General features: G+C 44.0%; 1 protein-coding gene across 1 annotated transcript; it reads left to right on the forward strand.

The window, feature by feature from the left end:
* The first annotated feature begins 16206 nt into the window (after positions 1 to 16206).
* On the forward strand, positions 16207 to 60308 carry LOC139407795 (stum, mechanosensory transduction mediator homolog). Its single transcript, XM_071151660.1, has 3 exons — positions 16207 to 16550; positions 38322 to 38501; positions 59125 to 60308. The coding sequence occupies exons 1-3, from the start codon at positions 16373 to 16375 to the stop codon at positions 59157 to 59159; spliced, it is 393 nt and encodes a 130-aa protein (XP_071007761.1). The 5' UTR covers positions 16207 to 16372; the 3' UTR covers positions 59160 to 60308.
* The last annotated feature ends 6416 nt before the right edge of the window (positions 60309 to 66724 follow it).

Raw genomic sequence — 66724 nt, forward strand, 5'->3', positions numbered from 1 at the left:
TTGTCCATGATGTGTATGCCGAGGAACTTAAAACTTTCCACCTTCTCTACTACTGTCCCGTCGATGTGGATAGGGGACTGCTCCCTCTGCTGTTTGCTGAAATCCATGATCATTTCCTTTGTTTTGTTGACATTGAGTGTGTGTTATGGTGCGTGAATGAGGACCCAAAAGCGAATTAACAAAACAGAGTTACTTTAATGACGAAACACACGTAGGCTCAGATGGACAGGCAGATTCCGACAGGACAGGACAAGGTTGCAGCAAACACGACGATAGTCTGGTTCAGGCATGAGTAACACAAACGAGAATCCGACAAAGACAGGAACAAAAACAGAGAGAGATATAGAGGACTAATCAGAGGGAAAAAGGGAACAGGTGGGAAAAGGGGTGACGAGGTAGTTAGGAGGAGACAAGGAACAGCTGGGGGAAAGAGGGGGAGAAAAGGTAACCTAATAACGACCAGCAGAGGGAGACAGGGTGAAGGGAAAGGACAGAAACAAGACACAACATGACAATACATGACAGTACCCCCCCACTCACCGAGCGCCTCCTGGCGCACTCGAGGAGGAAACCTGGCGGCAACGGAGGAAATCATCGATCAGCGCACGGTCCAGCACGTCCCGAGAGGGAACCCAACTCCTCTCCTCAGGACCGTACCCCTCCCAATCTACTAGGTACTGATGACCACGGCCCCGAGGACGCATGTCCAAAATCCTACGGACCCTGTAGATGGGTGCGCCCTCGACAAGGATGGGGGGGGGGGGGGGAAGACGAGCGGGGGCGCGAAGAACGGGCTTGACACAGGAGACATGGAAGACCGGGTGGACGCGACGAAGATATCGCGGAAGAAGAAGTCGAACTGCGACAGGATTGATGATCTGGGAAATACGGAACGGACCAATGAACCGCGGGGTCAACTTGCGAGAAGCAGTCTTAAGGGGAAGGTTCTGAGTGGAGAGCCAAACTCTCTGACCGCGACAATATCTAGGACTCTTAGTTCTATGCTTATTAGCAGCCCTCACAGTCTGCGCCCTATAACGGCAAAGTGCAGACCTGACCCTCTTCCAGGTGCGCTCGCAACGTTGGACAAAAGCCTGAGCGGAGGGAACGCTGGACTCGGCGAACTGAGATGAGAACAGCGGAGGCTGGTACCCGAGGCTACTCTGAAAAGGAGATAGCCCGGTCGCAGACGAAGGAAGCGAGTTGTGGGCGTATTCTGCCCAGGGGAGCTGTTCTGACCAAGACGCAGGGTTGCGAAAAGAAAGACTGCGTAAGATGCGACCAATAGTCTGATTGGCCCGTTCTGCTTGACCGTTAGACTGGGGGTGAAAGCCGGAAGAGAGACTGACGGAAGCCCCAATCAAACGGCAAAACTCCCTCCAAAATTGAGACGTGAATTGCGGACCTCTGTCCGAAACGACGTCTGACGGAAGGCCATGAATTCTGAAAACATTCTCGATGATGATTTGTGCCGTCTCTTTAGCAGAAGGAAGCTTAGCAAGGGGAATAAAATGAGCCGCCTTAGAGAACCTGTCGACAACCGTAAGAATAACAGTCTTCCCCGCTGACGAAGGCAGTCCGGTGACAAAATCTAAGGCGATGTGAGACCACGGTCGAGAGGGAATGGGAAGCGGCCTGAGACGGCCGGCAGGAGGGGAGTTACCGGACTTAGTCTGCGCGCAGACCGAACAAGCAGCCACGAAGCGACGCGTGTCATGCTCCCGGGTGGGCCACCAAAAACGCTGGCGAATGGAAGCAAGCGTACCCCGAACGCCAGGGTGGCCGGCTAACTTGGCAGAGTGAGCCCACTGAAGAACGGCCAGACGAGTAGGAACGGGAACGAAAAGAAGGTTCCTGGGACAAGCGCGCGGCGACGGAGTTTGAGTGAGTGCTTGCTTTACCTGCCTCTCAATTCCCCAGACAGTCAACCCGACAACACGCCCCTCAGGGAGAATCCCCTCGGGGTCAGTGGAGGCTACTGAAGAACTGAAGAGACGAGATAAAGCATCAGGCTTGGTGTTCTTAGAGCCCGGACGATAAGAAATCACAAACTCGAAACGAGCGAAAAACAGCGCCCAGCGCGCCTGACGCGCATTAAGTCGTTTGGCAGAACGGATGTACTCAAGGTTCCTATGGTCAGTCCAAACGACAAAAGGAACGGTCGCCCCCTCCAACCACTGTCGCCATTCGCCTAGGGCTAAGCGGATGGCGAGCAGTTCGCGGTTTCCCACATCATAGTTACGTTCCGACGGCGACAGGCGATGAGAAAAATACGCGCAAGGGTGGACCTTGTCGTCAGAGAGGGAGCGCTGAGAAAGAATGGCTCCCACGCCCACCTCTGACGCGTCAACCTCGACCACGAACTGTCTAGAGAAGTCAGGTGTAACAAGGATAGGAGCGGATGTAAAACGATTCTTGAGGAGATCAAAAGCTCCCTGGGCGGAAACGGACCACTTAAAGCACGTCTTGACAGAAGTAAGGGCTGTGAGAGGAGCTGCCACCTGACCGAAATTACGGATGAAACGACGATAGAAGTTCGCGAAGCCGAGAAAGCGCTGCAGCTCGACGCGTGACTTAGGGACGGGCCAATCAATGACAGCCTGGACCTTAGCGGGATCCATCTTAATGCCTTCAGCGGAAATAACAGAACCGAGAAATGTGACGGAGGAGGCATGAAAAGTGCACTTCTCAGCCTTCACAAAAAGACAATTCTCTAAAAGGCGCTGGAGGACACGTCGAACGTGCTGAACATGAATCTGGAGTGACGGTGAAAAAATCAGGATATCGTCAAGGTAAACGAAAACAAAGATGTTCAGCATGTCTCTCAGGACATCATTGACTAATGCCTGAAAGACAGCTGGAGCGTTAGCGAGGCCGAAAGGAAGAACCCGGTATTCAAAGTGCCCTAACGGAGTGTTAAACGCCGTCTTCCACTCGTCCCCCTCCCTGATGCGCACGAGATGGTAAGCGTTACGAAGGTCCAACTTAGTGAAAAACCTGGCTCCCTGCAGGATCTCGAAGGCTGAAGACATAAGAGGAAGCGGATAACGATTCTTCACTGTTATGTCATTCAGCCCTCGATAATCTATGCAGGGGCGCAGGGACCCGTCCTTCTTCTTAACAAAAAAAAACCCCGCTCCGGCGGGAGAGGAGGAGGGGACTATGGTACCGGCGGCAAGAGCTACAGACAAATAATCTTCGAGAGCCTTACGTTCGGGAGCCGACAGAGAGTATAGTCTACCCCGGGGGGGAGTGGTTCCCGGAAGGAGATCAATACTACAATCATACGACCGGTGTGGAGGAAGAGAGGTGGCCCTGGACCGACTGAACACCGTGCGCAGATCGTGATATTCCTCCGGCACCCCTGTCAAATCACCAGGCTCCTCCTGTGAAGAAGAGACAGAGGAAACAGGAGGGATAGCAGACATTAAACATTTCACATGACAAGAGACGTTCCAGGAGAGGATAGAATTACTAGACCAATTAATAGAAGGATTATGACAAACTAGCCAGGGATGGCCCAAAACAACAGGTGTAAAAGGTGAACGAAAAATTAAAAAAGAAATGGTTTCGCTATGATTACCAGAGACAGTGAGGGTTAAAGGTAGCGTCTCACGCTGAATCCTGGGGAGAGGACTACCATCCAAGGCGAACAAGGCCGTGGGCTCCCTTAACTGTCTGAGAGGAATGTCATGTTCCCGAGCCCAGGTCTCGTCCATAAAACAGCCCTCCGCCCCAGAGTCTATTAAGGCACTGCAGGAAGCTGACGAACCGGTCCAGCGTAGATGGACCGACAAGGTAGTGCAGGATCTTGAAGGAGAGACAGGAGTAGTAGCGCTCACCAGTAGCCCTCCGCTTACTGATGAGCTCTGGCTTTTACTGGACATGAAGTGACAAAATGACCAGCAGAACCGCAATAGAGACAGAGGCGGTTGGTGATTCTCCGTTCCCTCTCCTTAGTCGAGATGTGGATACCTCCCAGCTGCATAGGCTCAGCACCCGAGCCGGCAGAGGAAGATGGTAGTGATGCGGAGAGGGGGGCAACGGAGAACGCGAGCTCCTTTCCACGAGCTCGGTGACGAAGATCAACCCGTCGCTCAATGCGAATAGCGAGTTCAATCAAGGAATCCACGCTGGAAGGAACCTCCCGGGAGAGAATCTCATCCTTTACCTCTGCGCGGAGACCCTCCAGAAAACGAGCGAGCAAAGCCGGCTCGTTCCAGCCACTGGAGGCAGCAAGAGTGCGAAACTCAATAGAGTAGTCTGTTATGGATCGATTACCTTGACATAGGGAAGACAGGGCCCTGGAAGCCTCCTCCCCAAAAACAGATCGATCAAAAACCCGTATCATCTCCTCCTTAAAGTCCTGATACTGGTTAGTACACTCAGCCCTTGCCTCCCAGATTGCCGTGCCCCACTCACGAGCCCGTCCAGTAAGGAGAGATATGACGTAGGCGACACGAGCAGTGCTCCTGGAGTAAGTGTTGGGCTGGAGAGAAAACACAATATCACACTGGGTGAGGAACGAGCGGCATTCAGTGGGCTCCCCAGAGTAACACGGCGGGTTATTGATTCTGGGCTCCGGAGATTCGAAAGCCCTGGAAGTGGCCAGTGGATCGAGGCGGAGATGGTGAACCTGTTCTGTGAGGTTGGAGACTTGGGTGGCCAGGGTCTCAACGGCATGTCGAGCAGCAGACAATTCCTGCTCGTGTCTGCCTAGCATCGCTCCCTGGATCTCGACGGCAGAGTGGAGAGGATCCGAAGTCGCTGGGTCCATTCTTGGTCGGATTCTTCTGTTATGGTGCGTGAATGAGGACCCAAAAGCGAATTAACAAAACAGAGTTACTTTAATGACGAAACACACGTAGGCTCAGATGGACAGGCAGATTCCGACAGGACAGGACAAGGTTGCAGCAAACACGACGATAGTCTGGTTCAGGCATGAGTAACACAAACGAGAATCCGACAAAGACAGGAACAAAAACAGAGAGAGATATAGAGGACTAATCAGAGGGAAAAAAGGGAACAGGTGGGAAAAGGGGTGACGAGGTAGTTAGGAGGAGACAAGGACCAGCTGGGGGAAAGAGGGGGAGAAAAGGTAACCTAATAACGACCAGCAGAGGGAGACAGGGTGAAGGGAAAGGACAGAAACAAGACACAACATGACAATACATGACAGTGTGAGGTTATTTTCCTGACACCACACTCCGAGGGCCCTCACCTCCTCCCTGTAGGCCATCCCGTCATTGTTGGTAATCAAGCATACCACTGTAGTGTCGTTTGCAAAGTTGATGATTGAGTTGGAGGCGTGCATGGCCACGCAGTCATGGGTGAACAGAGAGTACAGGAGAGGGCTGAGAATGCACCCTTGTGGGGCCCCAGTGTTGAGGATCAGCGGGGTGGAGATGTTATTTCCTACCCTCACCACCTGGGAGCGGCACGTCAGGAAGTCCAGGACCCAGTTGCACAGGGCGGAGTTAAGACCCAGGGACTCGAGCTTAATGACTAGTTTGGATGGTACTATGGTGTTAAATGCTGAGCTGTAGTCGATGAACAGCATTCTTACATAGGTAAGATGGGTTAGGGCAGTGTGCAGTGTAATTGCGATTGCGTCGTCTGTGGACCTATTGGGGCGGTAAGCAAATTGGAGTGGGTCTATGGTTTCAGGTAGGGTGGAGGTGATATTGTCCTTGACTAGTCAAGCACTTCATGATGATGGAAGTGAGTGCTACGGGGCGATAGTAATTTAGCTCAGTTACCTTAGCTTTCTTGGGAACAGGAACAATGGTGGCCCTCTTGAAGCATGTGGGAACAGTAGACTGGGATAAGGTTTGATTGAATATGTCCGTAAACACACCAGTCATCTAGTCTGCGCATGCTCTGAGGACACGGCTGGGGATGCCGTTGGGTTAACACGTTTAAATGTTTTACTCACGTTAGCTGCAGTGAAGGAGAGCCCGCAGGTTTTGATAGCGGGTTGTGTCAGTGGCACTGTATTGACCTCAAAGCGAGCAAAGAAGTTGTTTAGTTTGTCTGGGAGCAAGACATTGTGGTCCACGACGGGGCTGGATTTCCTTTTGTAGTCCTTGATTGACTGCAGACCCTGCCACATACCTCTCGTGTCTGAGCCATTGAATTTCGACTCTACTTTGTCTCTATACTAATGCTTAGCTTGTTTGATTGCCTTGCGGAGGGAATAGCTACACTGTTTTTATTCTGTCATGTTTCCGGTCACCTTGCCCTGATTAAAAGCAGTTGTTTGCGCTTTCAGTTTTGCGCTAATGCTGCCATCAATCCACGGTTTCTGGTTGGAGAAGGTTTTAATAGACACTGTGGGTACAACATCACCGATGCACTTGCTAATAAACTCGCTCACCGAATCAGCATATTCATCCATGTTATTGTCCGACGCTATGCGGAACATATCCCAGTCCACGTGATCGAAGCAATCTTGAAGCGTGGAATCCGATTGGTCAGACCAGCGTTGAACAGACCTGAGCACAGGCGCTTCCTGTTTTTAGTTTCTGTGTATAGGCTGGGAGCAACATAATGGAGTCGTGGTCTGATTTTCTGAAAAGAGGGCAGGGAAGGGCTTTGTATGCGTCACGGAAGATAGAATAACAATGATCCATGGTTTTGCCAGCCCAGGTCGAGCATTCGATATGCTGATAAAATTTAGGGAGCTGTAACGGTTCTCTTGTTGTGAAGTAGAGGCGGACCAAAACGCAGCGTGGTGGTTATTCATTGTATTTTAATGAAGACACTATACATGAATAAACTAACGAAAACAAGAAACATGAGAACTCAAAATAGCCCTATCCGCCCTATCCGCAAGCACAAAGACAGGAACAATCACCCACAAACACACAGTGAAACCCAGGCTACCTAAGTATGATTCTCAATCAGAGACAACTAATGACACCTGCCTCTGATTGAGAACCATACTAGGCCGAAACATAGAAATACCCCAAAAAAACAATAGAAAAACAAACAGACTGCCCACCCAACTCACGCCCTGACCATACTAAATAAATACAAAACAAAGGAAATAAAGGTCAGAACGTGACAGTACCCCCCCCCCCCCCCCCCCAAAGGTGCGGCCTCCGGCCGCAAAACCTTGACCTATAGGGGAGGGTCTGGGTGGGCGTCTGTCCGCGGTGGCGGCTCTGGCGCGGGACGCGGACCCCACTTCAACATGGTCTTAGTCCGCCTCATTGTCCGCCTCCGTGGCTTCCTAACCATGGCCACTCTTCTCAATGGACAGAGGGGCAGCTCGGGACAGAGGGGCGGCAGCTCGGGACAGAGGGGCGGCAGCTCGGGACAGAGGGGCGGCAGCTCGGGACAGAGGGGCGGCAGCTCGGGACAGAGGGGCGGCAGCTCGGGACAGAGGGGCGGCTGCTCGGGACAGAGGGGCGGCTGCTCGGGACAGAGGGGCGGCTGCTCGGGACAGAGGGGCGGCTGCTCGGGACAGAGGGGCTCTGGCGCCTCTGGGCTGAGGGGCTCTGGCGCCTCTGGGCTAAGGGGCTCTGGCGCCTCTGGGCTGAGGGGCTCTGGCGCCTCTGGGCTGAGGGGCTCCTGGCTGACTGGCGGCACTGGCGGCCCCTGGCTGACTGGCGGCACTAGCGGCCCCTGGCTGACTGGCGGCACTGGCGGCCCCTGGCTGACTGGCGGCACTGGCGGCCCCTGGCTGAATGGCGGCCCCTGGCTGACTGGCGGCCCTGGCGGCCCCTGGCTGACTGGCGGCCCCTGGCTGATTGGCGGCACTGGCTGATTGGCTGACTGGCGGCACTGGCGGCCCCTGGCTGACTGGCGGCACTGGCAGCCCCTGGCTGAATGGCGGCACTGGCAGCCCCTGGCTGAATGGCGGCACTGGCGGCCCCTGGCTGATTGGCGGCACTGGCGGCCCCTGGCTGACTGGCGGCACTGGCGGCTCCTTGCAGACTGGCGGCACTGGCGGCTCCTTGCAGACTGGCGGCACTGGCGGCTCCTTGCAGACGGGCAGCACTGGCGGCGCTGGGCAGACGGTGCGTGGAGGTGGTGACGGATAGACCGGACCGTTTAGGCGCACTGGAGCTCTGGAGCACCGAGCCTGCCCAACCTTACCTGGTTGAATGGTCCCGGTCGCCCTGCCAGTGCGGCGAGGTGGAATAGCCGCACTGGGCTATGCAGGCGAACCGGGGACACCGTGCACAAGGCTGGTGCCATGTAAGCCGGCCCAAGGAGACGCACTGGAGACCAGATGCGTAGAGCCGGCTTCATGGCACTTGGCTCGATGCCCACTCTAGCCCGGCCGATACGCGGAGCTGGAATGTACCGCACCGGGCTGGGCACCCGCACTGGGGACACCGTGCACTCCACCACATAACACGGTGCCTGCCCGGTCTCTCTCGCCCCCCGGTAAGCACAGGAAGTTGGTGCAGGTCTCCTACCTGGCTTCGCCACACTTCCTGTGTGCCCCCCCCAATACATTTTTGGGGCTGACTCTCGGGTCTCCATCCGCTCTGCCGTGCTAGCTCCTCATAATGCCGCCTCTCTGCTTTTGCTGCCTCCAGCTCGGCTTTGGGGCGGCAATATTCCCCTGGCTCTGCCCAGGGTCCTTTCCCGTCTAGAATCTCCTCCCAAGTCCATTTCTCCAAGTAGTGCAGCCTCTCCCACTGCTGCTGCTGCTGCTCCTGTTGCTGCTGCCTCTGTTCCTTCTCCTGCTGCTGCTTTTGACGTTGCCCGTTACCACGCCGCTTGGTCCTGTTGTGGTGGGTGATTTTGTAACGGTTCTCTTGTTGTGAAGTAGAGGCGGACCAAAACGCAGCGTGGTGGTTATTCATTGTATTTTAATGAAGACACTATACATGAATAAACTAACGAAAACAAGAAACGTGAGAACTCAAAACAGCCCTATCTGGTGCAAGCACAAAGACAGGAACAATCACCCACAAACACACAGTGAAACCCAGGCCACCTAAGTATGATTCTCAATCAGAGACAACTAATGACACCTGCCTCTGATTGAGAACCATACTAATCCAAAACATAGAAAAACAAACAGACTGCCCACCCAACTCACGCCCTGACCATACTAAATAAATACAAAACAAAGGAAATAAAGGTCAGAACGTGACAGGAGCCTTGTTTTCAGATTAGCCTTGTTAAAATCCCCAACTACAATAAATGCATCCTCAGGATATGTGGTTTCCAGTTTACATAGAGTCAAATTAAGTTATTTCAGGGTCGTCGATGTGTCTGCTTGGGGGGGGATATACATGGCTGTGATTATGATCGAAGAGAATTCTCTTGGTAGATAATGCGGTCGGCATTTGATTGTAAGGAATTCTAGGTCAGGTGAACAAAAGGACTTGATTTCCCGTATGTTGTTATGATCACACCACATCTTGTTAATCATAAGGCATACACCCCTGCCCTTGTTCTTACCAGAGAGATGTTTGTTTCTGTCGGCGCGATGCGTGAAGAAACCAGGTGGCTGTACTGACTCTGATGACGTATCCCGAGTGAGCGATGTTTCCGTGAAACAAGAAACGTGGAAGGGAACCCTTGCTCGGATTTCGTCTACCTTGTTGTCAAGAGACTGGACATTTGCGAGTAGTATGCTCGGGTGCGGTGTGCGATGTGCCCTTCTATGGAGCCTGACCAGAAGACCGCTCCGTCTGCCCCTTCTGCGGCGCCGTTGTTTTGGGTCGCCGGCTGGGATCCGATCCATTGTACTAGGTGGTGGACCAAACAAAGGATCTGCTTCGGGAAAGTAGTATTTCTGGTCAGAATGTTGGTGAGTTGACGTTGCTCTTATATCCAATAGTTCCTCCCGGCTGTATGTCATAAAACTTGAGATTTCCTGGGGTAACAATGTAAGAAATAACACATAAAAAAACGAAATACTGCATAGTTTCCTAGGAACACGAAGCGAGGCGGCCATCTCTGTCGGCGCCGGAAGTATCTATCTCTTGATGAAAACTTGCTCCAGAGCGCTCAGGACCTCAGACTGGGGCGAAGGTTCACCTTCCAACAAGACCCTAAGAACACAGTCAAGACAACGCAGGAGTGGCTTCAGGACAAGTCTCTGAATGGCCTTGAGTGGCCCTGCCAGAGCCCGGACTTGAACCCGATCAAACATCTCTGGATGCTCCCCATCCAACCTGACAGAGCTTGAGAGGATCTGCAGAAAATAATTGGAGAAACTCCCCAAATACAGATGTGCCAAGATTGTGTAGTCATTCATAAGAATACTTGAGGCTGTAAGGTGCTTCACTGCCAAAGGTTCTCCCATAAAGTACTGAGTAATGGGTCTGAATACTGTTATATTTTAGTTGTTCTTTTTTTACTTTGTCATTATGGGGTATTGTGTGTAGATTGATTAGGGGAAAAAAACATTTATTTTAGAATAAGGCTGTAACGTAACAAAATGTGGAAAAAGTTAAGGGGTCTTAATACTTTCTGAATGCACTGTATGGTTGAAATATATTGCATAATACACTTTATATACATCACAGAAGACTGAAATATAACAAAACCTTTTGACATAGAAACACCGAATTATATATGTATATTTTGCACCAAGTCCGATGCACCAAGTCTGAAACCAACAGAACCCTGAACAGCTTCCACCTCCAAGCAATAAGACTGCTAAACAGTTGACCAATAGCTGCCTGGACAATCTGCAATGACCCTTTTTGCACTAACTCTTTTGACTCATCACAGACACTGCTGCTACTGTTTATTATCTATCCTATTGCCTCATCACTTTACCACTACCTACAGTTGTCACGGTCGTTGTATGGAGGAGACCAAGGTGCAGCGTGGTAAGCGTACATACTTCTTTAATTAAAGAAAGAACACTAAACACTGACCACTGAACACACTGAACACACAATCAAAACGAACCGTGAAGCTAATATGCGTAGTGCAGACAGGCAACTAAACATAAAATAAGAACCCACAAACTACCCAAGGAATATGGCTACCTAAATATGGTCCCCAATCAGAGATAACGATAAACAGCTGCCTCTGATTAAGAACCAATCTAGGCAACCATAGACATATAAACACCTAGACTACCAAAATTCCTAGACAATACAAAAACTAAACAAACCACCCTCGTCACACCCTGACCTAAACAAAATAATAAAGAAAACAAAGATAACTAAGGTCAGGGCATGACAACAGTCGAAGTCAGAAGTTTACATACACTTGGGTTGGAGTCATTAAAACTCGTTTTCAACCACTCCACAAATTTCTTGTTAACAAACTATAGTTTTGGCAAGTCGGCAGTGCCTTCTTTGCCGCCACACAAGTTAACAAAGATGGCGGTGTCTTTATTTCTGTGAAAAATAAGATGCAGAGCTGCTTGATTGGTTGCTAAACCTTTCCAAATGCACTCGAAAGTTTAAACTGATTGATAAAATAAAATAAATGGAGAATAAATGTGTGAGTAAGAAGGACATCATCTGATCCTTATCAGTCAGCAAGTGTTGACCTTTTTGACTTGTTCGCACTTGTTCGCAATTTCCTCAGTTATAGCCTGAACTTCAGTTAGAACACATGACCCAGGGATACGAGAGACTGTGGAGAAACAATCAAGTTCTGAGTAGGAAAGGTCGGATCATATCAAATATGCAATGAGAACCCCTTTCATATGGTACTTCAATATGTCTGGAGAAAATTAAATTCTCTCTCTCTCCCCTCTCTCTCTCTCCCTTTTTCTCTCTCATTTGGTTGGGGTTCTCTATGGGATATGATATCATTGAAATCCAAAGCTTTCTCCAATACGAGTTGTTTCCAATGAAACATGCAACAGTAAATGTGTATAAATGAAATAAATTGAACAGTGAATTGGAATGAAAATACATTGGGCATAATAAATCAGCTTTGCATATTGCTGATGTATGTCACCCGTAAGGTATAACAGTAGTTCATTAAAGCTGTTTATGAAATGGTAATTATTTAGACAAGCCTCAAGGAGATTTCATTCAAAGGGAGACCCATAGAAATATAATTATTTCAAATTCTATGGTGAGACCAATCTTCATCAAACCCAAATGTGTGCCTCTTAAGAGGCAACCCGCCGGAGACCCCGCGTAAAATGGACATGTTTGAAATGCTTTGGGGCTGGGTCACAGGGATTTCAACATATTACCTTATGGTTTAAATGACATAAATCCCACACACAGGTCAAGAGGCGAAATACCCCAAACCCCCTCGATCAATATGGCCCCTTCTACCTACAGTTTTCACTGTTGCTAGGCAACAAACAACCTTGTAGGGATAAAGAGTGACAATCTGTGTTGGGTGAGATTATGAATATTTACTGAGAATTGACAATTGCATTTCCTTGTCCAGTCCTTAATAAACCATATCTGTTTCAGAGGGGATAGTCTGAGAAAATTCTGCTCGACCTCTTGGTAATTTCACCAATTCGGTGCCTTTTGAGAAGTGTAACTTGGTAAAAAATAAACGTTGGGATTTACCTAATTTTAACATTCTGTCATAAAGAGCACATGTTCAACATCATTAAAAACAGGTTTGTGCCAAATAAAGTAACAGGGTTGACGATTTCTTCTTAAATCAGCCATAAATTTGATTCACTGTTCATGAGTCTTATGGCAACAGCTTCTACCACTAAGCCATAAGACTCCTGAACAGCTAATCAGATGGCTACCAAGACTATTTGCATTGCTCCTCATTTCATGCTGCTGCTATTCTCTGTTTATTATTTATGCATAGGTACTTTAACTCTACTTACATGTACATATTACCTCAATTACCTCGACTAACCTGTGCCCCCACACATTGACTCTGTATCGGTACCCCCTGTATATAGCCTCGCTATTGTTATTTTACTGCTGCTCTTGAATTATTTGTTACCTTTATTTCCTATTTTTTACTTAACCTATATTTTTCTTAAAACTGCATCGTTGGTTAAGGGCTTGTAAGTAAGCCCTTCACTAAGGTCTACCTACACATGTTGCATGTTACAAATACAAATTGATTTTTGATATGATTTGAAATTCCCTTGTGACAGCGGGAATGGAAGCTTGTTGTGTGCATCAGGGAGTGGCAATTGAATACAAGCTTCATCCCAAAACATTTCTATCCTGTCTGTCTCAGGTTTCCACCACAAAACACCAGAAAATGTCCAAAAAGAGTAGAACCAGCTCACCTGCCTTTACTCTATGGTCTGACTTTTAGATGTTCAATGTTCCATTTAAAAATAATATTTAAAATAGTTTCACCATTATGAAAACGAGAGTTCACATAACAAGTGTTGACCTTAAAAGGAGGGACAGATGTAAATAAATCATAATTTTCAGAAGTGACTTTTGACAAAGTAACAAAATAACTTTAAACATTTTTTGGGGTTACGTGGCTTAAAATCTTCCTAAAAGTGATACAGGTGTGAGGAAAGAAATGTAAAAATGCAGAATTGTGTCAATTTATCTACCTTTTATTCATATTAAAAATCAGATGTATTGAATTCTCCATGTGGACTATATTAAAAGGCACTCTACAGTCTCACCACACAGTATCAAGGTTCAATTTCTTCCAACAATTCTACACATATAAATGGTTAAAATTGTTCCATACCCACAATGAGTACACAGTATGTTATACAGTAACATAATGGAATTGATACCATTGTTACCTTATTAGGAGTCCAAATTATCCAAATCTTTTTAGGAGATTTCGTATTTATATAATAAAAATACATTACAAAGCAATCATGTCAATAAGACAATGCTAACCTAATTAGGCCTATGCATGTAGGAGGGAACCCAACCCAGTGGATACTGTTCTGTTCCCATTAATGCCATTTGGCTAATTGGCAGGACAAATTACACCAATCTTGCAGAACAGAAGCACTTGAGGCATAACCTCAACAATCTCACTGGTATTATAACCCTCTTACAACATGGCAATAGAAGGTCACGCTCAATAAACCAGCCGGTCAGTGAGAAATATCAGTGGTGATTTATTTTTCAAATTTGACCCCCTTTTTCTCTCCAATTCCAATTACGATCTTGTCTCATCGCTGAAATTCCCAGATGGCTCGGAAGAGGCGAAGGGTCGCATAATGCGTCCTCCAAAACATGACTCGCCAAACCGCGCTTCTTAACACCCGCTAGCTTAACCCAGAAGCCAGCTGCACCAATGTGTTGGAGGATACACCGTTCAACATGCGACCGAAGTCGCCCGCCACTAGGAGTTGCTAGAGCGTGATGAGACAAGTAGATCCCACCCAGCCAAACCCTCCCCTAACCCGTACGACACTAGGCCAATTGTGCGGCGCCCTATGGGACTCTCGGTCACAGCCGGTTGTGAGATCAAAATCCAAGCTGTAGTGACGCCGCAACACTGCGATGCAGTGCCTTAGACCGCTGTGCCGTAGGGAGACTTCAGTGGTTATTTCTAATAAGGTAGAGGGGGACTGTACTAAGGTCAGAGTGAGAGGTCATCCAGTCATATCCAATGACTGTCTTCATATCTCTCTGGGGCGGTGCCCTTGATTTGGACTCATACTGCCCTTAATTATCCCATTAATTACAGGGTAAACCTAAGGCTCTGCACAGAGCTTTAATAGGACAGCCCAGTAATTTCAGCTTTGATCTGTGGGCCCACTGAAAACATCAGGCATGATTACCAAGCAGCAGCCAAGAAGCAGGGCTGGGAGACGACTAGGCCATTTAAAAGGACCAGGAAAGCCTTTAGAATCTACAGTTGAAATCGGAAATTTACATACACCTTAGCTAAATACATTTCAACTCAGTTTTTTAAAAATTCACTGTCTTAGGTCAGTTAGGACCACCACTTTATTGACGTCAGAATAATAGTAGAGAGAATGATTTATTTAAGCTTTTATTTATTTCATCGCATTCCCAGTGGGTCAGAAGTTTACATACACTCAATTAGTATTTGGTAGCATTGCCTTTAAATTGTTTAACTTGGGTCAAATGTTTTGGGTAGCCTTCCACAAGCTTCCCACAATAAGTTGGGTGATTTGTGGCCCATTCCTCCTGACAGAGCTTGTCACGACTTCCACCGAAGGTGGCTCCTCTTCCTGTTCAGGCGGCGCTCGCCAGTCGTCGTCAACGGTCTACTAGCTGCCACCGATTCCCTTGTCCTTTTCTGTTGGTTATGTCTGTATTGGTTTTACTTGTTTCTCGTTTGGGGTTTTGTTCAGGGCTATTTAAGCCTTCTATGCCCGCCTGCGTTTGTGCGGGCTTGTTTTCTGTTCTGTTTGTGGATGGTTGTGTTTGGTCATGTTTTTGGACTGTTTGGTGTCCTGTTTTGGGTAGGTCATTATTTTTGTTGGCGGTCCTAACCGATTTGCCAAAACTATAGTTTGTTAACAAGAAATTTGTGGAGTGGTTGAAAAACAAGTTTTAATGATTCCAACCTAAGTGTATGTTAACTTCCAACTTCAACCGTATTACATGTCAAGCTGTCTTTCCTTTTTCTGCCTCTCTATTTTCTCTCTCTTTCTCTATCTCACCTCACCCAATGTTAGACCTTTGATTCATTATTTCATAAATTAATGAGGGCAGACTGTAGCGACTGCGTTTGAGACAACTCATGGTCCAATGAATGCACCTGTTAGGAGCATTTGTCCTGCGTTCGAAGCTAGATCCATAATCGGTAGACGGTTCTGATTGGAGAATTGCCGTTTGCATCGCACAGCAGTGAACAAGAATCTATTAAATCCTATGTTTTCATTTTTTTCCCCCTGCTTTTACACCTGTCTGTTGTTGGCTAATGAGTCACGCAAAATGAGCAGACGTGAAGTAAAGGGGGGGTGGGGCGGTAGCATCTAAAAACTGGATTTAATAGATTATTTTTCACTGCTCTGTGATGCAAACGGCGATTCTCCAATCAGAACTGTCTAGCCCATGATGTTCTCAACATTTATCAACACTTTATTACACATGTGAATCTGCAGCTGAGAGGTTTAGCTAGAGGAACATATCTGGTTTAAATGCAGTGTTCTCTGCTACCCAAAGGCCATTAGTTGTGCATCCATAATATGAATATAAATAGAGCAAATATTGTTTGTTGTATTTATTTATTATTATAATTATTATTTGCCTAATTCTTGGTGTCTCGGTGGCATTAATTGGTAGATATTTTGAAACACCAAGCAGGGTACTGCCGCTTTAAATATATCAGGCTATGTAACCTACAGTAAGTAGTCAGTCCACCAGTGTTCACAAAACTGTGTAAAGGAGCAGATACTCGGTGCTTGCGTGCTACCTTCGTACACACACACACACACACACACACACACACACAGTCAGTCCACTTCGTTCAGTTGGTCATCTTTGGAGAGGTGTGCTCATCCAGTGTGATAAATATTTCACACTTTGCGTGTTTTATGCTCAAGATGGACCAGAAAGACACCGATATGAATGAAAAGGGAGTTACTTCTTCGACCAGTGGAGTTGTGGTCCAAGTAAGAGAGAAGAAAGGACCTTTGCGTGCAGCGATTCCATACATGCCATTCCCAGTAGCAGTAATATGCCTATTTCTCAACACTTTTGTTCCTGGTTTAGGTGAGTTTACACTTTGATTTAGCAACTTTTTTTATAACACCATGTGAAGTAGCAACTATCGAAAGCATACAGTGAGCATATGGCACTGTTTTTCTTAGGTTTTTCTTAGAACTGAATATTTGCATACTTTTTGAAAAGGTTTGTATTCATCACAAATTCGTTTATATTATCATTGTAGTTGTATTATTATTTTTTTTGTGAGTGTCTGAATTCACCGTTATGCGCATCCGGGGTGTATTAATTATGCCATTCTGTTGCAAAACGTTTTGCAACAGATACTGTTTACTCCAAACTTAAAACGTTTTGCAACAAAACACTGTTTTATTTTGGACAAATTCTGGTAGGTCCCTGCTCCCTTCATTCCCTTTGCTTACAGTTCTTAAACTGTAAACGGTTTCCGTTGCAAGACGTAATGAATGCACCACTGATGCTTGGGACATGGTTGTAACATTTGCTGGGCGTAGGAGTAAAGAGAAAAGCGAGGCCATAAAGCTAAAAGTGGTTGCTGCCATCTTGCTAGTTCAGGTTTTACTGGGACTACTCTGTCCGCTCACTAGCGCTCAGTGCGTACATGGAGCAGCGAAGGAGCGACGACGTCATCATGACGTCATCCAAAAACTTGACAGACATTGATATTAATATAAAATGTTAATGCGTTCGACATTTCAGCCCACTTTGAAGGCAAGGTGAGACTGACTAATCTACAAATCAACTTGCATCATAAATAACTACTCAATATTATTTGTAGATCAGTCAGTCGGTCACGTTTTACCCATGATACATCACAGTTTTGATGCACTCATACACTCTGAGTGCAAAAAAAAGGACCCTGCAACAAATATTTTAGTAATTAAATTGTTATTTTGTGCACAAAGGTAATGACTAAAGTGTCTTATTTGGACTAGAAAAATTTAACTTCTCTATTGTCTTTTTGGCAGTACATCAGATAAACTGCAGTAACGAAAGTGCCCTCTGAGCACAAGGGAGAGCCTGTGACATAACTTCCGCTTTTGGATGAGAGCCTCGCTGTTTACAGTCCTTGGTGAAGCGGATTAGCGTACGACTGGAAAACATTGAGCTTTCTGAGCAAGTATTCGAGGAAGCTCTAACTAAAACTTTCAAGATTCACGGGATAACGTAAACTCACCCCATTCCGTACAAATGTGCGCAACCGCAACATTCAAACAAGGCTACAAAGAAAACTAATGGGACTGTAGCGACTGTGTTGACTTCAAAATCGGTGGTGTGAACTAGGTATCTATTCAAGCGTTGATCGACATGGTAATAGCTCTATAGTATTGGAGAAAAGTTATTTCTGTCGTAGAATCTCTCTCCACCACTTCTCTCGTCCTTTAAAAACAAGAAATGGACAGTGACGGGGGTAAGGGGGGATACCTAGTCATTTTTTGCGTCATCATTGCATGCGATCATCATTCTCAAAGCCGCTGTTTACTTCTAAGATAACTTTAGCCCTGTCCTAAAAACCTGATTCAAACCTTTAAATAGGTATGTAATGGTATGTAATGACACATTATATAAACTCTTTATAGTGTTTTATTTACATTTTAGATGCGATAAGGTGATAAGTTGGACAGATCGAGTGAAAAAAAACAATGTTCTCCTCACTACCACGCATTAGTTTCGCTTCCCCACCCGCCATTTTTAAAAAGACCCGACGGGGCTCATTGTCTTCTTGAATTATGCAGAAACGGGCAGCGTTTAGGTCATGTAATTGATTCTGTTGGAAAGGGGAGAAATTGTGCTTTACAATGGTATTGACATTACAGTTGATCTGGAAGTTTTACGTTTTTGGGGCGCTAAAATAAGGTAAATTGTACGGACCAAGGCGATGTACAAAAGTGAGTGAATTTACGTTAGCTTCTTTGTAGGCACTTCCACATACCAATTTTGTTGCTGTCAACTTTGTTGGAGATTCTATTATCGCTAGATAACACTAGCTAATATCTGGGAAGCAGCTAGCTACGGCAGGTTTGCTAGCTTGCTCTCTGAAATTGTGTCCAATATTAACAAGACGACACCCCATCTTAACAACTCCTCCAAATTTACTGAACAGTGCAGAAGAGAACCTCCAAACAGTTTCTTTCCTTAGCGTTCTGTGGAGAACTGTTCCCTTCTTTGCCAGTGTCAACTCTGGTAGCTGGCTTCCATGAAAGAGAGGCTATAACTTTAAACAATAGCAATATACACAATTAAGTGAATTAGTGATACAAATTGTTAGACACAGTACTTGACCAAAAGCATGTGGACTCCTGCTCGTCGAACATCACATTCCAAAATCATGGGCATTAATGTGGCGTTGGTCCCTCCCTTTGATGCTATAACAGCCTCCAATCTTCTGGGAAGGCTTTCCACTAGATGTTGGAACATTGCTGCAGGGACTTGCTTCCATTCAGCCACGAGCTTTAGTGAGGTCGGTCAGTGATGTTGGGCGATTAGGCTTGGCTCGCAGTCGGCGTTCCAATTCATCCCAAAGTTGTTCGATGGAGTCGAGGTCAGGGCTCTGTGCGGGCCAGTCAAGTTCTTCCACACCGATCTCGACAAACCCTTTCTTTATGGACCTCGCTTTGTACATGGGGGCTTTGTCATGCTGAAACAGGAAGGGGCCTTCCCCAAACTGTTGCCACAAAGTTGGAAGCACAGAGTTGTCTAGAATGTCATTATATGCTGTAGCGTTAAGATTTCCCTAAGGGGCCTAGCCCGAACCATGAAAAACAGCCCCAGAACATTATTACTCCTCCACAAAACTTTACAGTTGGCACTATGCATTGGTGCAGGTAGCGTTCTCCTGGCATCTGGATTCATCACTCCAGAGGGTTTCCACTGCTCCAGAGTCCAATGGCAGTGAGCTTTTCACACTGCAGCCGACGCTTGGCATTGCGCATGGGGATCTTAGGCTGGTGTGCGGCTGCTTGGCCATGGAAACCCATTTCATGAAACTCCCGACGAACAGTTATTGGGCTGACGTTGCTTACAGACGCAGTTTGGAACTCGGTAGTGAGTGTTGCAACCGAGGAGAGATTATTTTTACACGCTTCAGCACTCGGTGGTCCGGTTCTGTGAGCTTGTGTGTCCTACCACTTCGCGGCTGACCCGTTGCTACTCCGAGACATTTCCACTTCTCAATAACAGCCCTTACAGTTGACTGGGGCAGCTCTAGCAGGGCAGAAACTTGACAAACTGACTTGTTGTGAAGGTGACATCCTATGACGGTGCCACTTTGAAAGTCACTGAGCTCTCAGTAAGGCCATTCTACTGCCAATGTTTGTTTATGGAGACTGCATGACTGTGCTTGATTTTATACACCTGTCAGAAACGGGTGTTTGCGAAATAGCCCGAATCCACTAATTTGAAGGGGTGTCCACATACTTTTGTGTATGTATAGTGTAAATCATTAATACACATTTATGAGATGCATATCATAATAGTGATACATAATATACATTAGAAAGACATTTCATCAGCAAACTATTACTCCCCTTCATCTCTTCACATCTATTAAGATGAATTCATTGAGAATCTCAGTCAGATGCTTCCTCCCTAGAGTCTCAGTAATTGCAACACTGCTGTTTAATATGGATTTTGAAATTTGGTTTTATATGCCCTTCTTCCCTCTCCTCCGTTATCTTCAACTCTTCCTCATCTCCTAATTGTCAAGAGGCGATGCTGGGCTGGCAATAGGTCCCATTTGGAGTTCCCTCTATGCATGCCTCTGTCTTTGTACGGATGCCACTGTACCCTATCTGGACTAGAGGTTGACCGATTAATCGGAATGGCCGATTAATTAGGGCCAATCTCAAGTTTTCATAACAATCGGAAATCGGTATTTTTGGACTCGGGGCAAGTCAGTTAAGAACACATTCTTATTTTCAATGACGGCCTAGGAACGGTGGGTTAACTGCCTTGTTCAGGGGCAGAACGACAGATTTTTACCTCGTCAGCTCCGGGATTCAATCTTGCAACCTTACAGTTAACTAGTCCAATGCTCTAACCACCTGCCTCTCATTGCACTCCACGAGGAGCCTGCCTGTTACACGAATGCAGTAAGAAGCCAAGGTAAGTTGCTAGCTAGCATTAAACTTATCTTATAAAAAACAATCAATCAATCATAATCACTAGTTACACGTGGTTGATGATATTACTAGTTTATCTAGCGTGTCCTGCATTGCATATAATCGATGCACAATACACAGAAGTATATATATATATATTTCAATATATTTTTAAACCTGCATATTTAGCTAAAAGAAAGGTTAGCAGGCAATATTAACCAGGTGAAATTGTGTCACTTCTCTTGTGTTCATTGCACGCAGAGTCAGGGAAAATGCAACGGTTTGGGCCGCCTGGCTCAATGCGAACTAATTTGCCAGAATTTTACGTAATTATGACATAACATTGAAGGTTGTGCAATGTAACATGAAGGCTGTGCAATGTAACATGCAATACAGTTCCGTATTTCACTGAAAGAATAAATGTTTTGTTTTCGAAAGGATAGTTTCCGGATTCGATCATATTAATAAGATAAGGCTCATATTTCTGTGTGTTATTATGTTATAATTAAGTCTATGATTTGATAGAGCAGTCTGACTGAGCGATGGTAGGCACCAGCAGGCTCGTAAGCATTAATTCAAACAGCACTTTCGTGCATTTTGCCAGCAGCTCTTCGCAATGCTTCAAGCATTGCACTGTTTATGACTTCAAGCCTATCAACTCCTGAGATTAGGCTGGTGTAACCGATGTGAAATGGCTAGCTAGTCAGCGGGGTGCGCGCTAATAGCGTTTCAAACTTCACTCGCTCTGAGACTTGGAGTAGTTGTTCCCCTTGCTCTGCGAGGAGAGGGACTGAGGCTATACTGTTACACTGGCAATACTAAAGTGCCTATAAGAACATCCAATAGTCAACGGTATATGAAATACAAATCGTATAGAGAGAAATAGTCCTATAATTCCTATAATAACTACAACCTAAAACTTCTTACCTGGGAATATTGAAGACTCATATTAAAAGGAACCACCAGCTTTCATATGTTGTCATGTTCTGAGCAAGGAACTTAAACGTTAGCTTTCTTACATGGCACATATTGCACTTTTACTTTCTTCTCCAACACTTTGCTTTTGCATTATTTAAACCAAATTGAACATGTTTCATTATTTATTTGAGGCTAAATAGATTTTATTGATGTATTATATTAAGTTAAAATAAGTGTTCCTTCAGTATTGTTGTTATAGTCATTGTTACAAATACATTTTAAAAAATCATCCAATTAATCGGTATCGGCTTTTTTTGGGTCCTCCAATAATCGGTATCGGTATCGGTATCAGCGTTGAAAAATCATAATCGCTCGACCTCTAACCTGGACCACGGAGTTAGAGGATCTAATGGGAGTCAGTAATGGGATCTGTATAGTAGTGATTTCCATTTTCAGCATAACATTGATCTCCACACTATCCTGCCCTAAACCTAATGAATCCTGTGGAGCCCAGGCCCCACATATCCCTTTCATAGCAGGCACATCTGAAAGGAGAGGAGCCAGGAGCTGCTCGGCCCTCGTTAGAAAAGTGAACTAGGCCTACTCTGCTGTTCACTGCCAGTGCCATTCACTGACTGAGTCACTGTTGTTATTTGATCATACAGTATTTCTATTCAGTATCTGTTTCAATAGAGCCAGACGGAGCTACACACAGTCTTTCTTAGATTCCTTTCAGATTCATGTATCCATGGTTATTGACCACAGTTATTGATCGCCCTTTTATACGACACTATCCATGGCCCGAGTACTATGACTTGTCCTCTTTGGGCTGTCTTTGTGGGGACTAGGCCTAGGGAGTCTATAGTACTGAGTGTGTAACACTATAAATGTGTCTCTCCATGTGGCATATCCGTGGCATCCCAGTAATGTCATTGTGTTCCTGGCTGGCCCAGATGTAATTCTTTATATTTTTTGTGGTTTTTATTAGTATTTTTTTTTATGTTTATTTATTCTTTCAAGTATTTTAAAATTATTTTTTAACCTAGTCAAGTCAGTTAAGAACACATTTTTATTTACAATGACGGTCTACACCGGCCAAACCCGGGCTACGCTGGGCCAATTGTGCGCCGCCTTATGGGACTCCCAATCACAGCCGGTTGTGATTCAGCCTGGATTCGAACCAGGGTGTCTGTGGTGACGCCTCAAGCACTGAGATGCAGTGCCTTAGACCGTTGTGCCACTCAGGAACCCGAGGGGTGGGGTGGGGTGGGGTGGTCTGGTCCACCATCTGGCCATCCACACCAGTGAAAAAGAGCTTTCCTCCCTTCTCAGTCAGGACTGGCTATACTGAGTGTTGTGGGTGAGACTGCCAGCTGCCAACAGGCCTTCCCAGTTCCCATGTCACCCAGCAGCGGCTGAGGTTTCTGTGTGACTACCATGTCTCTTCAGGTTTTGTCCAATCACCAGTCTTATTCTTGATTTTGTGGTTTGACCTATACCCTGGCTAGTGTTGCTGTCTCATCAGCCTATTTACACTGAAACAGCATCACACTTCCTGCAAGGCCATCACGTCAACTGGGATTTCCACTAGTCCCACGACTGAGAGAAAATAAATGCATTCACAGGTGCTGGGCAAAGCTGTTTTTAAGTAGCAGCTTTATGTTTTATTAGGAAGGAGGGATATTTCTTAGGGCCAGATTCTGACTGGTCAGATTGGGCGTCTGTGAAGTCAGCACCTGAGATGAGGAACAGAGAGCGGATAGAAAGTAGTAATGTACAGTAGCTGAGTGCTAAATACAAAGAGACATCTCCTCCCCTCTACAGTCAGTGAGCCATATCTAACACACCCTCTCCTTGTGTTTACTGTAATTGCTAGTGGCATGTGTTGTGTGCCAAATTAAGTTAAATGAAATCTTGTTAATTGGCACTGGATTTGATACGGCTATAATTGAAAGAAATATATAAAAAAATCCTCTGCTGAACTGACAAAATAAATTAATATCTGCTAGCTTGTTTGTCAGCACCTTTCACCAGCAGCTTTCTAGAGAGAGAAATTAGGCTACCTTTAGAGTGAGACCAGATAGTGTGACTGGGACTGTGGACAGAGGGATGGGGATTCATTGGTTGAGGGAAATAGCATTGGCTTTTGTCCCATCTGATCCTTATCTGTTTGGCGAGGCTGGTCCAAATTGAATTCAGTTTCAAGATCAATGACTAGTCGTAGGAATACCCTTCAAAGATATGCCAATGGAAACATTCAAATTGGACTTTGGTATCTGTTTTTTTAACTGTTCAGACCTGTTTTCATTGTAGGCTACATGAAGCTCCCTAAATGTAAAAACAGTATATTTGAAAGAACAATTAGTTCTAATTATTGGTCTTGATGGAGAATTAAAGAAATCCTCTTATTTTTTGCTCAATCTTTCTTCACTTTTGTGTCTTCCCGTCTTTTACAATTAAGGTATTGTGGAGGATGTCCATTATAATCTGATCAACAAGTGAGACAGTTGGAGGTACTGTATCACTCTCCATTAGTTTTCACACAATGGGAAGACCACTGTAACCTTGGACAGGATGTGTTTTTTCTTCTTCTGTGGATACATCATAGAATAGCATTCTGACAATGGCAAAGCATTACAATGTGATTCATAAAATTAAAAAGGCAGCATCAAAAACAACGTAGGAAAACCACAGTCAAACCACAGAAGCAACAGGCCATGTGTGGCTTCTCTCTGTCCCCTAACCTGTTACAGAGAAGTTGTTATTGGCTCCTTTAATCACAAGGCCTTCTGAATGGTTACAGGGCCCCCATTGTACCACTCCCATTGCTCTCCCTCCCCATAGTACGCTGCCGTTTCCATGACAGCAGGTAGAGCTACCAGAACAGAAGGCTGTTCCTATCATTAAAGGTCTTCTCTATGGATGGCTGTGCCTTTCTTTCTGGTGACACTCAGCAGGAGTAGGACGCATAGCAGGGGGAGATTATGGGCTGTTTTAGGGAAAGCTAATTGCATACACCTGAAATGACCACTCACATTTTTAATCCCAAGATGGTAGACCTGCATAGAATATGCCATGACTTGAGTGAACACAGTAGGACATAAACTGATTGTACAACACATTTTTTTGCTCTTTCCATAGCATAGACTGACCAGGTGAATCCAGGTAAAAGCTATGATCCCTTATTGATGTCACTTGTTAAATCCACTTCAATCAGTTTAGATGAAGGGGGGGAGACTGTTTAATGAAGGATGTTTAAGCCTTGAGACAAGACATGGATTGTGTATGGGTTCCTTTCATAGGGTGAATGGGTAACACAACATATTTAAGTGCCTTTGAACAGGGTATGGTAGTAGGTGCAAGGCGCACCAGTTTGAATGTGTCAAGAACTACAGCGCTGCTGGGTTTTTCATGCTCAAAAGTTTCCTGAATGGTCCACCGCTTATAGGACATCCAGCCAACTTGACACAACTGTTGGAAGCATTGGAGTTAACATGGGCCAGCATCCCTGTGGAATGCTTTCGACACCTTGTAGGTCATGCCTCGACAGATAGAGGCTGTTCTCAGGGCAAAAGGGGGTGCAACTCAATATTAGAAATGTGTTCCTATGGTTTTGTACACTCATTGGATATCTTACAGTACAGTACTGGCCATCTAACACACTGTAAACAAGCTTTATTAGGACTGAGAGAGAAGAGAGATGAAAGAGAGAGAGAGCGATGCCATGGAGATGCTTGGTTTGGCATTGGTCCGGCGACACAGCTGGCTTACAGATCCTCACCCCAACAGAAGCACAGAGAATTGATGTTTCACCCTTTAGATGAGTAAGATAACATCAGACACACGTCTTCCATCTCTACCATCCATCCTGCTTTAATACTGTACAGAAACCCGGTGGCCATCAGAAATGTAAATACATTGGGCCAGAACAAATTGCCGTACGTGGTGAGTGGTTACAGTGACGTGTCAGAGTAAGTGCTGGATGATTAATGACAAACCCCCTCTAAGCAATAAACGTGAGCCTTCCTTCCCAGAAGCAACTTAATCAGCTCCATCCAGACACATGCACATTTCCATTACTGAAAACAGAGGAAAATGAGGTCTGGGTAGACATCGCAAAATGATTCATAAGAGCAGAGATCCATCATATGATGCAAAAGCGTCGGGCTGCATGAGGACATCTTGATATCCTCCCCCAGTCTCTAATTGTGTTGACTGAACTTCCAGAATGGCTTTGTGTCTTGGTTTGGGAAAGAGAATAATGTGGGTTTATTTAGAAGTAGACAATAGGCTACCCCTGCTGTTTCAGTGTCATGTGTATTTGGGATCTTGGTTGAGTGTTGACAAATTAATATCAATAAGAACTATTATTCAATGGGAATGTTTTAAAATCAAACCTCAGAGACGGTTCAAGTCTCTCCCTAACACGGAACCCATCGAGCGCACATTTATATTTTCCCCCCACACCAAAGGTGACCTCGACACAAAATATCAAAACAAACTCTGAACCAATTGTATTCATTTGAGGACAGGTCGAAAAGCATTAAACATTCATGGCAATTTAGCTAGTTAGCTTGCACAGGCTTGCTAATTTGTCCTGGGATATAAACATTGAGTTGTTATTTTACCTGAAATGCACAAGGTCCTCTACTCCGCCAATTAATCCACACACAAACCGGTCAACCGAATCGTTTCTATTCATCTCTCTTCCTTCCACGCTTTTTCTTCTCCTGACTTTATATCGCGATTGGCAACTTTCATAAATTAGGTGCATTACTGCCACTGACCTCGTTCGTCTTTCAGTCACCCACGTGGGTATAACCAATGAGGAGATGGCACGTGGGTACCTGCTTATATAAACCAATCAGGAGATGGGAGAGGCAGGACTTGCAGCGCGATCTGCATCAGAAATAGAACTGATTTCTATTTTAGCCCTTGGCAACGCAGACGCTCGTTGGCAAACGCGAGCAGTGTGGGTGCAATAATTGAATAACATAGATTTCTACATTTATTTTGCAATGCTCGCGACGCTAGCGGTGTGGTCAGCCTGTTAGAGTTTACTTCATTGTAAACAAGCAGCTCCATGCCCTTGATAAAGTGCGGTCTAATACCAATGGGAGAAAGGTGTTTCTTGACAGGTTTTCACACTTGTGGATGCAGAAATATTCTACAACCCACCACAATTGCAACAGATGAATAGAGTTGATGTGATATTTGGATACTGTTTTTTCAAACACAGTCAATCAATCTAATATAATTTAATTCAAACTGGATCCCTAAACTGTTCGTAAAAAAAAGGTACTATGTAGAACTTAAAAGGGTTCTTTGGCTGTCCGAATAGGGGAACCCTTTGAAGAACCATTTTTTGCTACCAAGTAGAACCCTTTTAGTTCCAGGTAGAACTCTTTTGGGTTCCATGTAAAACCATTTCCACGGAGGGTTCACCATGGAACCTAAAAGGGTTCTTTCTCCTTTGGGGCATCTGAAGAACCCTTTTTTACAAGAGTGTATCTGTTCTAGATTCTGGCCATTCAAACTAATCAAATTAGATTAGTCATACATTGTAGCACCTGCAGCCTGTTACAGTATGGCGCTGCTGTCACATGCCCAGAGTGCATGCTGCACTTGTCCTTGAGCTTGTGTCATTTTATAAAAATGATAAATTGAGGTCACTTAAGCACACATTTTCAATTTCCGGTCTGCATGCTGGAAAGACTTTGACAATAGTGCCATCATGGCAGGCTACACATCTCCCATGTGCCCAACCTCAAGGCTAATCCCACGTCTGCCAGACACACACACACACACACACACACACACACACACACACACAGAAAGAGAGACTGTTATCTAGCTGTCATACACAGTTTGTTAGCGTCTAGGGATCAGAAACACAGGTAGGCACAGACAGTACTGAATGTGGGGTTTTGCTTTGATGCAAGTTAACCGTCCACTAGTTATACGCTATCCCAATATGTTTGGAGGCGATATAATCCAAACAAATTGACATGTGGCCCTCTCCAGCCAGCTAGAGCATGGATGTTGTAGTATGCCGCCATAATGAGAGAGCAGATCTGTTGAGAGAGCAGATGTTGAGCCCAGGTAGGCAGGCAGGCCCAGTGAATGTGGGGGTGGTTGCATGGGTGAATGATTGATTGGCTGTATCAGCTAGTGCTAGAGCAGGGATGGGCAACTGGTGGCCACGGACCCCATTTTCTAGGCCCACAGATGAACCCCCCCCCCCCCCCAAAAGAAAAACAGTTAATGTTGAGAGTTAGAATAGTACAATACACAAGTTGCAATTTGAAATTTGGTTGTGCATCAGCAATTTTTCTCTTGTTGTCAGTCACTGACAGTGAGTCAATTAGCCCATGTCAGCTAACATTTTTTAGATTGGTAAGTTAGTCTTTCCAGCTTTCTAAAGTTGTAGTAACCATTGTCAAATTACCGTCGAGGAGGGGGGGGCATTGATTTTGTTCGCCACACTCACTCAGATATCGTATTCAAAACTGCAAACATTTCTCTCCACTATATGGCAAATTGAGTAGAAAAGCCACCCCATGGCAAAACGAGTAGAATTGCATGAAATTTGTTATACATTTCAAAAATCTTCCCTCTGCCCCATGCCAAAATGTGTAGAATTGCAGCAAACTTGCTTTAACACTGAAACATTTTCTCTACATTCCATGGCATAATGTGTAGAATTGCAGGAAATTAACTCCAAAATGTCATTTTCTTCTCTCCATTGTCGACACGGGGTGGTCACATTTTTTTGTTGATGCTCAGAACAAAATTTCACTTGGGTCCCCAAAAAAGGCTAGGGCCGAGTGAGTGAGTGAGTGAGTGAGTGAGTGAGTGAGTGAGTGAGTGAGTATGGGATTGGAGGCGGTTGTTGTGAGGCAGGGGGAGTATGTTTTTAGCCAAGGTTAAATTTAGCAGAGGTCATTTTCTATTTCAATCTCGGCATATCCAGTTTTCTGTTTCTGTGTGGGTTAGTAAATACCAGCCTGTGAACTCTTTAGGACCTTTGGCTAGAATCGAGTTTCTTAATTTATTTGGGGCCACCCGAGCATTAGTAGATTTACTTTACAAAGACAGGGTATCTAAATGTTGTGTGGAAATGACCTTTTTGAATCATTCTGGAACTACACCATGAACAATGTTCAATCATAAATGTGAAAAACAATGCTTTGAATAGCACAGACGAGTAGATTGAAATCATGAAGGACAAGCTTTTTAGATTATCCAACAAATTAGCACCTGGACTGAAGTGTGGAACAACATGAGACACTCATTGGTGCTCAGTACTGTTGACATTGTTTGAGTGTTTAAAAAGGTCTCTCTCTCTCATCTCTCTCTCTCTCTCCCTCTCTCTCTCTGCTTCTTCAGCTCAGATGAGTTCCCCTCTAATTCTGTCACAAGTGGTCCCTTCCAAGGCCACTTGCAGTGAGAGTTTTCTATTTCTCTCTTGTCGTCAAAAAACAAGGACTAAACAGGATAATTAACCTCCCTCTTTTTCAGTGGGCACTAAGTGTGAACGCTTGAGAAAATTACATTCATCAGCGGCTTAATGCATGAGGACGATGACACTCACCATCCCCCTGTCTCACTCCACACACAGACTCTGTGCAGGGGTGGGCGGGGGAGGGATGGGGTGGGGGGTTGAGTGAGAAGGGGCTTTGGTGAGAGAGGGAGACAGGAACAGAGGAGAGTATTAGACCTCAGGATAAGACCCAAATGCAGACAGTTCGAAGTAACAAAAGTTCATAAAAACAGGGGGCAGGCAAACGACAGGTCAAGGGCAGGCAGAGGGGTCTTGTTCTGAGTAGAGATCGACCGATTATGATTTTTCAACGCCGATACCGATTATTGGAGGACCAAAAAAGCCGATACCGATTAATCGGCCAATTTTTTTTAAATATATATTTTTTAAGTAATGACAATTACAACAATACTGAATGAACACTTATTTTAACTTAATATAATAAATCAATCAAATCAATTTAGCCTCAAGTAAATAATGAAACATGTTCAATTTGGTTTAAATAATGCAAAAACAAAGTGTTGGAGAAGAAAGTACAAGTGCAATATGTGCTATGTAAGAAAGCTAACGTTTCAGTTCCTTGCTCAGAACATGAGAACATATGAAAGCTGGTGGTTCCTTTTAGTCTTCAATATTCCCAGGTAAGAAGTTGTAGGTTGTAGTTATTATAGGAATTATAGGACTATTTCCCTCTATACGATTTGAATTTCATATACCTTTGACTATTGGATGTTCTTATAGGCACTTTAGTATTGCCAGTGTAACAGTATAGCTTCCGTCCCTCTCCTCGCTCCTCCCTGGGCTCGAACCAGCAACACATCGACAACAGCCACCATCGAAGCAGCGTTACCCATGCAGAGTAAGGGGAACAACTACTAGAAGGCTCAGAGCGAGTGACGTCTGAAACGCTATTAGCGCGCACTAACTAGCTAGCCATTTCACTTCGGTTACACCAACCTCATCTTGGGAGTTGATAGGCTTGAAGTCATAAACAGCACAATGCTTGACACACAACGAAGAGCTGCTGGCAAAACGCATGAAAATGCTGTTTGAATGAATGTTTACGCGCCTGCTTCTGCCTACCACCACTCAGTCAGATACTTAGATACTTGTATGCTTGTATGCTCAGTCAGATTATATGCAACGCAGGACACGCTAGATAATATCTAGTAATATCATCAACCATGTGTAGTTAACTAGTGATTATAATTGAATGTTTTTTTATAAGATAAGGTTAATGCTAGCTAGCAACTTACCCTGGCTTACCGCATTCGCGTAAAAGGCAGTCTCCTTGTGGAGTGCAACGAGAGAGAGGCAGGTCGTTATTGCGTTGGACTAGTTAACTGTAAGGTTGCAAGATTGGATGACAAGTTGAAAATCTGTCGTTCTGCCCCTGAACGAGGCAGTTAACCCACCGTTCCTAGGCCGTCATTGAAAATAAGAATGTGTTCTTAGCTGACTTGCCTAGTTAAATAAAGCTATTTTTAAAAAAGAAAAAAGAAAAAGAAATAATTAATTAATCGGCCATTCTGATTAATCGGTCGACCTCTAGTTCTGAGCACAGACAGTGCAGGCGGCGACGAAAGCGGAGACATCCGGAACTATGATGGGCCACCAAAAGTGTTGTCGCACAAAGGCCAGGGTCCGACAGGCCCCCCGGGGTCCGGTTGGGAACGCTGAGCCTCATGGACCTGTTTCTCTGTACCCATGACGAGGGTAGCTGCCAGGCACGAGGTAGGAAGAATGTCCAAGGGTGTAGAAGCAGGACAATTGCGGTGTCAAAGCACGTCCAGCTTAACATTCTTAGACCCCGGGCAGTAGGAGATGGTGAAGTTGAACCGGGTGAACAACAGGGCCCATTGAGCTTGCCTGAAACGTGCAGCTGCGCTCTGGACGTGGGTTAGGGCCAATCCACCACAGCGCTCACCTTTCCCAGATCCATCTTCACATTCCCAGCAGCGATGATGTATCCAAGGAAGGACATGATGGAGCAATGGAAGTCGCAAATTTCGGCTTTGGTAAACAGCTGGTTCTCCAGGAGACGCTGGAGGACTTGTCGGACATGGCGAACGGGTTCTTAAACTGAGCGGGAAAAGACGAGGATATCGTTGCGGTAGATCAGGGGTGTCAAAGTCAAATGGACGGAGGGCCAAATAAAAAAATCAGCTACAAGACGAGGGCCGGACTGTTCGAATGTTCATTGAAAAATTTTTAAATGACGCATATAGTCTAGTGAACCTAATTGAACCTACTGAAAACCTAACAAATATATTACAATATGATCAGATAAATAAAGCAATATTTTCTTATGGCTCTGTCAGTAATCTTTAATTTTCAACAGACACAAAAGACAAATTTCCTTTATATAAATATCCCCATAACATGAACATTAAATGAAAGAAACCGGTATTCAAGGCACCATCAGTAGACTATATTTTCTATTTTAGCAAAAGTGGGCTAAATTTACTTCAAAGAAAAAACAATAATAGCAATTTTCTATCATCCACTCAACTGAAATATTTTTAAAATATAATTGGATTGAAATACAAAAAAATAAAGTGCAAAAATCTATTAATCAAAAACAACACTTTGTTTAAGGAGAAGTAACATGCAGTGAAAACAAATATTAAATTTTAACTTTTAAACTTGAACTGAGTAAAAACTCTAAATATGTGATTGCACAGTAATGTTCACTTGTTTGAGGTTGAGGGTGATACTTGGTGGTGTCCCATCTTTTCCACAAGTTCATCAATGTTCGGGGTAAGGCTCTGAGCTGAAGAAATCCTCAGAATTGAGTGGAGGTGTTCAGCAGTAAGTCGACTTCTGTGTGATGTTTTGTTCAGGTTCATCAAAGAAAACAGTTGTTCACACAGGTATGTGCTGCCAAACATAGACAACGTTTGAGCAGCCTGGATGCGCAGCTGGGGCATTGTGCCGGGGAGGAAACGGGCGAACTCCGCAGCACCCACTGCCGCATATTTTGCCCTCAGTGCATCATTGCATTGGAGGTCAATCAACTCCATTTGGAGGTTTGGTGGTGAGCTTTCCACGTCAACAGCAAATGGGTTACCGAGCAGTTCCAACCTGCTTTTTTGTGCTTCAAAGTCAGCAAATCGGCGTCGAAAGTCAGCGGCAAGCATACCTATTTTATCAGCCAACTGTGTGCTCGGGAACGCACTGGTAGAGAGCTTCTCTTTCATGGTCTGGCAGCTGGGAAAGTGGCTCAAATTTTCTTTCCGCATCTGCGTCTCCCACAGAGTCAGTTTGGTTTTAAATGCCTTCACTGTACTGAACATATCAGAGATGACACGATCCCGACCCTGCAGCTGCAAGTTTATTGCATTCAGATGACTCGTAATGTCACACAGAAAAGCCATTTCACACAGAAACATTTCGTCTCGGAGTTGTGTTGTGTCTTTCCCTTTGCTGTCCAAGAACAGACAAATCTCCTCACGAAGCTCGAAACATCTTTGAAGCACCTTTCCCTGGCTTAGCCATCGCACCTCTGTGTGATAAGGCAAATCACCATGCTCCGTTTCTAACTCCGTCAGAAATGCCTTGAACTGGCGGTGATTCAAACCTTTGGCTCTGATAAAGTTAACTGTGCGCGTGATGATGCTCATTACATGCTCCATTTTCAAGGCTTTACCGCACAACGCTTCCTGGTGTATGATACAATGATAAGCTGTCAGCTCACCTGTCGCGTTTTCCTCTTGCATCTTTTCCCGTATCTTCGCCACCAGTCCGCTCCTGTGTCCACACATCGCAGGTGCTCCGTCGGTTGTCAAACCCACGAGTTTTTCCCAAGGCAGCTCCATCTAATTTACACATCTTGACACCTCTTCATACAAATCATGCCCCGTAGTTGTGCCATGCATAGGACGTAAAGCCAAAAACTCCTCTGTCACGCTTAGGTTGGAGTCCACTCCGCGGATGAAAATTGACAACTGGGCAATGTCAGAAATGTCGGTGCTCTCATCCACAGCCAAGGAATATGCAATAAAATCTTTTCCCTTTTTCACAAGCTGCTCTTTTAGATTGATGGACAACTGGTCTACTCTCTCGGCAATGGTGTTTCTGCTCAGACTCACATTTAAAAAGAGTTGCCTTTTTTCTGGGCAAACTTCGTCACAAACTTTAATCATGCAGTTTTTGATGAAATCCCCCTCCGTAAATGGCCGGGCTGATTTAGCGATCTCTTCTGCCAAAATAAAACTGGCCTTGACAGCAGCCTGGCCTTGTGATTTGGCTTTTTTGAACAGAGCCTGTCGAGATTTGAGGCCTCGTTTTAATTCCTCTGCCTTTTGTAGCCTTTGTTCCATGTCCATATTCTTGTTTTTGTCCGCGTGTTTCGTTTCATAATGTCGTCTCAGATTATACTCTTTCAGTACCGCCACACTTTCTCCACACAGAAGACACACAGGTTTTCCAGCTACCTTCGTGAACATATACTCCGACTCCCACCTTGTTTGAAACCCCCGGTTCTCAGTATCCACCTTCCGTTTTGCCATTTTTGATGGGTATCTGAAAGTTAATTTTACTGTGATGCTGACGACTGCTGTGCCAATAAATATTGAAATGAAGCAGCCTACTGCTCGGTGCGTCACCTTTGCATTGTGGGAAATGTAGTATTGGTGCGTGTAAAAGATCTGCGGGCTGCCGGCTTGCTGCGGGCCGGTTCTAATAATAAATCAAGATCATCCCAGGGGCCGTAAAAAACCTTCTTGCGGGCCGGATGTGGCCCGCGGGCCTTGACTCTGACATATGTGCGGTAGATGAACACAAACCGGTTCAACATGTCCCTGAGAACGTCATTAACTAGGGCGTGGAACAGAGCAGGAGCATTGGTCAAACCGAATGGCATCACCAGGTATTCATAGTGTCCGCTAGCAGTGTTAAAGGCTGTCTTCCACTCGTCACCTTCCTGTAACTGTACCAGGTGGAAGGTCTTCTGCAGGTCTTACTTAGAGAAGATAGTGGTCCCCTGGAGCGGCTCGAAAGCCGATGCGATGAGTGGTAGCGGGTAACGTTTTTTTTTAACCGTGATGTCATTCAGGCCCAGGTAGTCGATGCACGTGCGCTGAGGGGGAGGCAGAAGGATGGATACCCCCTGCAGCCAGGAAGTCCTTGATGCACGTCTCCATAGCCTTGGTCTCCGGACCTGACAGTAAATACAGCCGTAGTGTAGTGCACGGGAGAAGGTTGATCCTGCAGTCATAGGGTTGATGCGGAAGAAGCGAAGTGGCCCGGGCCTTGCTGAAAACCTCCCAGAGATCCTGGTACTACCACGGGAACAGTTGAGAGGTCAGAGGCTTCTTCCGATCCCACAGGAAGATGTTCCCGAGGCAGGCTGCACCGACTTCAGGCGATGGACATGGCAGAACGGGCTCCAGCCCCCAATAGTACCCACAGTCCAGTTGATAAGGGGATTGTGGCGCTAGAGCCAAGAACACCCCAATACCATGGGAACCTGAGGAGACTTGATGAGCATAAACTGTATAGACTCACTGTGGTTCCGGGACACACGCAGGTGGATAGGAGTAGTATTGTGGGTAACCCTGCATATGGAGTGCCCATCCAGTGCTCTAACGTCCAGGGGACTGGAGAGGGGCTGAGTGGGGATGCCCAGCTCAGACACCAGGGTGGCGTCCATGGAACGCTCGTTGGCCCCAGAGTCAATGAGAACCCAGAGAGATTTAGACTGAGTCACCCAACAGCAGGTTGGCATGGAGAGGGGTGCGAATAAGTGGAGAAGAAAAACACACAGTGTGGCATACCAGAGTACTCATAAACTACTGATGAGCCTGGTCTAATTAAAGGACCGGTAGACACAAAATGACCAGCAGTTCCACAATACAGACAGCTCTGGGTGTTAAGTCAGCATAAGCATTCGGCTGGAAACAACCTAGCTCTGCCATGTTGCCCGGAAAAAGGCGAGTCGGCAGACCTCAGAGACTCTCGGGGGACCTCGGGTAAGCTCGGATCCTCGGAGACGTAGACGCCGGGGACTTCCGGAGTTCCTCGGAGGCAAGGTGGGATCCTTTGGCGAGTGATTGGGACTGAAATCAGACCTCCTCTCCCACCTGTTCCCGTAGCCACCCATCGATCGATGGTCAAGGCGATGAGCCAATTGAGATCCGTAGGCAGCTCCCGGGCTGCATGCTCGTCCTTATCCTCCTCCGATAATACTTTAAGGAATATGACGAACAGGAACTCTGTGTTCAAGGCACTCTCGGCAGCCAAAGCGCAGACATCAATCGCATAGTCTTCCACACTGCGGGAGTCTTGGCGAAGCTGAAGTAACTTCCAGGCAGCCTCTCTCCCAGACAACGGAGAATCAAAAACCTTTTTCACCACAGCCACGAACTCCTCCAGGATAACTCACGGCAGATTGTTTTTCCCACACCGCAGTAGCCCAGGCAAGAGCCCTCCCGGACATTAGTGTTATGAGATACTCTATCTTCGAGCACTCTAGGGGAAGGACAAGGGCTGCAGCTCGAAAATGAGGGATCACTGGGAGAGAAACACCCGACAGGTTCCTGACCCTCCAGCAAAGTGTTCCGGAGGACTTAAGCGGGGTTCTTGGGAAGCCGGGGTGGCCTGGAGAGACGCACTGCTGACAGCGGTGTTACTGGGGGGGGCTGGGAGGGTACTGTCGTGGCCGGCGGCCTCATAGATAATCCACAGAATTGCTTCAGCACTGTATTCAAGGCACAGTCATGGCATTCTGCCAATGTCTGGAATCAGTCCATAAGTCCTCTGAGTATCTCCTCATGTCTCTTAATGGTGGCTCCATGGGAGGAGATGGCGTTGCGGAGCTGGTCTGAGTCTGCAGGGTCAGTCATCACCAGTTCGTACTATCAGACCTCAGGATAAGACCCAGATGCAGACAGTTACAAAAGTTTATTACAAAAACAGGGAGCAAATGACAGGTCAAGGTCAGGCAGACTCAGACCAGTAATCCAGAGCAGAGTCCGAAAGGTACAGAATGGCACGAAGGCTCAGGGTCAGGGTCAGTCAAATCTGGGAAAACTAGAAAACAGGGAGAGAAAAACACTGGTAGGCTTGACACACTGGACACACAAACACAGGATAATGGGAAACACCTGGAGGGGGTGGAGACAAGCGAAACAAAGATTATTGATGGAAATTCCACCAACAGTGGTTGGACTTTTATTTGTGTTTCTTGTCTTTACCTATTTTATTTGACTAGGAAAGAAAGTCAGTTAAGAACAAATTCCAATTTCCAACAATGGCCTAGGAACAGTGGGTTAACTGCCTTGTTCAGGGACAGAACAACAGATTTTTACCTTGTCAGCTCAGGGATTTGATCTAGCAACCTTTCAGCTACTAGTCCAACACTCTAACCACTAGGCTACCTGCCACCCCAAATGTTTTGTTCTAATCACAGCTTTAACGATGTATGTTATTATAAGTGTCATTGCAGAAAGCTTTTACTATCTGTGACCACATGCTGTAGGGCAATTCCATGGTAACAGTGATGCTGACACTGAGATTTTTCAATTTAAAATGTATTCCAAACAAACACCAATGATTGCAAATTTTAACAAACCATATAACTCTATGCACAAGGACTACTTTTAAAAATGTCCACTGAAAGTTTGACAAAAGCATATTTACTTAAGCAGTGCAGATGCAAAGTTTTCTGTGAAAATTGTTAAAAGTAGTCCTCGTGCATTGAATTGTATGGTATGTGGAATTGGCCTGTACTAATTAAATCTAATCAAAACTAATCAAATTGTATCTGTCACATGCTCCGAATACAACAGGAGTACTGAGATTAACCAACAATGCAGTTTTAAGAAAATGGAGTTAAGAAAATATTTACAAAATTAACTAAAGTAAAAAATGACACAATAAAATAAAAATAACGAGGCTATATACAGGGGCTACCGGTACCATGTCAATGTGCGGGGGTACAGGTTAGTTGAGGTAATTTGTACATGTAGGTAGGGGTAAAGTGACTATGCATAGATAAACAGCAAGTAGCAGCAGTGTAAAAACAAAAGGGATAAAAAGGGTTGTTTTGAGGCTAGGTGCAGTTTCTGGTCGTGGGTGGTACATTATAGAGTATATAAAACACAGACAAATCTTGTTTTTGGCTGCACTGGGCCTGTCAGAGGATTTGTTGTGACTCTCACATTCTTGCATGTGCTCTGTTCATATTTAGAATTACTGAGAGGAGACAATTTTGCATCATCTCTCACCATGGCATAATTTGATTATCTCTAGATCAGTATGGTATGGACGGATTTCCAGTAGGATATAACCTTGATTTGAAAAGGACAGCAATTAAGCAGCATGTCAAGTCGGTCTGAAATCAACCGATCTGTCATGTTCATTCTCACATACATAACCCTCTAAATTATATGGATGAAATACTTATATCAATCAATTAAAGAGCATTTCACAAGTCTGTTAACTATAGTTCTCCTAAATTAGATGTTGTGTAAAATTGAACCTACCATTCTAATGCAATTATGAAATGGTCTCATCTGAACAAGCCAAACTTGGCACAGGAACAGTGAACACAAGGACTGCTAGTCCCCTGCTGCTGTCTGTTGATTGTTGAGCTCTTTCCCTGTAAATCATGTTTATCTGCCTACAGAGGAAATTTGGAGGCTATTCTTAGCCTGATTGGCCCGTTTTAAAGGGAAAGGGAGGCAGATCTCTGGCAGTCTACTTACTCTGTGTCTCGTTGGAATCTCCAGTATGATTAATGGTATGTCTCATTTGAAGACAGATTCAAATGAAACATAGTGGGAAAATGGGAGAATATTTATTTGTTCACTTCCTTTGGCTGTTTTTTTTTTTTTTTGCGAAAGTAACATTGATTTAGAGGCCAACATTTAACCATTCATACCCCGTATGAGGTTTGGTTCAGATCACCATAGGCACAAACACGCTCACTATACTGCCGCAGAGTAAACCAGCTGTGGTATAATTCAAGTTTATTATTGAACCTTTTCCTAATTGACTGGACAATGTTTTGGGCCATAAGTCAGTTGACATAGTGTTGCACTGCTGCATGTGAATGAATATTGTATTTGAAACTTCTTTTGACCTGCTCCCACTCTCTTTGATCATCAGAGTCCTAATATTTTGTGTGTGTGTGTGTGTGTGTGTGTGTGTGTGTGTGTGTGTGTGTGTGTGTGTGTGTGTGTGTCCGTGTGTGTGTGTGTGTCCGTGCGCCTTTACACCTGCGTCTTCTCTCCGCAGGTACATTCGTGTCGGCCTTCACGGTGCTGTGCGGAGCGCGGACGGACCTGCCCGACCGCCACATGTGCTGTGTGTTCTGGCTGAACATCGCAGCAGCCTTCATCCAGATCCTCACGGCCATCGTCATGGTGGGCTGGATCATGAGTATATTCTGGGGCATGGACATGGTCATCCTGGCAAGTATGTGTCACTATGTATCATGCCTTTAGACGTGATTGATTTCACTTTTGAAAGTCTATGTGTATAAAACGTATTGTTGTGAATCACAGGTCTATAAAGGACATTTTCGAGCAGACCATCATAAGACGGGTCAGAAAAGGTCCAGAAAGGTCATATCGTACCCCACACATGTACTGAACACAGATTGTCAGCTGATGCCATTGGGGTGGTGTTATAGGTTGCCTAGATGCAGGCTGAACATATACAACATTCCTTTGTCCCCCCCTGTCAATAAAATGTCTAAACAGTAAAAGAGACACCGAGGTAGGACTGGAGCCTGGTCAGTAGGCCTTAAATCACCAATAAAAAGTTCGGACACACCTACTCATTCAAGGGTTTTTCTTTATTTTTACTATGTTTGACATTGCATAATAATAGTGAAGACATCAAACCTGTGAACTAACACATGCGGAATCATGTAGTAACCAAACAAGTGTTAAACAAATCAAAATATATTTTATGTTTGAGATTCTTCAAAGTAGCCACCCTTTGCTTTGATGACAGCTTTGCACATCTTGGCATTCTCTCAACCAGCGTGATGAGGAATGCTTTTCTAACAGTCTTGAAGGAGTTCCCACATATGCTGAGCACTTGTTAGCTGCTTTTCCTTCACTCTGCAGTCCAAACTCTCATTCCTTCACTCTCATTCCAAACCATCTCAATTGGGTTGAGGTCGGGTGATTGTGGAGGCCAGGTCTTCTGATGCAGCACTCCATTACTCTCCTTCTTTCTGATGCAGCACTCCATTGCTCTCCTTCTTGGTCAAATAGCCCTTACACAGCCTGGAGGTGTGTTGGGTCATTGTCCTTTTGAAAACAAATTATAGTCCCACTAAACACAAATCAGATAAGATGGCATATTGCTGCAGAATGCTGTGGAAGCCATGCTAGTTAAGTGTGCCTTGAAATCTAAATAAATCACAGACAGTGTCACTGGCAAAGTACCTCCACACCATCACACCTCCTCCATGCTTCACAGTGGGAACCACACATGCAGAGATCATTCGTTCACCTACTCTGCGTTTCACAAAGACACTGCGGTTGGAACCAAAAATCTTAAATTTGGACTCATCAGACCAAAGGACAGATTTCCACCGGTCTAATGTCCATTGCTCATGTGACTTGGCCCAAGCAAGTCTCTTCTTCTTATTGGTGTCCTTTAGTAGTGGTTTCTTTGCAGCAATTCGACCTTGAAGGCCTGATTCAAGCAGTCTCTTCTGAACAGTTGATGTTGAGATGTGTCTGTTACTTGAACTCTGTGAAGCATTTATTTGGGCTGCAATCTGAGCTGCAGATAACTGTAATGAACTTGTCCTCTGCAGCAGAGGTACAGTGGTTCTTCCTTTAAAAGTTTTGAGCTTATGCCGTGGCCGTTAGTGGTAGATGGTGGCATTCTGTCATTGCACCACACCATCACAAGGTGGAGTTAGAACGCTGATCTATCGGTAGTCTAAACTGTGGCAATTAATGGAGGCGTTTTTAGTCTGAGAGTCTCTCCTCTGGCACTAGAGTCCTGTATCAGGCAACAACCACAAAAACTGTTGGTGGTCCTGGAGTTAAGAGAGAACTTGGGTAAATACCAAATAAAAAGTAAAAAATCATCTTTATTTAACCAGGTAGGCCAGTTGAGAACAAGTTGTCATTTACAACTGCGACCTGGCCAAGACAAAGCAAAGCAGTGTAACAAAAACAACAACTCAGAGTTACACATTAACAAACGTACAGTCAAACACACAAAATAAAAGAAAAATAGAAAAATATATGTACAGTGTGTGCAAATGTAGAAGAGTAGGGAGGTAGGCAATAAATACTAGAGTGATAGATATGCAGATGATGATGTGCAAGTAGAGATACTGGGGTGCAAAATAGCAAGAGGGTAAGTAATAATATGGGGATGAGGTAGTTGGGTGTACTATTTACAGGTACAGTGATTGGTAAGCTGCTCAGACAGCTGATGTTTAGAGAGGGAGGTATAAGACTCCAGCTTCAGAGATTTTTGCAATTTGTTCATTTCATTGGAAGCAGAGAACTGGAAGGCAAGGCGGCCAAAGGAAGTGTTGGCTTTGGGGATGACCAGTGCAATATACCTGCTGGAGCGCGTGCAACGGGTGGTTGTTGTTATGGTGACTAGTGAGCTGAGATAAGGCGGGGCTTTACATAGCAAAGACGTATAGATGATCTGGAGCCAGTGGGTTTGGCGACGGATATGTAGTGAGGGCCAGCCAACGAGAGCATACAGGTCGCAGTGGTGGGTGGTATATGGGGCTTTGGTGATTAAACGGATGGCACTGTGATAGACTACATCCAATTTGCTGAGTAGAGTGTTGGGGCTATTTTGTAAAGGGTGCGGGCAGCAATCGGTTGAAGAGCATGCACTTAGTTTTACTAGCATTTAAGAGCAGTTGGAGGCCACGGAAGGAGTGTTGTATGGCGTTGAAGCTCATTTGGAGGTTTGTTAGCACAGTGTCTAAAGAAGGGCCAGATGTATACAGAAGGGTGTTGTCTGCGTAGAGGTGGATCAGAGAATCACCAGCAGCAAGAGCAACATCATTGATATATACAGAGGAAATAGTCAGCCCGAGAATTGAACCTTGTGGCACCCTCATAGAGGCTGCCAGAGGTCCGGCCAACAGGCCCTCCGATTTGACACACTGAACTCTATCTAACTCAATGGGGAAATTTCACTTGACATGTGGACTGACGATTTTCCAAGAAATAGGCACGGTGGGCTTTTGGTTTCTCTCCCTCTAAAATCTGAAATAAATAATCTAAATATCAAACTGGCTTTATTTACAAATTAGGAAGAATGTCTCACCGCATGTTCAAGAATGTCCTTTTATTTAACTAGGCAAGTCAGTTAAGAACAAATTCTTATTTACAATGACAGCCTAGGAGCAGTGGGTTAATTGCCTTGTTCAGGGGCATAACAACAGATTTTTACCTTGTCTGCTCACAGATTCAATCTAGCAACCTTTCAGTTACTGGCCCAGCCCTCTAACCACTAGGCTACCTGCCGCCCCACGTTACAACCGCTCACTTTCGGTTATTTGAAATGAAATCATCTCCAAAATATAGTTTTTTTTTTAAAGCCATAGAAAGTTGGTTTCACTTTCAGTTATAAAATAAATCAAATAAGGACCTTGTCTGTCGGCCCTGCATTGAAGACCAAAATTGGTTAAAAATATATACCACCATCTTTTGCACATGTAATGTTCTTTTCATTATGCATCCTTATTTACAAAGCTATCATTATTATTGTTATTATTATTAACCCGGCATTATAATTATAGTAAAAGACCCTTAGATATTCTCACAGAGCAGATTTGCCCTAAGATAAAATGCCCCTTAGATATTAATTTAGATTGCTCCAATCCTCTAAATGTAATTATTGGCTGAGAGTCACGTCATTGGCGGAGAATCAGGCGGCATTGGCGAGGTTGAAGAGGGCGACGAACGATCCATGCCAGGCAAACATGCAGATGCTTATTTCAACTACATTTTAGTTGCAACAAGTTTTATCGGGTTTAAATATACTGTCGGCCTACAGTAGGTGACATGAGTCTCACTAGTGTTCAGTAATGTGCTTTTAAATGTGTTGTAGGTCTTTTTATTTATTTATTTATTTGTAACATTTATTTTACTACATGAAGGTCTGCTTACTCTGCTGGCGTCAGTTTATGCCCTCATACATTTAAACTCAGTTTTTCACAATTCCTGACATTAAATCAGAGTAAAAACTCCCCGTCTTAGGTCAGTTAGGATCACCACGTTATTGTAAGGATGTGAAATGTCAGAATAATAGTAGAGAGAATGATTTATTTCTACTTTTATTTCTTTCATCACTTTCATCACAAGTTTACATACACTCAATTAGTATTTGGTAGCATTGCCTTGTGGTTGAAAAACGAGGTTTCATGACTCCAACCTATGTGTATGTAAACTTCCTTCTTCAACTGTATGTATGTATGTATTTATTTATGTGGAAGCAGCAGCACACTTTAATTTTCCAGGTCAAATATCCCCGTAGGACAATAAATTGTATCATATCATGTGTTCATGGACAGTGTTATGAGTTTTTCTTGACCACAGTGTTATGAGTTTTTCCTGTCCAGGAACACTCATGTTCATAGAGGGTTGGTATGGTATTATAGTAATACTCTGCTCCTGAACACTTTCCAGCCACAGCCCCAACAGATAGTTTTTTTGTGTGGTTTGATGGGTACCGTAATTATCTATCTCCCTCTCTCTTCATTGCTCACTGCAGATTGAATTGCATTGCTAAATGTGTTTTTATGAATGAGAATGTCAAAATACTAGAATTTTGGCTCCCATTGTGCATGAGTTACTTGGCGTATAGACCCCACCCCACTTAGCGTTTGTGGCTGGGACCTACTCTTTGTTACTATTTCTGTCGGCCCTGCAAGCTGTGTTGGCTGGAACCCTGTGTAGTACCAGCACTAGCCTACATTGCTACCATCATGCCGCACAAAGTTAAAGAAGGTTGGAGTAATGGAGAGGACAGTGTTTTGCTAACACAGGTGCGTGATCTTTTAAATCAACAAGATGTCCAAGCAATTATTACAGCAACAGGAAAATTGCTTCAAATGATTTGTCCAAAACTGGCGGACTCAACTAACAAAAGAATGGGCGATCTGACCAGAGGTCCTAGACTTTAAGAACAGTTTGCAGTTCTTCCAGGGAGAGGTGTATGACATGAAAGAGACTTGCAGCAAGATGACAACAAACTGTATGTCCACGTGAGATGACAGAACTGTCTGTGAGTCATTATTACAGGTGACTGTGAAAACAGACTATCGAGGGACAATCCAGGAGGAATAGCAATGTTTTGGAGAGTCTCCACTTGAGACCTGGATGGAGTCTAGGGACAAAGTGAGGAAAATTATCACCGAAAAGCTGCAGATGGATCATAGGAAGATTGAGGTGGATCGCGCCCACAGTTCTGAAAAACCGGTAACGAGCCCAGGTGACAGACCCAGGCCGATAGTGGTCAAGGTCCTAAGGTTCAAGGACAAGATGGCTGTTCTGGAGAGAGACAAGAACTTGAGAGGAACTAAAATCTTCCTCAACGAGGACTTCCCAGCTATAAAAGCTGCCAGGGGGTGTGGGGACATTGCTTACATCTGCTACGACAAGCTCATTGTCCACCCTCCCTCCCAAAAGCCTGGAATGACTGACGGAGTCAAGCTTCCGGGTCTGTAGCTTCATCCCAACATCACACACACACACACACACACACACACACACACACACACACACACACACACACACACACACACACACACACATATATATATATGTGCAATGCTTGATAGTGTGTGTGATGTTAACAGGGAGGACTATTTTCTGCATGACCTGAACATTGACTGGTTAGCAACTAGCTATCCTCTCAAGAGGAAGCTTCTAACTGTGACTAAAGCCTATAATATGACCCAGGTTATCGCTCACCCGACTAGAGTGCATACCAGTAGTGTTGGATCTGCGACATCCACTTGTATTGATCATATCTAGCACGGGACGCAACGTCATCATAGCGCCGATCCATCATGACTGGTCTGCCGATGTAATTCCGTCCGATGTGCCCTCAACTGGCCTTTGCCGGATGTCGGTGACACCCTTGTCCCAAAGCTAGCACCAGTTAGCCTCGAGACAGGCGCATCTCCCGGCTAGCGTAGTAACGACTACCTAACGGCTTCCCTGTTTCATCTATTTCTGTTCACTGGACCCTATGATGACTTGGCTACATAGCTGATGCCTGCTGGACTGTTCATTAATCACTGTACTCCATTTAGTTTATTTAGTTTATCTGTCAGCCTCGAACTCAGGCCCTGTGTGTAGTTAACTGACCCTCTCTGCCTATTCATCGCCATTTTACCTGTTGTTGTTGTCAGCCGATTAGCTGTTGTTGTCTTACCCGTTGTTGTCTTAGCTAGCTCTCCCAATCAACACTTGTGATTGCTTTATGCCTCACTTTATGTTTCTCTCTAATGTCAATATGCCTTGTATACTGTTTAAGGTAGTTATCATTGTTTTTATTTTACTGCAGAGTCCCTAGTCCCACTCAACATGCTCTTTTGTCCCACCTCCCACACATGCGGTGACCTCACCTAGCATAACTAGTGCCTCCAGAGATGCAACCTCTCTTATCGTCAATCAATGCCTAGGTTTACCTCCACTGTACCCGCACCCTACTGTACATTATGCCCTGAATCTATCCTACCACATCCAGAAATCTGCTCCTTTTATTCTCTATTCACAACGCACTAGACAACCAGTTCTGATAGCCTTTAGCCGTACCCTCATCCTACTCCTCCTCTGTTCCTTGAGTGTAGAAGTTAACCCAGGCCCTGTGTGTCCCCAGGCGCTCTCATTTGTTGACTTCTGTAACCGTAAAAGCCTTGGTTTCATGCATGTTAACATCAGAAGCCTCCTCCCTAAGTTTGTTTTACTCACTGCTTTAGCACACTCCGCCAAATTTCCATCCCCAACTACAACATTTTCCATCAAGATAGAACTGCCAAAGGGGGAGGAGTTGCAATCTACTGCAGAGATAGCCTGCAAAGTTCTGTCATACTTTCCAGGTCTATGCCCAAACAGTTCGAGAGCTGGGAGCTGACACTGTCGTAGTCCATGTTGGGTCAAACGACATCAGGAGGGCCAACTCAGAACATTTGAAAACTGATTTTAAAAAACTAAATTTAGTATTAAAAGACTCCAAAAAACGGCCAATCATTTCAAGTCCAGTACCATCGTTGGGTTGCGGGTGTAAAAGATTCAGCAGACTGTTGGCATTACATATCTGGCTAAAATATTATTGTAGCTCTGCTGGAGTCACTTTTATAGATAACTTTGACTCCTTCTGGAAACAGAAGATACTCCACAGGAATGACAGAGTCCATCCAAATCATCGTGGCTCCTGGACTGGCCACACATTTCAAGGCTGTGTTGAAACTATGACTTTTCAATGATCCAAGACCAGCTCTGTTAATCCCTACCATTGTGACATTGAGTCGTCATAATGCTGCGTTATGATTATTATTTTATGTGCCCCTAATTGCACCGAATACCTCTGTTTATCCTACAGCTATTGTATGCTTTAAACATGAGCCTATGAACCAGAGTTACACTGTTAGCACTTAGACAGTATGCCCTAGTAGGAAGACCACTTTGTGCAGCTCACCCTGCACTATCCATTCCAATATAAATAACATGAGCAAGTCTACTTCTGATAAGCTTCCCAGTAAAGCATTCAAAACAATCAAGCAACCCAGAAAAGTGCTAGAAAATAGCTCATATTAACATATGCAGCCTGAGAAACTAGGTCCATGAAGTCAATAACTTGCTTGTAACAGATAAAATGCATATTCTATCTCTGAAACTCACTTAGATAATACCTTTGATGATACAGTGGTAGCATACATGGTTATAACCTCTGCCGAAAAGACAGAAATGGCAACGGGTGCGATGTTGCGATCTATATTCAGAACCACATTCTTGTAAAGCTTAGAGACGATCTATTGTTAAATACTTTTTAAGTAATATGGCTACAGGTTCATCTGCCTCACATAAAGCCCATTCGTGTTGGAAGCTGCTATAGACCACCAAGTGCTAACAGTCAGTATCTGGATAATATGTGTAAAATGCTTGATAATGTTCAGGTTGTCAGTCAACCTACCAGGGTAGTTACAAACATCACAGGAATTAAATCTTCAACGTGTATTGATCACATCTTTACAAATGCTGCATACATTTGCTTTAAAGCAGTATCCAAATCTATAGGATGTAGTGATCACAATATAACAGCCATATGTAGGAACACCAAAGTTCCAAAGGCTGGGCCTAATATAGTGTATAAGAGGTCATACAATACGTTTTGTAGTGATTCATGTGTTGATGATGTAAATCATTTTTGCTGTTCTGTGGTGTGTAATGAGGAGCAACCAGATGCTGCACTTGACACATTTATGAAATTGCTTATTCCAGTTATTAATAAGCATGCACCCATTAAGAAAATTACTGTAAAAACTGTTCAATCTCCTTGGATTGATGAGGAATTAAAAAATTGTATGGTTGATAGGGATGAGGCAAAAGGTATGGCAAATAAGTCTGGCAGCCCAGCTGAATTGGCAAATGGACTGCAAATTAAGAAATCATATGACTAAACAAAATAATTAGAAAAAGAAACTATACTATGAAAAAAAACAGTTATATAAAAATTATAGTAAAAAGCTTTGAGGCACTTAATTGAAATGTTGGAGATAAAAAGCCAACTCGGCTCCATCATTCATTGAATTAGATGGCTCATTCATCACAAAGCCCACTGATATTGCCAACTAATTTAATGGCTTTTTCATTGGCAAGATAAGCAAACTTAGGGATGACATGCCAGCAACAAAGCTGATACTATACATCCAAGTATATTTGACTAAATTTTGAAAGACAAGTGTTGTACTTCTGAATTCCATAAAGTCGGTGTGGAAGAGGTGAAAAAAGTGTTGTTGTCTATTAGAGGTAGACCGATTATGATTTTTCAACACCGATACCGATTATTGGAGGACCAAAAAAAAGCCGATACCGATTAATCGGCCGATTTTAAAAGAACATTTATTTATTTGTAATAATGACAATTACAACAATACTGAATGAACACTTTTATTTTAACTTAATATAATACATCAATCAAATCAATTTAGCCTCAAGTAAATAATGAAACATGTTCAATTTGGTTTAAATAATGCTCGTTAAGTGTTGGAGAAGAAAGTAAAAGTACAATATGTGCCATATAAAAAAAGCTAACGTTTAAGTTCCTTGCTCAGAACATGAGAACATATGAAAGCTGGTGGTTCCTTTAAACATGAGACTTCAATATTCCAAGAATATTAGGTTAGGTTTAGGTTGTAGTTAATATTGTATTTATAGGTCTATTTCTCTCTATACCATTTGTATTTCATATACCTTTGACTATTGGATGTTCTTATAGGCACTTTAGTATTGTCAGTGTAACAGTATAGCTTCCGTCCCTCTCCTCACCCCTACCTGGGCTCGAACCAGGAACAGATCGACAACAGCCACCCTCGAAGCATCGTTACCCATCGCTCCACAAAAGCCGCGGCCCTTGCAGAGCAAGGGGAACAACTACTCCAAGTCTCAGAGCGAGTGACGTTTGAAACTCTATTAGCGCATACCTCGCTATCTAGCTAGCCATTTCACATCGATTACACCAGCCTAATCTCGGGAGTTGATAGGCTTGAAGTCATAAACAGCGCAATGCTTGAAGCATTGCGAAGAGCTGCAAATGCACGAAAGTGCTGTTTGAATGAATGCTCACGAGCCTGCTGCTGCCTACCACCGCTCAGTCAGACTGCTCTATCAAATATCAAATCATAGACTTAATTATAACATAATAACACACAGAAATACGAGCCTTAGGTCATTAATATGGTCAAATCCGGAAACTATCATTTTGAAAATAAAACATTTATTATTTAGTGAAATACGGAACCATTCCGTATTTTATCATAAGTATAAATATTCCTGTTACATTGCACAACCTTCAATGTTATGTCATAATTACGTAAAATTCTGGCGAATTAGTTCGCAACGAGCCAGGCTGCCCAAACTGTTGCATATACCCTGACTCTGCGTGCAATGAACGCAAGAGAAGTGACACAATTACCCTAGTTTAATATTGCCTGCTAACATTAATTTCTTTTAACTAATTACTCGGGTTTAAAAATATATACTACTGTGTATTGATTTTAAGAAAGGCATTGATGTTTATGGTTAGGTACATTTGTGCAACGATTGTGCTTTTTTCGCAAATGCGCTTTTGTTAAATCATCCCCCTTTGGCGAAGTTGGCTGTCTTTGTTAGGAAGAAATAGTCTTCACAGTTTGAAAATTACTGAGGATAATAGCAGACGATATTGCCTCTCCTATTTGCCACATCTTCAATTTAAGCCTACTAGAACGTGTGTGCAACTCAGGCCTGGAGGGAAGCTAAAGTCATTCCGCTATTCAAGAATAGTAAAGCCCCCTGGCTCAAATAGCCGACCAATCAGCTTGTTACCAACCTTAGTAAACTTCTGGAAAAAATGGTGTTTGAACAGATACAATGCTATTACACAGTAAACAAATTGACAACAGACTTTCAGCACGCTTACAGGGAAGGACACTCAACAAGCACAGCACTTACACAAATGACTGATGATTGGCTGAGAGAAATTGATGATAAAATGATTGTGGGGGCTGTCTTGTTAGACTTCAGTGCAGCTTTTGACATTATTGATCATAGTCTGGTGCTGGAAAAATGTATGCGTTTTGGCTTTACACCTCCTGCTATAATGTAGATAAAGCATTACACAGAGGGTCGGCACTTCCGGCGCCGACAGAGATGGCCGCCTCGCTTCGCGTTCGTAGGAAACTATGCAGTGTTTTGTTTTTTTACGTGTTATTTCTTACATTAGTACCCCAGGTCATCTTAGGTTTCATTACATACAGTCGAGAAGAACTACTGAATATAAGATCAGCGTCAACTCACCATCAGTATGACCAAGAATATGTTTTTCGCGACGCGGATCCTGTGTTCTGCCTTTCACCCAGGACAACGGAATGGATCCCATGCAGCGACCCAAAAAAACGACTCAGAAAAAGAGCGAAACGAGGTGGTCTTCTGGTCAGACTCCGGAGACGGGCACATCGTGCACCACTCCCTAGCATTCTTCTCGCCAATGTCCAGTCTCTTGACAACAAGGTTGATGAAATCCGAGCAAGGGTAGCATTCCAGAGGGACATCAGAGACTGTAACGTTCTTTGCTTCACGGAAACATGGCTCACTGGAGAGACGCTATCGGAGGCGGTGCAGCCAGCGGGTTTCTCCACGCATCGTGCCGACAGAAACAAACATCTTTCTGGTAAGAAGAGGGGCGGGGGCGTATGCCTTATGGCAAACGAGACATGGTGTGATGAAAGAAACATACAGGAACTCAAATCCTTCTGTTCACCTGATTTAGAATTCCTCACAATCAAATGTAGACCGCATTATCTACCAAGAGAATTCTCTTCGATTATAATCACAGCCGTATATATCCCCCCCCAAGCAGACACATCGATGGCTCTGAACAAACTTTATTTGACTCTTTGCAAACTGGAATCCATTTATCCGGAGGCTGCATTCATTGTAGCTGGGGATTTTAACAAAGCTAATCTGAAAACAAGACTCCCCAAATTTTATCAGCATATCGATTGCGCAACCAGGGGTGGAAAAACCTTGGATCATTGTTACTCTAACTTCCGAGACGCATATAAGGCCCTGCCCCGCCCTCCTTCCGGAAAAGCTGACCACGACTCCATTTTGTTGATCCCTGCCTACAGACAGAAACTAAAACAAGAGGCTCCCGCGCTGAGGTCTGTTCAACGCTGGTCCGACCAAGCTGACTCCACACTCCAAGACTGCTTCCATCACGTGGACTGGGACATGTTTCGTATTGCGTCAGATAACAATATTGACCAATACGCTGATTCGGTGTGCGAGTTCATTAGAACGTGCGTTGAAGATGTCGTTCCCATAGCAACAATTAAAACATTCCCTAACCAGAAACCGTGGATTGATGGCAGCATTCGCGTGAAACTGAAAGCGCGAACCACTGCTTTTAATCAGGGCAAGGTGACTGGTAACATGACCGAATACAAACAGTGCAGCTATTCCCTCCGCAAGGCTATCAAACAAGCTAAGCGTCAGTACAGAGACAAAGTAGAATCTCAATTCAACGGCTCAGACACAAGAGGCATGTGGCAGGATCTACAGTCAATCACGGACTACAAGAAGAAATCCAGCCCAGTCACGGACCAGGATGTCCTGCTCCCAGGCAGACTAAATAACTTTTTTGCCCGCTTTGCCACTGACACGGCCTGCAACAAAAACATGCGGACTCTCCTTCACTGCAGCCGAGGTGAGTAAGACATTTAAACATGTTAACCCTCGCAAGGCTGCAGGCCCAGACGGCATCCCCAGCCGCGCCCTCAGAGCATGCGCAGACCAGATGGCCGGTGTGTTTACGGACATTCAATCAATCCCTATACCAGTCTGCTGTTCCCACATGCTTCAAGAGGGCCACCATTGTTCCTGTTCCCAAGAAAGCTAAGGTAACTGAGCTAAACGACTACCGCCCCGTAGCACTCACTTCCGTCATCATGAAGTGCTTTGAGAGACTAGTCAAGGACCATATCACCTCCACCCTACCAGACACCCTAGACCCACTCCAATTTGCTTACCGCCAAATAGGTCCACAGACGATGCAATCTCAACCACACTGCACACTGCCCTAACCCATCTGGACAAGAGGAATACCTATGTGAGAATGCTGTTCATCGACTACAGCTCGGCATTCAACACCATAGTACCCTCCAAGCTCGTCATCAAGCTCGAGACCCTGGGTCTCGACCCCGCCCTGTGCAACTGGGTACTGGACTTCCTGACGGGCCGCCCCCAGGTGGTAAGGGTAGGCAACAACATCTCCACCCCGCTGATCCTCAACACTGGGGCCCCACAAGGGTGCGTTCTGAGCCCTCTCCTGTACTCCCTGTTCACCCACGACTGCGTGGCCACGCACGCCTCCAACTCAATCATCAAGTTTGCGGACGACACAACAGTGGTAGGCTTGATTACCAACAACGACGAGACGGCCTACAGGGAGGAGGTGAGGGCCCTCGGAGTGTGGTGTCAGGAAAATAACCTCACACTCAACGTCAACAAAACTAAGGAGATGATTGTGGACTTCAGGAAACAGCAGAGGGAACACCCCCCTATCCACATCGATGGAACAGTAGTGGAGAGGGTAGCAAGTTTTAAGTTCCTCGGCATACACATCACAGACAAACTGAATTGGTCCACTCACACAGACAGCATTGTGAAGAAGGCGCAGCAGCGCCTCTTCAACCTCAGAAGGCTGAAGAAATTCGGTTTGTCACCAAAAGCACTCACAAACTTCTACAGATGCACAATCGAGAGCATCCTGGCGGGCTGTATCACCGCCTGGTACGGCAACTGCTCCGCCCACAACCGTAAGGCTCTCCAGAGGGTAGTGAGGTCTGCACAACGCATCACCGGGGGCAAACTACCTGCCCTCCAGGACACCTACACCACCCGATGTTACAGGAAGGCCATAAAGATCATCAAGGACATCAACCACCCGAGCCACTGCCTGTTCACCCCGCTATCATCCAGAAGGCGAGGTCAGTACAGGTGCATCAAAGCTGGGACCGAGAGACTGAAAAACAGCTTCTATCTCAAGGCCATCAGACTGTTAAACAGCCACCACTAACATTGAGTGGCTGCTGCCAACACACTGACACTGACACTGACTCAACTCCAGCCACTTTAATAATGGGAATTGATGGGAAATGATGTAAATATATCACTAGCCACTTTAAACAATGCTACCTTATATAATGTTACTTACCCTACATTATTCATCTCATATGCATACGTATATACTGTACTCTATATCATCGACTGCATCCTTATGTAATACATGTATCACTAGCCACTTTAACTATGCCACTTTGTTTACATACTCACCTCATGTATATACTGTACTCGATACCATCTACTGTATCCTGCCTATGCTGCTCTGTACCATCACTCATTCATATATCCTTATGTACATATTCTTTATCCCCTTACACTGTGTATAAGACAGTAGTTTTGGCATTGTTAGTTAGATTACTTGTTGGTTATTACTGCATTGTCGGAACTAGAAGCACAAGCATTTCGCTACACTCGCATTAACATCTGCTAACCATGTGTATGTGACAAATAAAATTTGATTTGATTCTTAAATGGAATTCTCTCAAACATAATCCAGGTAGAATCAGGAATTCCCCAGGGTAGCTGTTTAGGCCCCTTGCTTTTTTCAATCTTTACTAAGACATACCACTGACTTTGAGTAAAGCCAGAGTGTCTACTTATGCGGATGACTCAACACTATACACGTCGGCTACTACAACGACTGAAATGACTGCAACACTTAACAAAGAGTTGCAGTTAATTTCGGAGTGGGTGGCAAGAAATAAGTTAGTCCTAAATATTTCTAAAACTTAAAGCATTGTATTTGGGACAAATCCTTCACTAAACCCTAAACCTCAATTAAATCTTGTAATGAATAATGTGGAAATTTAGCAAGTTGAGGTGACTAAACTGCTTGGAGTAACCCTGGATTGTAAACTGTCATGGTCAAAACATATTGATACAACAGTAGCTAAGATTGGGAGAAGTATGTCCATAATAAAGCACTGCTCTGCCTTCTTAACAACACTATCAACAAGGCAGGTCCTACAGGCTCTAGTTTTGTTGCACCTTGACTACTGTTCAGTCGTGTGGTCAGGTGCCACAAAAAAGGACTTAGGCAAATTGCAATTGGCTCAGAACAGGGCAACACGGCTGGCCCTTGGATGTACACATGTACACAGAGAGCTAACATTGACATGCATATTATTAATCTCTCCTGGCTCAAAGTGAAGGAGAGATTGACTTCATCACTACTTGTATTTATAAGAGGTATTGACATGTTGAATGCACCATGCTGTCTGTTTGAACTACTGGCACACAGCTTGGACACCCTGTCACTCTCTGACCTTAGAAATCCTGTTTATGTCTCTATTTTGGTTTGGTCAGGGTGTGAGTTGGGGTGGGTATTCTATGTTCTATGTTTTCTATTTCTTTGTGTTTGGCCGGGTGTGGTTCTCAATCAGAGGCAGCTGTCTATCGTTGTCTCTGATTGAGAACCATACTTAGGTATCCTTTTTTTCCACCTGTCTTTGTGGGAAGTTAACTTTGTTTAGGGCACATAGCCTTTAGCTTCACGGTTTGTTTTGTAGTGTTTATTGTTTTGTTTGGCGTCTTGTTTCTAAATAAAGGAATATGTACGCTCACAACGCTGCACCTTGGTCCTCCTCATTCAACAGCCGTAACACACCCATACTTACCCCACATGACATGCCACAAGAGGTCTCTTCACAGTCCCCAAGTCCAGAACAGACTATGGGAGGTGCACAGTACTACATCGACCCATGATTACATGGAACTCTATCACACATCAAGTAACTAATGCTTGCAGTAAAATTTGATTTAAAAAAACTGATAAAAAAAACACCTTGTGGAACAGAGGAGACTATGAAGCAACACAAACATAGGCACAGACACATGCATACACACACAACAACATACGCACTATACACACACATACACATGGATATAGTACTGTAGATATGTGGTAGTGGTGGAGTAGGGGCCTGAGGGCACATAGTGTGTTGTGAATGTATTGTCATGTTTTTAAAATTGTATAAACTGCCTTAATTTTGCTGGACCCCAGGGAGAGTAGCTGCTAATGGTTATCCATAATAAATACAAATACAACTCTTCACTATTGCTGCAGAACTTCGCAAAAGAGCAATATCAGTTCCCATTGACTGCGGTGACCATAACATTGAGGCAATAACAAGGAAAGCCAAAGTGCCAAAGGTTGGGCCTAAAGTAATTTATAAGAGATCATACAAAATGTTTTCTCAGAACTCTTTTGTTGAAAATGTAAAAAATGTATGTTGGTCTGATGTGTATGAGGAAGTGAATCCAGATGCAGCACTGGAAGTATTTGTAAAATGATTCATTTCATTTGTTGACAAGCATCCACCTGTTAAGAAATTAACTGTGAGAACTGTTAGAGCCCTCTGGATTGATGATGTATTGAACAATTGCGCCACTCGGGAGCCAAAAACTTGAATTTGGACAAGTTAGTGTGGGAGAAATGGAATAACTATTGTTATCCATCAATAATGATAAGCCACAAGGTATAGACAACCTTGATGGGAAACTAATGAGAATGGAACTGTAGCAGATTGTATTGCCCCCTCTATTTGCTATATCTTTAACCAAAGCCTAAAGGAGTGTGTGTGTCCACAGACTTGGAAGGAAGCTGAAGTAATTCCACTACCTAAAAATAGTAAAGCACCCTTTGCTTGCTCTAGCAGCTGCCCAATCAGTTTGCTGCCTGCTCTTAGTACGATGATGGAGAGAATTGTGTTTGACCAAATACAATGCTATTTTTCAGAGAACATGTTAACTACTGAATTTCAGCATGCTTATAGAGTAGGCCACTCCACTTGTACTGCACTGACTCAGATGACTGATGATTGGTTACAATAAAAGGATAATACGATAATTGGAGATGTATTATTAGATTTCAGTACAGCCTTTGATGTTATTGATCATGTTGTTATTGAAAAGACTTGCATGCAATAGCTTTACATCACCTGCCATCACATGGTTGGAGAGTTATTTATCCAATAGAACCCAGAGAGTGTTCTTCAATGGGAGCTTCTCTTACATCACATACAGTGCCTTGCGAAAGTATTCGGCCCCCTTGAACTTTGCGACCTTTTGCCACATTTCAGGCTTCAAACATAAAGATATAAAACTGTATTTTTTTGTGAAGAATCAACAACAAGTGGGACACAATCATGAAGTGGAACGACATTTATTGGATATTTCAAACTTTTTTAATAAATCAAAAACTGAAAAATTGGGCGTGCAAAATTATTCAGCCCCTTTACTTTCAGTGCAGCAAACTCTCTCCAGAAGTTCAGTGAGGATCTCTGAATGATCCAATGTTGACCTAAATGACTAATGATGATAAATACAATCCACCTGTGTGTAATCAAGTCTCCGTATAAATGCACCTGCACTGTGATAGTCTCAGAGGTCCGTTAAAAGCGCAGAGAGCATCATGAAGAACAAGGAACACACCAGGCAGGTCCGAGATACTGTTGTGAAGAAGTTTAAAGCCGGATTTGGATACAAAAAGATTTCCCAAGCTTTAAACATCCCAAGGAGCACTGTGCAAGAGATAATATTGAAATGGAAGGAGTATCAGACCACTGCAAATCTACCAAGACCTGGCCGTCCCTCTAAACTTTCAGCTCATACAAGGAGAAGACTGATCAGAGATGCAGCCAAGAGGCCCATGATCACTCTGAATGAACTGCAGAGATCTACAGCTGAGGTGGGAGACTCTGTCCATAGGACAGCAATCAGTCGTATATTGCACAAATCTGGCCTTTATGGAAGAGTGGCAAGAAGAAAGCCATTTCTTAAAGATATCCATAAAAAGTGTTGTTTAAAGTTTGCCACAAGCCACCTGGGAGACACACCAAACATGTGGAAGAAGGTGCTCTGGTCAGATGAAACCAAAATTGAACTTTTTGGCAACAATGCAAAACGTTATGTTTGGCGTAAAAGCAACACAGCTGAACACACCATCCCCACTGTCAAACATGGTGGTGGCAGCATCATGGTTTGGGCCTGCTTTTCTTCAGCAGGGACAGGGAAGATGGTTAAATTGATGGGAAGATGGATGGAGCCAAATACAGGACCATTCTGGAAGAAACCCTGATGGAGTCTGCAAAAGACCTGAGACTGGGACTGAGATTTGTCTTCCAACAAGACAATGATCCAAAACATAAAGCAAAATCTACAATGGAATGGTTCAAAAATAAACATATCCAGGTGTTAGAATGGCCAAGTCAAAGTCCAGACCTGAATCCAATCGAGAATCTGTGGAAAGAACTGAAAACTGCTGTTCACAAATGCTCTCCATACAACCTCACTGAGCTCGAGCTGTTTTGCAAGGAGGAATGGGAAAAAATGTCAGTCTCTCGATGTGCAAAACTGATAGAGACATACCCCATGCGACTTACAGCTGTAATCGCAGCAAAAGGTGGCGCTACAAAGTATTAACTTAAGGGGGCTGAATAATTTTGCACGCCCAATTTTTCAGTTTTTGATATATTAAAAAAGTTTGAAATATCCAATAAATGTCGTTCCACTTCATGATTGTGTCCCACTTGTTGTTGATTCTTCACAAAAAAATACAGTTTTATATCTTTATGTTTGAAGCCTGAAATGTGGCAAAAGGCCGCAAAGTTCAAGGGGGCCGAATACTTTCGCAAGGCACTGTATGTACAGTGCGATGTACCTCATGGCAGTTGTCTTGGGCTGTTACTCTTCTCTATTTTTACAAATGATTTGCCACTGGTCTTACACAAAGCTAAAATGACTATGTATGGGGATTATTCCACTCTCTGCATGTCAGCACCCAAAGCCAGTGAGCTCACGGAAATTTTAAACAAGGAGTTACAGTCAGTATCAAAATGGGTGAATAATATAAGCTGGTCTTAAATACATCTAAAACTAAACACATTGTATATGGTTCAAAACATTCTCTAAGACCTAAGCCTCAACTGGAGTTGTGTGTAAAGGGTGTAAGCATTGAGGAAGCTAAACTCTGAGGTATAACATTGGATGTCAATTATCATGGTCAATTCATTTTGACAAAGTTGTTGTGAAGATGTGGATGGGTATGTCTGTTATAAAAAATATGTTCTGTGTTTTTGACACAAAATTAATCTGTACGAGCTGTTCAGGCTCTGGTCTGCTCCCATCTTGATTACTGTCTGATAATATGGTCAAGTGCAGCAAAGGAAGCAAAGCTGCAGCTGGCTCAAAACAGAGCAGCACGCCTTGCCCTTAACTGCACATACAGAACTAACATCAACAACGTGCATGCCAGTCTTTCCTGGTTGAGGGTTGACGAGCGATGAACTGCTTCTCATCTAGTTTTTATGATAAGTATTCATGTAATGAAATTCCAGATTGCCTGCATAATCAAATAACATTCACCCATACCCCACAAGACCTGCCACCAGGTGTCTCTTCACAGTCCCCAAGTCCAAAATGAATTCACGGCAACACACAGTATTATACAGAACAATGATCGCATGGAATTCCTTTCATGTCCAATTACTCAAGCAACTAGCAAAATGACCTTTAAAAAAATATTAAACAACATCTCATAGAACGGCAGCGACTTTGAGGGGACACACAAACACACACACATCATTTTTTGTTGTTGTATTGTTTGTATTATTGTTATTTATACATTTTTGTTGTTGTACATGTAATGTTTTTATATTATTGTACCCTACATGGCCAAAAAGTATATGGACCCCTTCAAATGACTAAATGTAGCTATTTCAGCCGAACCGGTTACTGACAGGTGTATAAATCCGAGCACACAGCAATGCAATCGCCATAGACAAACATCGGCAGTAGAATGGTCTGTACTGAAGACCTCAGTGACTTTCAACGTGGCACCGTCATAGGATGCCACCTTTCCAGCAAGTCAGTTTGTCAAATTTCTTCCCTGCTAGAGCTGCCCTGGACAACTTTAAGTGCTGTTGTTGTGTATTTTACATTTGTGTGACTGTCCTAGTCTATCAGTGTATCAGTGTTTTGTTACTTGTCATGCTCTGTGTTTTTTGTGGACCCCAGGAATAATAGCTTCTGCCTCTGCAAAAGCTAGTGGGGATCCAAATAAACAAACAAACCCCATTCTTCCCCTTGCACTCTCTTGTGTCTGCTTTATGTTATCACTTGAGTCAGTATTTTATTAAAATGAGGCTACATTAGCTACATAGTTCTTTCTCCCCATGGATCCCACTGATATTTCTTAGATATCTTGGATTACATTATTATAGTTCTCTCCCTCCGAGCCACATAAGGGGATGGATTCATTGGAATCATGACAATTACTTTTGTTTGCCTAGAGAAGAGGTCTTTGTCAAGATAACAGTGTGGTATTAATTGCTCTGTGTGTGGGAGGGAAAGACTGCTCCCAGAACACTGTTGAGCATTTTCATGCTGTTATTATCAACCCTGTTATTGAATCTAACCACTGAGCTCTGGGTCCTATCTTCTGTCTCGTCTTCTTTCCATATCAAAGAGGGATGTTTTTCAACCGTGTTTCTCACTATAATAGTCTTTATCAGAACATCTCCTGGAACACCATGTGCCACTGTGCAGTACACCTGTAGCTTGTCATGGTTTCAAAACTAATTTCTCTTCTTTTTTTTTTCTTTGCTTGTCCTCCTAAACGGATGAAAGTTTCTGATGGTACGTACTGTGTGTGTAGTACTACACAGTCTCTGTGTTTCCAACAACATGTTGCTGCCTCCTCTCACTCGCTGCCACCATTGCTTTTTTCCTGTTCCATCGACTCTGATAATTTTCCTGTTCATCCCACCACCTCCCTTCTGGCTGTCTCTCACACTGTTCGGCTTTGTTGTCCTCCATCATGCTCGTTATACCGGGCGTCATTTGCAGGACCGGAATGGAGAAATAGCTGGGAGTGCCCTGAATGTCCTCAGCACTGTCCCTGACTCCGTCACAGCATGCTTTGCAACTATCAGCATCACAGATCAGAGAGCACGCTATACTCTCAGCAGTGCATGTCTGGGAAGATTTTTCAATAAGATTATTCAGTATAGATTCAAATTTCGTTCTCTTATATATTAAGGTTTCACTATTAAGCATTTTCCAGCTTGCTGCATGGCTTTACTCAGTTTGCTCAGGCTATTCAGGGCTCACCTGCACCGTTGCACTCAATGTGTTCAGGTGGTGTGTTCACCAGTCTACTTATCGACCTGTAACCTCACTGTGTCCTGTCTCTCCTCCAGGTAATAGGGATCAGGGGGTTCCCCAGCAGGTTTGAGCCCAGCTAAACGTTAAGCCTGGATGTACAGTTGTCTCCTAGCATCCCCCCGGCCAACTGGGGCAGAGAAAGAGCTGCGAGGAGGTCTCACCACAGGGCGGGGAGCCAAGGCAGGATGATATTCACAGGCTTAACCCTACCCTACCTACTGTACCGTATCGCCTACTGCTACAACTGCTGCTGCTCCACTTCACAGCTCATTTGTAGAATGAGGAGCACGTCAATATCGATGGAAAGACGTTTTCTACACCCCGAAGCGTCCTGTGAAAATAGAGAATATAACACAATAGAATATAAATATGTGCCAACTGTATGTACAGTACTGTACCATGTGCTAAGGACTATCTATCCTGTCTGGGGAAATATTCAGTGTTCAGTGGTTTTAATGAAAAAGTGAAATGTGCAGTTTATTCCTTTTGTGTATATTATCAGCTTTTTAACCACTCACTTGACTAGTAGACTTCAATAGTCTGAAGATGGTATCGGTGTCTGTTAAGCCCTCCACGATTGTATAGGGTGTGATGTTATTAAGACTTATGGCAAGTGGAGATGATCTTGTTTTATATACAGTAATATTCTGCATGGATACCTTGTGTATCATTCTTCAGATATGTCTATCATATTTAAACTACTCTCATCACACACAGACATTAATAGCCTTCTGTGACTTTGTATGACTATTTATTGGTTGTTGTTTTTGTGAAACATCAATGTTTTGTTCACTAAATCCTTCTGGGCCAGTTGCCATAGATACTGTCCATTTTAAGCAAGTATCTTTGTGTGCACGTGGAGCTAAAGTGAAGGTAATTGGTACAAGTTATGGCAGGAGGAGACACAACTACAGTGACCAGTGGTGCTGTATGAACCATTTAAATAGTGGGATTTTAAAGTTAGAAATAATAGAACAATAGACATATACCGTAGATGATAGCATAAACTTTGATGGTGTTTAAAGATTGGATTGTGAAGAGTATGACATCCTCATTGGAGACTGCCATTGCTTTCACAAAGAGGATATTCAATGCATTTGTGAAATGTAAAGACCACTTAACTGTTATCCAATTTGCCCCCCAAAAAACTGTAAAATCACATTGGTGTACAGAACAGCAAAAATAAGTGTCACCCTCAATAAACAAAGTATGTAATGAACAACTCTGTGTTTGTACTGAATGTGTTCAAGGTTTAAAAGGCTTTCTCTTGTCCTGATCGGTCAGAACTGTTGCTAGGCCATTCCCATTGAACCGGCAATTTTTTTCCTCATATGCAGATCTATTGTGGAGATGTTTCTGGTACTTCTCCACTTGCAATGGCAACATCACTTGAACAAAAGGTGCCATTGAGGGACACAGAGGCTTTGAGAGAGGGGAGGATAGCGATGGCCAGGGAGGGGTCAGCGATTGTGCTGAGCGGGAGAGATGATAGAGACAAAGCTGACTGCGTGCTCTAGTCGTCAGGGCAGGGCTCAAAGGTATTAGGAAACCGGATGACTTGTCATGGGTGGGCAGACTTTGCCTCACAGTTGTCCTAAGATATATTGTCTCAGGTATAATAAGGAATTTACATAAAGAAATATGTATTTTGTGTCTCGGATGTTATCATTCCACATGCAACCAGACTGAAAACACATTTCAGGATGTTATGGATGTAGCATGCAGGATAATGGTTGTCCTTGGATGTCCTCTCTATCTCTGTTCCATAACAGCAGACAGACAGACATCATCTCTTTTGAGTCAACAGTAAAAAGGCTATTGTTACAGTATTTGTCCTTTAAATGTGTCTCGGTGGAATTCCCTCCCTTTGATAGCAGGCTAATGGATCCCTTTTCTCTCTCCTGGTAGAACGGGCTTTCATGCTAGATCTTTTCAGGCAGCGACAGACAATACACAGCATTCCATTACTGATTGGGAGACAGTAAAGTGCTATTCTGTATTTTTAAGCTATCTGAGGTTAGGGTAGTGGATATTAAATCATTTTATAACAGTGCTGGAGATACCAACTAATATAAACATACTCAAATTCTCTGTCTTTGGTTGTTCAATACTGTGATGGTAAGACAGTGATACACAGAGACAGTTGGGATTTGATCCCAAAGCCTCTGTGCGAGAAAAGCATTGGGTTATTGTTTCAACCATGACATTACAGGCCAGTAGGGAGCGCTCTGAACTTTATTAAAAGACAATAGGAGACTGCTCACGTCAGCAATGGTGCCACTGATACCCTGACTATGCAAGGTCTCGGTAGTCGTTTCTCGTTTCATGCATCTTCACCATCTCATCCTTGTAGTGTGCACCTACAGTATCATGGTACCTTGGCCTGGAGAGACTCATTTGTATTTACAATACCACTAATAGCAAAGGAGTTTTGTTCAACATCACTGGTTGACATAGATGTCTAATATCATTCCTTTTCACAGCACCTATCTTATGTTCCTTTTCTGCACCAGAGAATGTGAGGGAATGTAATGGGAAACAATGCTTCATCTACACTGTGGATATGGTGAGGACACAGCTCTGCTTCTCAGTCTGAGGCTTCTTGGAGGTGTGACATACATTTCCTCATTCCTCTGCGTTTCTGTCAAGTGGGTCTCCAGCATTCCACTCTCTGTTTCCCATGATGCTGTTGGCTCTGGGAATGTGCAAGACGTATTCTCTACCAGCAGCTGCTCTGTTTCTCAGTAGTATCACTGAATAAACAACACATGCATACAGTTGGCCCGGAACCTGTATGGAGTGTACAAAATGTAAAGTAAAGGTAATACTTGGTGATGTACAGGCCACTGCCAAAATAAATGAAACAACATTGTGTCTTAATAGACCATTTGGCCACCACGAGCCAGAAGGGCTACAATGAGTCTTGGCATATATTCTACAAGTGTCTGGAACTCTATTGGAGGGATGCGACACCTTTTTTTCTATGGGAAATGTCATAATTGGTGTTTTGTTGATAGTGCTGGAAAACGCTGTCTCAGGCCAACTAGCTCTCACAGTCTCACGTCAGAATTAGACGTTCATCCATGTTTCTCAAACATCACATTTCGAAAGTTGCTGCAAACGTCACCTTTCTAAGTGTTTACGGTTAAGTTTAGGTGTAACCGATGTGAAATGGCTAGCTAATTAGCGGTGGTGTGCGCTAATAGCGTTTCAATCGGTGACGTCACTCGCTCTGAGACCTTGAAGTAGTTGTTCCCCTTGCTCTGCAAGGGCCGTGGCTTTTGTGGCGCGATGGGTAACGATGCTTCGTGGGTGGCTGTTGTCGATGTGTGCAGAGGGTCACTGGTTTGGGGCGAGGAGAGGGACGGAAGCAAAACTGTTACGTTGATGCTGTTGACCCGGATCACTGGTTGCTGCAGAAAAAGGAGGAGGTCAAAAGGGGAGTAGTTTGAAGTAGTTGTTCCCCTTGCTCTGAGAGGGCTTAGGCTTTTGTGGCCCGATGGGTAACGATGCTTCGAGGGTGGCTGTTGTCGATATGTGCTGTTTTGAGCCCAGGTAGGGGCGAGGAGAGGGATGGAAGCAAAACTGTTACGTTGTTCCTCCTCCGGGGCGGCAGGGTAGCCTAGTGGTTAGAGCGTTGGACTAGTAACCGGAAGGTTGCAAGTTCAAACCCCTGAGCTGACAAGGTACAAATCTGTCATTCTGCCCCTGAACAGGCAGTTAACCCACTGTTCCTAGGCCGTCATTGTAAATAAGAACTTGTTCTTAACTGACTTGCCTAGTTAAATAAAGGTTAGAAAAAAAATAAAAAAAATAAAAATAAAATATATATATGTTGTACATCGTTGTTTGGCCTACTGTCAGAACCCGGAACCCAATATGTTCTGACAGCAGCATGCATCTTGGGTGTTTTCTACCATAGACGTGATGTCCCTCACACTAAGGCAGTCAGCTAGGACCATTGAATGGCATTAATGGAATTAGTTCAAATGCAACTCAAACCTCTACAAATTGACCTCATCGATTTCTCTGTTTGATTGATCATTGCCACCAAGGCCTTTTTTGCCTTTACCTCCCTTCTCACCTCATTTGCTCACATTGTATATAGACTTGTTTATACTTTATTATTGACTGTATGTTTGTTTTACTCCATGTGTAACTCTGTGTTGTTGTATCTGTCGAACTGCTTTGCTTTATCTTGGCCAGGTCGCAATTGTAAATGAGAACTTGTTCTCAACTTGCCTACCTGGTTAAATAAAGGTAAAATAAAAATAAATAAATAAAAATCATGGAATTGATTGATATGACTGTTGTTTACAGTAGGGGACTTGTGATTCATACAGACCAGTGATACTCCCATCCCAGGAGGAAATTGGGCATATCACCACAGTGATTCATAACCATCTAGGGAAATTCCCACAACCTGATCTCTGCTCTCGCTCATGTACCCTGCCTGCCTCACCCCCTGCCTCACACACATATGCACACACACGCTAACCCATAAGCCTAAAATAGCCCACGAGGGACGATTTTCCTTATGGGGACCTCCGGTACCCCCCACACACACACACACACACACACACACACACACACACACACACACACACACACACACACACACACACACACACACACACACACACACACACACACACACACACACACACACACACACACACACACGCTCTTACAGTATCTCTTCTGATTCCTGTAGGCAGCCCAGTGAAACATGTATCACCAGGGCCACATAAAGCCTGTCATCAGTCAATCTGAGGGGGTCATATCTCCTCCTCCACCCCCAGAGCTGTTATAAAACCACAGTAATAAAACACAGGTCTGGGAGAGAGCCATCACAACACATCACAACATAGCCTTGCCAGCTCTCTAGACAGATTGCGTTCATTCATGACCAACTTCTGTTGAAGGATGTGTGTATTGACAGAACTGTACTTCCCAGCTAAATGTATGAGCAAACTAACTTCAAAGCCTTTTCTTTACTCGTAGTTTTGTAACATTCATAGAACGTACCGTTTTAAAATGTTCTAAATATATTACATCCAGTTGAGTTGATGACAGCTGACATTTCATCCTGTCTGTCATCTGTTGTCGTCTCTGACAATGAGCCCTGAGCCCTGTTATAGCGACACTTCACAAGATGACAGGCAGAAAGGGTTACCCTGTTACACACGTCAGCCATTGGCTACAATATGTTGCGCCTAGTGCAGGTGGAAATATGGGTAGGGGAAGAAACGGAGGAGAGAAGAAGAGAGGAGAAAGAGCGAGGAAGATGTCAAATGAAATTGTATTGGTTGCCTACACAGTTTAGCAGGTGTTATGGCGTGTGCTGCGAAATGCCTATGTTGCTAGTTCCTTTCAATCAGTGCATTAAATGTCAACAAGCACACAATAATCCAAAGTGTAAAAAATGATCCAAAATGTTGTACAACTGTAGATATACAAATAGTATGCAAACATGTGTGGGTGGGTTTTATGCATGGCCCCTCTCCAAGCCTCCCTCTCTCCAGACCAACAACATTTCTTAGGCTCCCTGCCAGCAGCCTGACTCAGGCCAAGCGTTACTAAATAAGGAAGTCCTCTCCTCCTGCTTTGGGGAATAAATACCCAAGCAACTCAATAAGATCATCATCATTTTCCCACAGCCACACCTCACCACCTCCTCTCACACTCACTTATTTTCTAGTTTTTATGTTTTAGCTCTGTTGTTATACACACACAAACACATATATACAGTACCAGTCAAAAATGTGGACACACCTACTCATATAAGGGTTTTTCTTTATTTTTACTATTTTCTACATTGTAGACTAATAGTGGACATCAAAAGTATGAAATAACACATCTGGCATCATGTCATCAAGACAAAGGGAGGCACCTTTGAAGAATCTCAAATATAAAATACATGTTGATTTGTTTAACACTTTTTTGATTACATGATTCCATATGTGTTAGTTCATAGTTTTAATGTCTTCACTATTGTTCTATAACGTAGAAAATAGTACAAATAAAGAAAAACCCTGGAATGAGTAGGTGTGTCCAAACTTTTGACTGGTATTTTATATGTATATATGTATATATCTAGTGCTTGTACTGACCTGTAGCTCTGACGCGCTCTCAGAGTTGTGTTTGTGGAAATGAAATGTTTCTCATGCCCCCTGGCCTTCCATCTACGTGTAAGATCTGCTTGGAATTGTGTAATTTGGCCACTAGGTGGCAACAGGTGCATCTAGAAAACAAAAGAGCCTGGTGCTATTTCGGTGATGTAACTATTTCAGAGGAAATCAACAGTTTTTTATACAGTAATTGACCAATGGTGCATTTTGTGGCGTAAGCTACTTTGGGTTGAATGTGTGGGAGATGTTCTTCAGCATAATGGGCTCCTGAGTGGCATAGCGGTCTAAGGCTTTTACATCTCTGTGCTAGAGGCATCACTCCAGACCCTGGTTCAATTCCAGGCTGTGTCACAACTGGCTGTGATTGGGATTCTCATAGGGCAGCACACAATTGGCCCAGCGTCATTAGGGTTTGGCTAGGGTAGGCTTTCATTGTAAATAATAATTTGTTCTTAACTGACTTGCCTAGTTAAATGTATAGCTAGAATCATCTCTATTTATACTCCCAGTGCTTGGGAGTGTTGACATTATATGTGTTTTGATCTATGCTGGTGGCCAAACTGTAGCTATAGAAGTACATACTAACAACACTTCATCTGCTACAATGCCATGTTGGAAATGACTGCCTCATCTAGGGTTGGGGTTCTTCTAAGTTATTTTATTCTTTATTGGTAGTTAGGTGGTTAGAGTGTTGGGCCAGTAATTGAAAGGTTTCGGGATTGAATCCCTGAGCTGCCCCTGAACAAGGCAGTTAACCCACTGTTCCCCAGTAGGCTGTCATTGTAAATAATAATTTGTTCTTAACTGACTTGCCTAGTTAAATAAATGTTACATTTAAAAAATGTATTGTTGTCGTGGTGCTAGGGTGCTGTTGACTCTGTGCCTGTCAGTCGTCATGTGAACGGTTGCGTTTATATTCTGAGCATAATCTTGTTTGCGTATTTAACACGCCACAGAAAAGGTATATTCTTAGACAAAAACACCATGCAGCGAAGAGCCTAGGGGTGGGATGATGCACTTCTCCTTTCTGGAGGGGATCTGAAAGCATGCTGCCATGTACATCCTTACATGTACCTTATCTTCCTGTGCTTGTGGCCTATTGTCTGAACAGGCTCTTATTAGATGAAAATTGGTCAGGCAGAACAGGGAGATGAAGAGACAGGAGCCCTGTTTATACCGGGTGCTAACATTGGTCCCTTTGTCCTGATCTTTTCTTCATTCTGATTGTGCCCATATTTCCAGAAATGTGTCTACATATGGTTAAAATGCGTCTGTTATCCATCCACTGTGTTTGCATTGTGACTAGATGTCCTGGTCCCTTCCTTTAAGCAGATTATTTCACTGCTATTCTTTCAAAATATGATATATTTATTTAATGTAAGACACATATTGATTCTGTCCAGATCTGTCTACACTTGTAAGATATCAAGACACAATGCATGTCTGACTACCTCCGGAGGCGGACAGGATGATCTGATCATAATCAGATCACAATGTGATTTCC

The sequence above is a fragment of the Oncorhynchus clarkii genome, chromosome 4, assembly GCF_045791955.1.
Source record: "Oncorhynchus clarkii lewisi isolate Uvic-CL-2024 chromosome 4, UVic_Ocla_1.0, whole genome shotgun sequence".
Lineage (NCBI taxonomy): Eukaryota > Metazoa > Chordata > Actinopteri > Salmoniformes > Salmonidae > Oncorhynchus > Oncorhynchus clarkii.

Coding starts and splice junctions, on each gene's coding strand:
- LOC139407795 (XM_071151660.1), top strand. CDS start 16,373: ATGCTCAAGATGGACCAGAAAGACACCGATATGAATGAAAAGGGAGTT. Junction 16,551..38,321: donor CACTTTTGTTCCTGGTTTAG/GTGAGTTTACAC, acceptor TTCTCTCCGCAG/GTACATTCGTGTCGGCCTTC. Junction 38,502..59,124: donor GGACATGGTCATCCTGGCAA/GTATGTGTCACT, acceptor TCTCTCCTCCAG/GTAATAGGGATCAGGGGGTT.